Source organism: Pongo pygmaeus, chromosome 5 (genome assembly GCF_028885625.2).
Source record: "Pongo pygmaeus isolate AG05252 chromosome 5, NHGRI_mPonPyg2-v2.0_pri, whole genome shotgun sequence".
NCBI lineage: Eukaryota > Metazoa > Chordata > Mammalia > Primates > Hominidae > Pongo > Pongo pygmaeus.
This window is the reverse complement of record NC_072378.2, coordinates 122,609,788-122,676,888: the sequence shown is the minus strand read 5'-3', so window position 1 is coordinate 122,676,888 and position 67,101 is coordinate 122,609,788. Positions and strand designations below refer to the sequence as shown.

At 36.0% G+C, this 67,101-nt stretch overlaps 2 protein-coding genes across 3 annotated transcripts in view; one reads left to right on the top strand and one right to left on the bottom strand.

The window, feature by feature from the left end:
• The first annotated feature begins 7,317 nt into the window (after positions 1–7,317).
• On the top strand, positions 7,318–35,515 carry SERINC1 (serine incorporator 1). The gene is made up of 10 exons (XM_054474724.2): positions 7,318–7,490; positions 20,208–20,369; positions 22,236–22,405; positions 24,651–24,730; positions 24,975–25,112; positions 26,826–26,995; positions 27,127–27,217; positions 31,610–31,754; positions 31,871–32,101; positions 33,687–35,515. Exons 1-10 carry the CDS (start codon positions 7,452–7,454, stop codon positions 33,820–33,822), a joined length of 1,362 nt encoding a protein of 453 aa, XP_054330699.1. The 5' UTR covers positions 7,318–7,451; the 3' UTR covers positions 33,823–35,515.
• A 10,429-nt stretch (positions 35,516–45,944) lies between these two features.
• HSF2 (heat shock transcription factor 2) overlaps positions 45,945–67,101 on the bottom strand; it is a 33,718-nt gene continuing 12,561 nt past the window's right edge. Inside the window, exons 2-13 of one of the 2 annotated variants that reach the window (XM_054474722.2) lie at positions 66,449–66,557; positions 66,164–66,291; positions 65,268–65,392; positions 62,611–62,686; positions 59,676–59,737; positions 58,694–58,781; positions 56,636–56,784; positions 55,975–56,214; positions 55,240–55,345; positions 50,968–51,021; positions 47,390–47,477; positions 45,945–46,981 (exon numbers count right to left, since the gene is read on the bottom strand). In XM_054474722.2, coding sequence (XP_054330697.2) covers positions 46,686–46,981; positions 47,390–47,477; positions 50,968–51,021; positions 55,240–55,345; positions 55,975–56,214; positions 56,636–56,784; positions 58,694–58,781; positions 59,676–59,737; positions 62,611–62,686; positions 65,268–65,392; positions 66,164–66,291; positions 66,449–66,557 — 1,521 coding nt within the window. In that variant the 3' untranslated portion in view covers positions 45,945–46,685. The remainder of the gene's footprint in view (positions 46,982–47,389; positions 47,478–50,967; positions 51,022–55,239; positions 55,346–55,974; positions 56,215–56,635; positions 56,785–58,693; positions 58,782–59,675; positions 59,738–62,610; positions 62,687–65,267; positions 65,393–66,163; positions 66,292–66,448; positions 66,558–67,101) is intronic. The other variant, XM_054474723.2, reaches the window with a different exon arrangement.

The following is a 67,101-nucleotide window of genomic DNA, read 5'->3' as shown; positions in this document are numbered from 1 at the left end:
AAGATGGCCCAATAGGAACAGCTCTCTGCAGCATTCAGCAAGTTCAATGCAGAAGGTGGGTGATTTCTCCATTTCCAACTAAGGTACCCAGCTCATCTCATCGGGACTGGTTAGACAGTGGGTGCAGCCACGAAGGGCAAGCAGAAGCAGGGTGGGGCATCACCTCACCCGGGAAGTGCAAGGGGTCAAGGAAGTCCCTCCGCTAGCCAAGGGAAGCCGTGAGGGACTGTGCCGTGAAGAATGGTGCATTCCAGACCAGATACTATGCTTTTCCCACGGTCTTCACAACCCACTGACCAGGAGATTCCCTCCGGTGCCTACACCACCAGGGCCCTGGGTTTCAAGCACAAAACTGGGTGGCTGTTTGGGCAGACACTGAGCTAGCTGCAGGAGTTTTTTTTGTTTTTTGTTTTTTGTTTTCTTTCTCCAGATTTTAAGCATGTCTCTAAAACACTTTCTCCTATTGGCATTTAATCCATGGTTGTATTCATATAAAGATCCAATGGGAAAAGTTCACTATTTTGGACTCCATTTGTATGTAAAAGCTACTTCTTAAAGCATACTCCCCCACGCTCTGCCGCCACATAATATGTTAAGTGACTCTAATTATGTTTTTTCTCTTACTAAAGACTACCATTTGGAATTGCTGAACAATGTGCAGTGTCCAGCCATGCCCGTATCAAAGCATACTATAGAATTGAACTATGGAGTACTCTCCCATGGCATCTAAACTGCTGGATGAGTATCGCTGGGAAGTGGAAATGTGCATAGCATTTGCATAAATGATGCTGGGAATGCTTTCTCCATGGCAGAGAAAATAGGTAGAAAGAATTCTGCTCTCAGAGATGATTTTAAAAACTGGATGATTCCTAGAAAGACTGGATTCTGCCACAAAATACAACTAAGTCAGGCCAGCTAAGGCAGAAAATTTCCTTCAGGAGATGTCGATTAAAAAAATGGCCTGTGGTTGGTTCATAAGCTTCATCTGACATTACATCTTTAAAAAGATAGGACTTTTCTGGAAAAAAGGGACAGACCCATAAGCAATAATGGAAACTAGTGGAAGCCAGCCTTCACTATAACAGGACTCTAGATGAGAGCCTGGGAAAAATAGAACAAATGATACAGCCAGATGCTACCAAACAGCTAAGCCTAGGATTTCTGCAGGTGATGCAAAGCGGGTTACTGGATATGAAGACCTTAATACTAGAAAATATTAGGAAGCTTTATGGAGAAATTAAGACCTTACCAGTGACTTATCAGGTTGGTCCTGAAGGGGTGTCCATACTTTGTTGTCATCGCTTTTGAAGTTAAAGCAAATCTTCAACAGGGTAAAAACTGTGAGGAAAAAGTACCCAAAGTTCTTAATCACTCAGCAGAAAGAGCTTTAGGTATGAATTTGCCAAAGTGTTATATGCAATAATGGACAATATAATCAGTGGAGTGAGGTGTAGACAATCGGGTAAGAATAAAAAATCACTGTCTGAAGTTGCTTGAGATCAGGCCGCTTAAAATGTCAGGGCCTCTGGATATCATTCTATTCTTACAATTAATTCTGGAGGAAAGAAAGCGGCTAAGGCCATAGAAATTCAGGTGAATAAAAAAGAAATCAGGATAAATTGGCTAAAATAACATAATGGAATATATGGATTACTGGAAAATAAAGTCAAATCTGGCAAATTTCATACATACAGTATAGTACTTTGATAGCCTAAATGATTATCAGAATATAACATTTATCCTTCTTACAAATCTTTCATATCTGATTTTTATATAAGAAATCAATTTAGGTTCAATACCTAAAGCAAATGCACAGGCTTAAAACCACTTTACCTGAAATATCTAAATAACTTATACTAAGAAAAATATGATTGCTTGCTTGTTTAGCTTGTATCACCTGGGTAATTGCCTCGACTTTCTCCTTCAGCTTACAGACCCGCATTGTCCAATACAGGGACTACTGGACATTTGAAATACGCTGGTCCAAATGGAGATGTGCTCTTAATTATATAACACAACCAGATTCTGAAGACTTAGTACGAAAAATAATGTAAAACATTCTATTAATAATTTTTATATTAATGTCATTGAAATATTTTGGATATAGAGTTCAATTAAATGCATCTTTAAAATTAATTTCATCTGTTTCTTTTAATACATCTACAAAAAATTTTAAATTACAAATATGATTCACATTTCATTTCTATTGGAAGGTGCTGATTTAGACGTTGCCTTAATAACATGTTTAATAAGAATTCAAAAATCTGAGAGTGTCAAATAGAACTAGTTGATTCCTTTCTGTAGCACAAATAAATAACGTTTTGGGTGAATGAATGTAAAGAATTTCTTCAGTATATAATTTCATTATATTTTATCAAGGTCAATACATCTGCCCTTGAAAAGTGAAATGTTTTAGAAATGCCATTTACACTTTTTCAAGAAGTCACTCACTTCTCAATGATTATAAAACAGTACATTAAATATTAGACACATATTTGAATTTGCTATCCACTTTATTATTTACACAGTGAATATTTCCTTTTTCCTGAATTTATGTATGTTCTGCCTGAAATAAATATATTTTTGTAGACATCTATTTCACTGGTATAAACATATCTGCTTGTTATGGAATTACAGGCTTAGATTTCAGCAAAATAAGAAAATCTGTGTGGAAAGAACATTGTTCATTTGCTGTTTTAACATTAAGACCATAATTGAAGAGAGTTTTTATACATTTGACACTATATCTTAGTTTTTGAATTATTTTCCAAAAATATCAATGTCTGTCTTAACAGATAAAAGCATGTCTTTAATCAGAATATGGTCTTTTCCAATTCTAAGTTTATACTGACCCCTATGGGTTACTGTGTCCTAATCTATTTCTGGCTTATCCTTTCAGAATATCTGTGAAATACTTAAACATGTTTACATTTAAGATATAATTAATTTAGGATGAAAGCCATAAAATACTTTTTATATTTTTACTCTCCTCAGATTATATAACAAACTATGCACAAATTTTATTCATCCTTTAACTACTGTGGGGGGCCAAGATGTTTCAGTCCTCATTATATTTAGTGTTGATGTACTAAGGACAAGAGAACTAAGCAGTATAATTTCTAATTTCCAGAAAAATATGATCTGATTATTTTCCTTAAAATCTGTTCCACTCTCAAAATATTTCAGAGATATAGATCATTTATTAGGATAAAAATTAAAGTTGATACAGAGATTTGTGTAAAGGCAGAAAGGATTATGGGACCAAAGATGAGTCTAATTTTAGTCAACCTTGATGGAGACACACTGATTCTAGGTTACACTGGGAATTTTTAATATGATATACATGACACTAAACTATATCCTTATGGATTGACTATTTATTTTTACTTGTTTTTTTGAGACAGAGACTCACTCTGTCACCCAGGCTGGAGTGCAGTGGCGCGATCTCAGCTCACTGCAACCTCCGCCTCCCAGGTTCGAGCGATTCTCCTGCCTCAGCCTCTTGAGTAGCTGGGACTACAGGCGTATGCCACCACACCCAGCTAATTTTTGTATTTTTAGTAGAGACGGGGTTTCACCATGTTGGCCAGGCTGGTCTCAAACTCCTGACCTCAGGTGATCCACTCACCTTGGGCTCCCAAAGTGCTGGGATTACAGGCGTGAGCCACCACATCCGGCCTATTTTTACTTTTATAGAGATGAAGTCTCACTATGTTGCCTAGGTTGGTCTCTAACTCCTGTGATCAAGCTATCCTCCTGCCTCAGCTTCTGGAGTGTTGGAATTAAGATGTGAGCCACTGCACCCAGCATAACCTTATGGATTTCAACAGGAATTACAAGAGGTGGTGAAGGGTTATAGACATTTATTTTCCTTTATGCTGAAGATGTGGTTTCTGAAAATAAAATTATTATTTTTAGTATTCTCTCAAAAATTGAATGGGCCAGGCGTTTTAGCACGTGCCTGTAATCCCAGCTCCTCAGGAGGCTGAGGTTGCAGTGAGCTCAGATCAGGTCACTGCACTCCAGGCAGCGGTTGCAGGAAAATCGCTGGAATTTGGGAGGTGGAGGTTGCAGTGAGCCGAGATCAGGTCACTGAACTCCAGCCTGGACAATAGAGCAAGCCTACATCTCAAAACAATAACAAGAACAACAACAAACCAAAGTGACTGATAACTGACAAATCTATATTTGAGAGTGACTTACATAAACCTAAATTTTGTACCTAAATCATTCTGAAATTACATTGGTTAATATTGATTTTTGTGAATCCATTATTGAAACTTTTACTATGACTAGGATAAGTTTTGTAATCCTGCTTTACATTTTTCTCAGGGTACAATAATCACAACTATAGTTCATCCGGGAGAATTCTTTATTTACCTATATGTGAGAATGAACCCAGACTATCTTCTAAGGAAAACCTTAAGCCTGTCTATAGTACTCCACAGATCTCCCAGCCCATTTCTGTGCATGTCTATTCTGACAAATATTTTGGTCTTTCTCCTGAATTTCCCTAAGAGACTATTAATTTTACATACCATTTATTTGAATGTTAAAGTTTATGTCTTGTCCTTAATTGACAACACAGAGCATTCATGCTCTGATGCTTGACAACAAACATAACCTTCAGCTCTCTGATGCCACATATGGATCAAAAGTTTAATTATGAAAAAAGATATTCTAGGAGGGCTGCCAGAAGGCTATGAAGTCCATCCTTCCCTCCATCAGTATTTCTTAAACTATATTTCACAGAACACTTACAGTGCATATTAATACAATTTCATAAGAAAAAAAGATTTTTTAAGGTCAAGTTTAGAAAACATTAGGAGTGAAGGAATTGAACATGCTAATATGCAACATCAGTCACAAGAGAAGAATGTAACAGGCAGTACCATCCAAGCTTATCTGAAAACTTTTTCCAGCATGGCTACTTAGTAACAGTCTCAAAAAAATCAATATTCCAATTTTTTTGTTTTATGGCATACTAGCCCTTAATCAAGTCAGAGAACTGAGTTATTAGATAGCATGGCTTTTTTGTTTGCTTGTTTGTTTTGAGACAGAGTTTTGCTCTTATCACCTAGGCCAGAGTGCAGTGGCACGATCTCAGCTCACTGCAACCTCTGCCTCCTGGGTTCAAGCAATTCTCCAGCCTCAGCCTCCTGAGTAGCTGGGATTACAGAGGTGTGCCACCATGCCCTGCTAATTTTTGTATTTTTAGTAGAGACAGGTTTCCGCCATGTTGGCCAGGCTGGTCTGGAACTCCTGACCTCAGGTGATCTGCCCGCCTCAGCCACCTAACGTGCAAGATAATGGGTGTGAGCCACCACACTCGGCTAGACAGAATGTTTTTTACTAATGTACTTACTTAGACTAATTTGTATTTTGGCATTGTAAGTTATACATGTGCTACAGGAAGTCGCCTGGAGAAATGGGTGCTCCTACTAATAGCTGGTATATATTGAGAAAACTATGCTTTGAGCTGTGTTTGGGTTGAAATTTGAAAAAGTCATCATTTCAATTTTCTTTCATAGTTGGCAAAGAGAAAAACGAGACTGGTGTCGAACACTTTTCTAACGAATAAAATAGTCTATAATTTATATACTGTCATGTCCAATTAATGCTGTATATATAATAACTTAAGTGAGCAAATTCCACTCCACATAGCCTACAGGTTAAATAAAAGTAAATTTTTTTTTAATGTATTTCAAGGCCAAGTGTTACATTCCAGAAAGATTAATACGACTTTTGTATTTAACTCTGAATATCTCAGGTGAAAAAACTCTATTGAATAGTGCAAGAACTTACGAATATCTCAGAAACCCTCTTGAATGTAGCAAGAGACAAGAATCTGTGCAAATTTAAATTTTAAGAGACCCATTCTCCATTTGGCTAATAAACATATTCTTTACGACCTTAAAGTTACTCGCATATAAGTGTTTTTTGTCTCCTTCTCTGCTACTTTGAAAAGTTTAAGGACTTGAGATACTAGGATTCTCTTCTCCCATAAATAACATATTAAGTTTAGCATAATTAAAAATATTGTTAGGTTTGTAATTTCCATTTCCACAATTCTTTTTTTTTGAGACGGAGTCTCACTCTGCGGCCCAGGCTGGAGTGCAGTGGCCCGATCACAGCTCACTGCAACCTCTGCCTCCTGGGTTCAAGCAATTCTCCTGCCTCGCCTCCCGAGTAGCTGGGATTACATGCGCGTGCCACCATGCCCGGCTAATTTTTTGTATTTTTAGTAGAGATGGGGTTTCACCATGCTGGCCAGGCTGGTCTTGAACTCCTGACCTTGTGACCCGCCTGCCTTGGCCTCCCAAAGTTCTGGGATTACAGGCATTTCCACAATTCTTTAAACCTTATGGATGCTCTATTATAATACTTTGCTTTAAGAGTGGTCTACAAAACCATAGATAAGGCAAAGAAGAATAAAGCAAGATTGTCCCTTAGTGGTTACAATAATTAGGAGTAGGGATTCTGACATTCTTCCAGATTCTTAGGTGTTTACTGCACCTCGAGCCATGCAATTTTTGTAGATTTTACACTTTCTTATTATTAGTTATGGGAATGACTATTTCAAGTTTGAGCTGTTTCCCAGAATATTTTCAAGAACCAATAACTCTAAAAAAAAACTGGAACTTTTATAGGAATGCATTCCCTGCAGATGTGCATCATCACCTAATATGCAAGGGTTCCACATGCCTCAACAGCTCATGACATTCGAAATCAATGTTTGAGTTTGATAATAAGTCTTATCTAATTAATTAAAAATAATTTTAATGTGCAAATTTCTTGTAACATCTTAATAGCACAAGAAATTAAAATATAAGTCAATAGCAAACAGAAATGATACAGAGAAACTGAAGCACACAGATTAATATAAATATCCCAATAAAACTTGTTCCGGGCAGCGGGCTGCAGGAATACGTTGCGAACGCAAGAGCAAAACAGGATGCAAACGTGGGAAAAATGGGAAATAAGTGGAGTTAGGACGGACAAAGACTGAGAAAGAGGAAGCAATCCCCTAAAAAGCAGAGAGGTTCCTCAGATGAAGGAAGGCAAAACGTCAACCACCACCTCAGCTCTGTTCTCTACTAACGCCCAAATGCAAGTGAATGGCAGGTAAAGGTGGGTTTTGCTCACACCGTCTTCTTAATTTGGCAAACTACGGTCAGATCCACATTAGCCGTTAAGTTTCCAGCCAGCAGTCCTTGAGAAATTCTCCAGGAAAGAAGACAACCGTTCCCTCTAGTGAAGCGCATGCGCAGTCTCAGCGCTGCGCGCTCTGTGTTTTATCCCACCCAGGCCTGGAAGGAAGTGACGCGAGGCTGAGGGGCGGGTTGCGCTGTGCGTCCGGAAGTGTCTTGCAGATAGTAAATAATCTCGGAAAGGCGGAAAAGACGCTGTCTCCATCTTGTCTGTATCCGCTGTCTTGTGACGTTGTGGAGATGGGGAGCGTCCTGGGGCTGTGCTCCATGGCGAGCTGGGTAAGGTGCTTTTTGCGGCCTCTGGGGTGCTAGTGTGAGAGACTAAAGAGAAGGCGACCCGAGCCGGGGGCTGGGTGAGCCCGGCGGGAATGTGGTGCCCCACCCAACAGGGAGTGCCCTCTCGGTCCCCTTTTCTTCCCGTCTCCTCTCGTCACTCAGACTCAGCTTCAGAGCTTTGGGTCTTGCGAAAAACTGATCAGTGGCCGTAAGGTGTAGTGGCGATGGGAAGATGACCCAAATTGAGGAAGAGAACTAGAATAGGGCCCCTCCCCCACCCCTGTTTCTTGAACGCTGTCTTCCATTCTTTCAGGTCCATTTTCGTGGTTTTGTTTGTATCTGCGCAGGCCATCTCTACAAAGGTCTTTGCCCCTTTCCTTCTGTGGGGTACCCACTCTGTTATCATCTCTTTCCTGGCGACCTCAGACTGCCGCACTGTCGTTCCTGGATTCGTGTCGCCCTCTTTGTTCTGTGGCGCAGATTATGATTAAAAAGTGCCTGTCGTCATTTGAGACCGCCTTGCAGTAATGTTAATGTAGTAATATTGTTTTTGAAACAAATAGTCATAGCTCTGCCATAACTGTTTGAAGTGCCAATTTCAAATTTCAACTTAAAATTGAAATTTCAGATGACACACGCATGTTTTGTGCCTGAAGACAAAATTGTCATTAGGCACAAGGCATGCGTGTGTCATCTGAAATTTCATGCTTAATTAGCTGTACATTGCATTTTCATTAAAGAGTTGTTAGAGTAAAGCTATTTTCAGTATAGTGGCAAGACTTTGGTCCGTGTGGCACAAATTTCAGTTTATTTAAGATAATCTCTGCCGCCTTCAAAATAGTAGGCAAAACATTGGCAGTGCAGTTAATAAAGATATTTGTAATTTTAGGCGAGGTATTTGGATTCAAATCACTTTTCGTTAGTCTGGAATTTGTTAATTCTGTTTCTAACAATTGCTTTTCTGACTTCCCAAATGATTCCGTTATATATACTCTTAAAAAAGGTTTTGATATGTCTTGAACTAAAAATGTTGAATTTTAATCAGATAATAATGTGGAGATTGTTACTCCAGCCAGTCTGTTCTCTTGATTACATGGTATTTCTTCTTGCACGGAAGCCTGGAATATTTTATCTCAAGATATTAGAGAGTTTAATTATTGACTTTTATACAAAAGAGGCATATTTAGTGTAATAAACAGTTTTGAAAACTGATAATTATCATATAAGATTGTTTTCATCGGTTTTTTATTGGAAGATGTTATGCAATTTAATTTGTAATGTCGTATCTTGTCCAGTTATGAAGTGGGCATGCTGTAGTTTTTTGTATATAATAGAGATTTATAAGATGAGATACATGTTTTCCATTTTACAACATAGATCGCCACCTTTATTGATTAGAAGAATGTCCGTGATAAAATTGACACTGCCTTTTAGTTTCTGTGTTAATAGCGAAGTACATTGAAAAGGTAGCAGCAGTGAGGCAGTTTTTTAGAGATGGGGGTCTCAGTGTGTTGGCCGGACTGAAGTGCAGGGGATGGTCGTAGTGAACCGCAGCCTGGAACTCCTGGGCTTAAGTGTAACCTCAGCCTCCCAGGTAGCTGGGACTACAGGCAGGTGCTACAGTGCCCAGTTGGGAATTTATTTTATTGTTTGCAGTTTCAGTAATCTTTTTCCCTTTTCTTCCTTGTGCCTCTGTCTCTATTCATTAATTGTTTGATTTTACTGCAGGCCAGTAGTCATTGAAGGGGACCATCTCTTCCACATTCTTAACAGTTAATGTGCTCATTTACTTAGAGGTTTTGATGAAATTAAAATTTATTCAACTTTTCAAAAGTAACATTCAGAGCCTGCCGCAGTGGCTCACGCCTGTAATCCCAGCACTTTGGGAGGATGAGGTGGATGGATCACTTGATGTCAGGAGTTGGAGACCAGCCTGGTCAACATGGTGAAACCCCGTCTCTACTAAAAATACAAAAAAAATAGCTGGGTGTGGTGGCACATGCCTGTAGTCCCAGCTAATCAGGAGGCTGAGGCAGGAGAATTGCTTGAACTGGGAGACGGAGGTTGCAGTGAGCTGAGATCATGCCACTGCACTCCAGCCTGGGCAACAGAGCAAGACTCCGTCTCAGAAAACAAAACAAAACAAAACAAAATTAGCCGGGTGTGGTGGCGCATACCTGTAATCCCACTCAGGTGGCTGAGGCAGGAGAATCTCTTAAGCCCAGGAGGCGGAAGCTGCAGTGAGCCAAGATGGCGCCACTGCACTCCAGCTTGGGCAACACAGTGAGACTTTGTCTCAAAAACAAAACAAAACAAAACAAAAAACAGAACAAAAGAAAAAGTAACATTCACATCATTAAATTATATCAGGTAAGCCAGAATTAAAAACGAACCAACCTCATTCTTAATTAGTACAAGTTTCTGCAGGCGTAATCAAATTTAGTAAAAGTTTTTTCCTTATTTATAAAATAATTGTAGAAAATGTCTGACTATAAAGAGACAAATTATGTGTAATACCACTGAGCAGAAATTGGAGTGTTAAATTGTTCACTTTTTGTTTGCTGCTAAGAGACCTAGAATTAGATTGATCATAATCCTTGATTCATGGCAGTATAATTTTTTATTCATGCGTGGTTGTCTCTCTTTTTGATTGTTAATTACTTTAAACATTATAAACATCATACCAACTAATCCTGTAACTATAACATTACCAATCACTAATACCTACTTACATGCTTTTCCCCATCCCAGTCTCAACATTGGTATTTGTGAGTAGACAGAATTGATTTTTTTTTGAATGACTGAACCTTATATACAATACCCATGAAGATACTTAGTGTAGTTAAGTCGTTAAGAACTAGTGATTACTGAGTGCGTATTTTTTGCCAACCTCCTAAATTTTTGTTAATACAGTGACTTGTTTTATAGAAATGATTTATAGTTGCTGTGAATGATCAAGCAATGCAGAGTAGAAATTAAATAAAAATGTCCCCCCAAAATCTTCCTTCTCTCTCAATGCATAGGTGCATTGTGTATTTGTATACACATGGGTGGATGAATAGACAAAAATATATTCTTAAGAATGGCAGCATCTTAAACATATTTTTAAGCAAAGCATTGAATTTAATTTTTCTTGAATTTAACCAAAAAAAAAAAAAAAAAGGAATTCTTGAATGTTAACATTTGGCAGGAGAGTTTCTTAAAAAGATTCTTCTAAGGAGGTGTTTCCATAGCAGTGATTTTCAACTGGACATAGTTTTGCTCCCCAGTGGGCATTTGGCAATATCTGCAGACATTTTTCATTGTCTCAACTTGGGGTGAGTGGTGCCACTAGCATCTAGTTAGTTGGTAGAGGACAGGGATGCTGTTAAATCTACAATGTATAGGATAGCCCCCAACAACAAATAATTATTCAGCCCAAAATAGCAATAACAACATGGTTAAGAAAGTCTGTTTTAAGTTTAAGAAAAACATTGTATAAAACATTGAAGTTGGAGTAAATTTTTAAGGACATTTTAATTATAGATTCACTTCTCTGAATGGTGGAACAAATCAATATTCACCCATTCCCCTATTTCCCAGGTTTAATTAATTGTATGATTTTTAAATTTTTTAATTCGTAATTCTGTATGTACATACTTCTCTGTGTGCTTAAGAAAAATAGTATACCACTCCCATTTCCACCCTTTGGAGACAGTATTTCTTTTGGTATTTATTGCCGTATTTCTAATTAACATACATATAGTGTATTCTTGATTTTGTTTGTTTTAGACATTGTCTTCTAAACTATGAAGACAAAGATTTAGCAATCATCCCTTGATTTCAACTGGCCCTCATGCCTACCCCCACCAAAATCACACACACACATTGATGTCCCCATAGCTTTCCATAATACTAAATAATTTTGGTAAATGAACATTATTGTGACTATTTAAATAAGTTTATATATGTAAAGCTATGGCAAGCACTTCCATGTTAGTTCTTTATTTGTGTAATGCTTTTCATAGGTCAGCCTTGTGATAAATATACAATGATTTTTCCTTTCATGCACAACATTTTTTGTTCATTGGTTTGCTTTCTTTTCTTTTGTTGACAGAATCTCGCTGCATTGCCCAGGCTGGAGTGCAGTGGCGTGATCTCAGCTCACTGCGACTTTGGCCTTCTGGGTTCAAGTGATTTGCTTGCCTCAGCCTCCTGAGTAGCTGGGATTACAGGCATGTGCCACCACACCCAGCTAATTTTTATATTTTTAGTAGAGATGGGGTTTTGCCATATTGGCCAGGCTGGTCTCAGAACTCCTAGCCTCAAGTGATCCATCTGCCTTGGCCTCCCGAAGTGCTGGGATTATAGGTGTGAGCCACCGCGCCCAGCCTATTTTCAGTGTATTTAAGTTATTTAACCTCAGACTTTTCCCCAGCTGTATGCATCTCTGAATAAGTTCAGATACATGTCATGATTGATCGAACCTTGGAGGTTATCTCTCCCAGAATCTTCTGACCTGCTCTAGTCTATAGTCAACTGTTTTCATCCTGGATCTCACTTTATCCTCAAATGAGGATGTACGTTTCCTCTCTCTTAGGTTGAAACCCTTTTTTTCTTCATTGCTTGTATTCGTTTGGTTGACGACCATGTTTCGGTATAATGCTCCTTGACAGAAGCACATAGGAGGTACACTTTGGTCATAGAAGTCTAGATTGGAAATCGTTTTCCCTCAGAATTTTGATGCTCCTTTGTAGACTTGTAGTGTTGCTGCTGGGTACTCTGAAGTCATTTTAGAAACTTTTTCTGTATGACCTTTCCATCCTTCCCTTCTCCACCAGTTAATTACATTTCTTGAATTCTTTTATTTTCTCACCTGTATTTTCCACATTGTCTTTCTGTTATTCAGATAATGTGCTTCCTGGACTGAAACTCTAGGTTTCTTCCTTTCTGCTTTCCATCTCATTGGCTTTTTGCACTGCTTTCTGAGAAATTTCCTTGATTGTTTTCAGAACTTCCGTTGAATTTTATTTTTTAAATTTTTTTATTGACTGATTGGACTTCTGTTGAATTTTTAAACCTCTGCTATAGGGGCAGTGTGCTCACACCTATAATCTTAGCACTTTGGGAGGCCAAGGTAGGCAGATCACTTGAGCTCAGGAGTTGGAGACCAGCCTTGGCAACATGGCAAAACACTGTCTATACAAAAAATACAAAAAAATTAGCCAGGCGTGGTGGTGGGTGCTTGTGGTCCCAGCTACACCCAGCATATCTGTGATCCCAGCTTCTGTGGAGGCTGAGGTGGGGGGATCACCTAAACCCAGGGAGGTTGAGGCTTCAGTGAGCTATAATCATGCCACTGCACTCTAGTAAAGGCTGCACTCCAGCCTGGACAACAGAGAGAGACTCTGTCTCAAAAAACAAACAACAACAAAAACCTCTGCTGTAACATTTTTAATTACCAACAGTTTGTTTTGTTCTCTGTTTCACCTAGTCTTGCTTTGTTGCCTGGGATGGAGCGTAGTGGCATGATCTCAGCTCACTGAAACTTCCACCTCCCAAGTTCAAGCAATTCTGCCTCCCAAGTTCAAATGCCTCAGCCTTCTGAGTAGCTGGGACTATAGGCGCACACCACCATCCCTGGGTAATTTTTGTATTTTTAGTAGAGACTGTTTCACCATGTTGGCCAGGCTGGTCTTGAACTCCTGACCTCAAGTGATCTGCCAGCCTCAGCCTCCCAAAGTGCTGGGATTACAGGTGTGAGCCACTGTTCCTGGCCTCTGTTCCATTTTTATAGCATCCTGTGTTTGTTTCATGGAAGCAAGCTTTCTCCCTTTTTAAAAAAATCTTTATTTTTATCTTTATGATATACCCTATACTATGTAATTTATTAATATACTCTGTAAGTATATTAAAAATACTAAATTTTTTATGCTTTTATGTTTGCCTATAATTAATTTTCAAGTTTCTCTTATCCACTCCTCCCACTTTCATTGATCTTAGTGTTTTCCTGAGTATTCAGTGGTCAGTAGCTATTTGTTCGTATTTAGGCGTGGGACACTTAAGAGCTTGGTGTAGGACTTGTCAGCTGTGACTACCGTGAAGTGATCTGGCTGAACCAGTTTATTGTGGAAGCCTAATGCAAATATTTATCTAGGGCTATTGATAGATCCAGGATACACTTCCAGTCTCCAACCTGGGGAATATACCTGCATTCTGGAAGGCAAGTGAGGGAAGGAATGATGAGGTTCTTCACATTCAGTACATAAAATTTGATTTAATTTTATGTTTTTAGTATGGAACCCCTTCTGTCAACTCTACTTGGTGTTTCCCTGTCAAACCTCATGTTTTATTCTTTTCAGTTGACTAGTGCAAGAAATGGAATGAAATCTGGGAGTCTTAACTGCTCTTTGGAAAGACATTCAACCAATCATCTATTTTGACTCTACCTTTAGTATCACTTACAGAGACTCCTGGTGCCACCAGTTCCTGAACTATTTGGGGATTCTGCCGAATGAATTGTGTTGCTCGTTAACTTTTTCCTTTGATAACTCAGAATTCAGCTTTCTCTGTTAAGGCTGTTACTACTTCGTAGTTTCTACTTCCCAGATTTGTTCTCCTGGTTCTTTTTGACTTTTACATTTTATTTTTTCTTTTTTAAAGAAAAAAAAACACCCAAACCTTTATTTTTTATTTTATTGGGATTTCTAGAGGGAACACAGGTAAATTAATATATTCAGTCTGCCATCTTTAACTAGAAGCACTTCGTACTGTTATTTTTATGTTGCCATTAGGTAATTCTGGTAGTTGTTAGAGTTTGAGAACCAGTGCTCTAAACTTAAGTGGATGCAAAGCTCTCTACCAGTCCTTGGCTTACCATTGCTTTGCTCTAATTTTTTATTTTAATGTCATCTCCTAAACCACATTTTGTCATCAGTAGATTTTTCAAAAAGGATTTATGGGTGCCGGAATCCCTAAGTTCTTCGGTTTTTGAAAGTGCCTGCTAAATTCTTGAGAGACATTTTGGACTGGTATAATATAGTATACGAATTTCCTTCAGAACTTTGTAGTTATTTCTCTTTCGTATTCTGTCTTATATCAGCCTGGTTTCCACACCCTCCCAAAACAACTCTGCACATGCATAGGTGGTTTGTTTCCTCTGCCTGAGTAGCTGAAGAGTTTTTGTTTATCTTAGAAATGAAATAACCAGATAAGTCTGAGTTTAAATCTTTTACCCCTTTTTTTCCCCTTCTCAAAAAGTAGTGTGCTCTTTTGATGCACAGATTATTTTTCCATCTAAGGAATTTTTCTTATATTAGATCTGTAAATATCCTTTAATTCATTTATTTAGAGGATTCTCTATTTTAAGGACTTTTTTTTAGTGAAGGTATAATTTACATACAGTAGAATTTACTCTTTGTAATATACAGTTCCATGAGTTTTGACAAATGCATCTCTAGTCGTGTAACCGTTTTGGAACATTGATCATCCTAAAAAATTGCACTGTCCTGTCCTTGGCAACCCCTATTTTCTGTCTTTAGGATTTTGCCTTTCTAGAGTGTCATATTAACGGAATCCTACAATATATAGTCTGAGTCTGGCTTCTTTTACTTAGCACATAATGAGTTTCATTCTCCATATGTTTTTATTGTTGAATATTGTTTTTGTTTGGATGTACCACAATTTATCCTTTCACCGTTTGAGGAGCCTTTCTAGGTTTTGATGATTACAAATAAAGTAGCTATAAGCATTCCCATCAAGGTTTTTTTGTGTAATTATAAGTTCTTATTTCACTTGAATAAATAACTGAGTGTGGATTTGCTTATTCATACAGTAAGTGCATGTTTGACTTAAAACTAAGAAACAGTCAAACTGGTTTCCAAAATGGTTGTACCATTTTTCATTCCTGCCACCAAAGTAAGAGAGTTCTAGTTGCTCTGCATTCTTGTCAGTAGTTGGTATCATCAGTTTATTTCATTTTAGCCATTCTAATATGCATGCAGTAGTATCTCTGATTTTAATGTACATTTCCCTAATAATAATATTGTGCACTTTTTCTTTGCTTATTTGCTGTCTATATGCCTTTTATTAAAGTATCTGTTTAAATATTTTGCCCATGTTTAATTGAGTTGTTTGTTTTCTTATCACTGAGTTTTTAGAGTTCCTTTTATATTCTGGATGCCAATGATTTATCATATACCTGACTTGCAAGTATTTTCAAGTTTATGGCTTGCTTTTCATTCTCAGCAGTGTGTTTCAAAGAGCAAAAGTTCTTAATTTTGATGAAGCCCAATTCATTTGTTTTTCTTTTGTGAGTCCTGTTTTTTATATGGTATCTAGGAAATCTTAATTCTCATATATGGTTTGATTATGGCTTAAGGTTAACTTTCTAAGAAATGGATGAATATCCAGTTATTTCAGCACCATTTGTTAAAAATATTATCCTTTCCATAGTGAATTGCTTTGGTATCTTTGTCAAAAATCCTTTGATTATATTTGCATGAATCTATTTCTGAACTTCATTGTGTTCTACTTTAGTGTGTCCACCCTTTTCCCTATATCACTCTGTTTTAATTACTGTCACTTTAATGCTAGTCTTGAAATCAGGTAGTGTGTCTTTTAACTTTGCTCTTTTTTCAGACTTGTTTGAACTATTCTAGTGTTTTTGCCTGTTCAGCTAGTTTATTTCTGTAAATCTGATGTTGGGATTGTGATTGGAATTGGGCTGAATCTATAGATAACTTTGGAAAGACCTGATATCTTGAAAATAATTGTCTTCCAATCTGTGAACTCTGTATATTTTGCCATTCATTTAGGTCTTTGATTTCTTTCACCAATGTTTTGTAGTTTTCATTATTTGAGATCTTGTCTATGTTTTGTTAGATTTATAACTATTTTCTTTTTGTTTTCAGTTGTTACTAATACGTGGAAACATGATTGATTGTGTATATTGACTTTTTATCATGTGACCTTATTAAACTGATGAGTTAGTTCTAGTTGCATTTTTGTAGGTTCTTTGTGGGGTATTTTTGTTGTTTTTATTTGTTTTGTTTTGTTTTGTTGTCATCCAGACTCGAGTGCAGTAGCGCTATCATAGCTTACTATATCCTTGAACTCCTAGGCTTAAATGGTCCTCCTGCCTCAGCTTCCCAAATTGCTGGGATTGTGGGTGTGAGCCATGGTGTATGGCCCTCTTTGAGATTTTCTATATAGACAGTTGTGTTATATGTGAAGAGGGCAGTTTCGTGTCTTCCATTCCAATTTTTATGTTTTATTTTTTTTCTTGCCTCATTATATTGGCTGGGACCTCCAGTGTGAAGTTGAATTCAAATGGTGAGAGAGGTATTTTGCTTTGTTTGATGTCTTAAGGGGAAAGCATTCAGACTTTCGTCATTAATTATGGGTGAGAGCTATAGGTATTTGTAAATGGTATTTATCAAATTAAGGATGTTATCTTCTATTCTTTGCTGACAGTTTATATCATGAATAGGTATTGAATTTTGTCAAATGGTTTTTCTGTATCTATGGAGATGACCTTGTTTTTTTTTAGTCTGTTTATATGGTAGAGGTCATTGGTTGATTTTTAAAAGTGGAACCAGCCTTGCTTTTCCAGGCTAAACCCTACCTGGTGACAATATATTATCCTTTTTATATACTTTCATATTGCTGTTTTTGACTTGCTAAAATATCATTAAGAATTTTTTTGTTTATGTTTATGAGGGATATTGGTCTATTATTTTCTTATGATGTCTTTGGATTTAGTCTCAGTAGTTGTGGCCCATTTTTTAAAATAAGAAGAATATATCTCTTTACTATTTCTATTCTTCATTCCTTTGTATGCAAATCCAAATTTCTGTCTGGATAGTTTTCTTTCTTGGAGGATTTCCTTCAGCATTTCTGGTAGTTTAATTCTGCTTGTTTGGATTATTTTGTCTTTTCTATTCCTGAAAATGTCTTTATTTTGCCTTAACTTTGGAAGATATTTTCACTGAGTACAAAATTCTATGTTTAGATATTTTTTTCTTTCGGTACTGGTTTTAGGCTTGAACCGTTTCTTACTCAAGTGTGATTTATTTCTTTGTTCCTCAGTTTATAATGTACATTTTATTTTTCTGCCTACTTTTACAATTTTTCTGATTATTACTTTTTTTAAGTAATTTGATTGTGATGTGACTTGGTGTGGTTTTCATGTTTATTTTGCTAGGGCTTTGTTAAGTTTCCTGGATCTGTGAGTTTATCGTTTTCATAAATTTGGAAAAGTTTTGGCAATTACTTCCTCAGAAGCACCCTTGTGTCACTTCTCTCCAATTGAAGTTCATTTCAGGGACTCTAATTTCACTTATATTAGGCTATTTAAAGTTGTCTCACAATGTTCTGATCCTTTTCTTATTTTTATCTCTCTTTCATTTTGGATCATTTACTTTCTTATGTCCTCAGGTTCATTATTAATCTTTTCTTCTGTCTTGTCAATATTTAGGGGGCTTATTTTATCATCTGGAGAAGTATGATATAGGTCTTAATTTTAAATTATCTTCCATGTCTGTCCGTAACATGATCGAGTTTTCCTCTACCTCCTTGAGCATGTGATATACACTTACAATAATACTACAATGCCCTATTTATAAATGAACTTAGTTATCTATATCATTTCCAGGTTGATATTGACTGATTGATCCTCATTATAGGTTGTATTTTTCTGTTTTTTGCATGCCTGCTAGTTTTTTGTTAGCTTTCCAGTGTAAATTTTTCCTTGATCAGCACTGGATATACTTTTATTTTCAAAAAAATATTCTTGGGTTTTTATCTTTGACTTGGGTGATCTTACTTAGAGACAGCGTGATCTTTTTATTTGCCTTTAGGTTTCATTAAGTGCAGCTAGTGCAGCCTTTAGTTTGATGGCTGATTTTTCTCCAGTATTAATTGCCTTCTGATATCTCTACCCAATGCCTCATGGATTACAAAGTTTTTCACCTCTGGGTGGTAAAATTCCCAGACCCTCCCTGCAGTGGACATTCTCCCTAGGCAGAAATAAGGGCCAGTTCGCCGGGTGCAGTGGGCCACACCTGTAATCCCAGCACTTTGGGAGGCCGAGGTAGGCGGATCACCTGAGGTCAGGAGACCAGCCTGGCCAACATGATGAAACCCTGTCTACTAAAACTACAAAAAAATACAAAAATTAGCCAAGTGTGGTGGTGCACGCCTACAATCCCAGCTGCTCAGGAGGCTGAGGCAGGAGAATCCCTTGAACCCGGGGTGGGTGGGGGAAGGTTGCAGTGAGCCGAGATCGCACCACTGCACTCCAGCCTGGGTGACAGAAGGAGACTGTGTCAATCAGTCAATTAATCAATAAAATAAGGGCCAGTCATAGGGCTCACATTGTCTCCTCTTAGAAGTTGCTGCTTTATATTGCCTGTTGTTCATTGTCTGAAAACTTATTTTTTCCATTGTTTAAGTCAGGAGGATAAGTCTGGTCATGGTTTCTCCATCTTGACCTGAATTTATAGTAATTATCCCAAGCCTTTTTTCATCAGTAATTTTATTTTTACCTATGTCTGTTTTGTTTCTTGATAGTTATTAGTTAAGTCTGTTTTTTCCCTTCTCATTTCTTTAGCCCTTTGATTTCCACTTTCCATTGTGTTCTGTTCTTATTTCATTTTTGAGGTCTCCTTTTAAAAAAAAAAAAAAAATTTGTTATTTTTCTATAGCTCAAATGAAATACTGGTAGGGGATTTCCTTTTCTTACTGGATTATATTTATTTCAGACTGAATTCTTCATATGCCTTATATTTTCTTCATTCCTTTTTCTGAGGGGAGATGTTTATGTTTAATTTTTGCTAAAGTATATTTATATAGTTGCCATGACATGTATTTCCGTTTTGTGGACGTTTAATATAAAGCAGCTTTATTCTTACCTTATATTGTTTGGTGTAGTGGTCTAGCTTCTACAACATTCCCTTACTGTGATATCTAAGACTCTTTTCCCCTAGAGCTGTAATTCTAGGGCTGGAAGATCTGGTTCATCCACCTTCTAGAAGTCTGACATCTCAGCCCAGGTTATGATATTATGAGAATATTTACTCTGTGGCTTTCTTAGATACTGTTAAATACTCTGTACCAGTGTTCCTCTCTCCCGGACAGGAAGATATTCTGTTCCCTTGGGGGCATACTGCTAGTTTAGTGTGGTGGTCACTGGAGAAAAGCTAGCCCCAGTTGTATTATTATCCTTTTTGCCTCGCTCTAGTTGTAGTTTTCATTATTACCACTATCGCCAGGTCAAAAGAAGGAAAATATATCAATTCACTTTTTTTTCCCCTCCCTGGATGTATTTGAGAATTCTCAGAATTTTGTGTATTCATCAGTCTAGTATCTGGGGGCTAAAGGTCAGGGGCTGGAGGTGGGCTTAGCAGCTGTGCTACTCATGAATATTCCATTTCTTTTCTTCTTTAAACTTTGGTTACTGCTGATGATTTTTTTCCCCTTTTTGTTTTAGCTGATTTGTCCATTTTACTTGGCATAGAGTCCAAGGGCTTTTTTGTTTGTCTTTACTCCTTCTTAGAAGTTGCTAAGTTTTGTGGTATATAGGTAATTTATATGAACCAAATACCTTACGTCCCTTGATGTAATTACTTTTAGTCTTTTTTCTTTTTTGAACAGATAGAATGTCAATTTTCATTGTATCATTTTAAGATATACCGATTTACTGATTCTTAATAATATTTTCAATAATATTCTTTTTCCCAGATACCATGTTTGTGTGGAAGTGCCCCGTGTTTGCTATGCCGATGCTGTCCTAGTGGAAACAACTCCACTGTAACTAGATTGATCTATGCACTTTTCTTGCTTGTTGGAGTATGTGTGGCTTGTGTAATGTTGATACCAGGAATGGAAGAACAACTGAATAAGGTTAGTCTTGTTTCTTATTTATTGATTAACTGAGGCTATAGGGTATATATGTATATGTATAAAACTGATTTGGGGATATTGTAAACAGAATAATATAGAATAAGATAGTATGTAATCCTAGTTGTAGTTCATAATCTTTTAGGAAAAAGATAATATACATTAGCTTGTTAAAGTTCTATGATGGTGGTACAGGAAATGTACTGTGGTAATACACAGAAAGAAGTATAATTCTAACCAGGTGTCAGAATCTCAGTGGGTCATGGAAAAAAGGATGTTCTAAGAATGATTAGAACTTGCATATACAGAGATTGAAAAATAAAAAGCATAATGAGTATAAAAGAGCTTTTCAAGCAAAGTATCTGTACTTTAGGAAGATTAATCTTACAATTAATAAAGTATAAAAGTCAAGCAGTTAAATATGGAGGCTGTTGCAGTGGTATAATCAAGAAGAGAATAGAGGACCTGAAATAAGATTTTCTGGATGTAACATTGACTGAGCCTGGCACTGAAATATTGGCAGTGATATGGAATCATAAATAACAACCAGGTTCTGATCCTAGAAAACTGGGGGGAAAGTATTGCTATTAACCCAGAAAGGAAAATTTTTAGAGAGAGTCAGGTTGTGGAAGGAGATGGGGAACGTATAATAAATTTAGTTTCTAACATGTTGACTTGGTGGTATTGCATCATGTACATGTGTGTATATATATATATATGTATGTCTTACTCAGTTCAGGCTGCTATAACAAGAATATCAGACTGGGTGGCTTAAGACAACAAAAATTGATTTCTCAGTTTTGGAGGCTGAAAGTCCGAGATCAGGGTGCCACCATGGTCAAGTTCTGGTGAGGGTCTTATTCCTGGTTTACACATGGCCATCTTACATTTTTGAGAGAAAGCAGCAGCTCTCTTCTGTCTGTTTTTATAAGGGCATTAATCCCACCCTGAGGGCTCTACCCTCATGATTTAATTACCACCTAAAGGCCCCATCTCCCACTATCCTCCCATTGAGGGTTAGGGTTTCAGCATTTAATTTTGGGTAGACACAAACACGAAATCCATAATAATATACAGCAGTAAGTAGAAAACATGAAGGAATTTAAAAGAGAAATCAGAGCTAGAGACTGCCTTGAGGATAGAAATTGAATGTTGAAACCATGGCAGCATATGCTGAAGATCATTCAGAGCGAGCAGAGCTAGAACTTTGCCAAAGTCTCTTACTTAATGGAGTTAGTGGAGAAAGGAAAACCTGGTTCTGATCCTAGAAAACTGGGAAGGAAGGGATAACAGAAAAGAACAAAGAAAATGTACAGGTTCTAGGAAGAAAGTTTTAAGAATGACAGGGATAGTGTCTATGTAAAAATGAGATTAAGGAATGTGATTAAGCAGTAGCCTTTGGGTTTGGAAACCAGTACGTGACTAGTGTCCTGGAAAAGCAGTTTTTTTAGAGTGCTGGGACTGGAAAGAGTAGGAGGAAATAATTTATTCTTATATATATGAATAATAGATGTATTAATAGTTCTGAACAGTAGTCTCAGAAATAGCACTTACACTACTAAAACAAGTATATCATGCTATTCAAGTAGAATGCAAGTTTTTAAGATGTAGGATAAATCTATAACTCAAAATAAGCAACCAGCATAGAGTTGGTATTGTAGTTTAAGATTTGCGCAGATGGGGATTTAACTCTTTTTTCCCCACTGTATGTGATTAAAATGTATTAGACTCATCTTGAGTACATATTCATCATAAATTGTAAATAAATTCCAGTTTTCTAAACCTTTACTTAAACTATTTGATTACATATGATTTTTATTTTTACTTAATGAAAAAAATGATGGATCATAAACTCTTTTGTTTTTCTAGATTCCTGGATTTTGTGAGAATGAGAAAGGTGTTGTCCCTTGTAACATTTTGGTTGGCTATAAAGCTGTATATCGTTTGTGCTTTGGTTTGGCTATGTTCTATCTTCTTCTCTCTTTACTAATGATCAAAGTGAAGAGTAGCAGTGATCCTAGAGCTGCAGTGCACAATGGGTAAGTTTTTAAATAAGCTTCAATATAAAAGCCTGGGTAGCCTCTTCTTGATAATTGCCAGTTTATCTAAGGAAACTTTAAGGTAAAATAAACTTATACAATTTGCAGAATTACTTTATTCATGAATGACAGGGTAAGAAAATCTTGTTTTTACTGGAGAATGTCAGACTTTGGATATTAAATAATAGCTTTAATAACCTCTGATCCACAGTGTTTTATATTTTCATACTAAAAAAGAGGCTCTATTATATTTGTGGCTACTAAGGGAATAGCTGTTTCTCCTTCTACTCTTAACTTTTGGTGGACCAGTCCACATACATAGAACTCTCAGTTCCCTAGACCCAGAGAGCAGATTTTTCTAGGTTGGTTGTGTTGGACAACCCAGAAAGAAACTTCAGGGTTTCTTTCATCAATCTTCCTTCATATAGAGTACCCTTATTTGACTGTTTTAATATCTGCTGTTGCTTATCTAGTTACATGTGCTACCAAAGACAAAAGGAATAAACAAGTAGAATATAAATATTAATGAGAAAATACGTGACGGGTTGATTTTCCTTTGTTTTGTTCCTTTGGTCATTGATTATCTTATTAAATTATTAGAGTTTTAGATGGAGGCATTTATCATGTGTTTATAAAAACTATTCATTTATACAGTTCACCTTATACTTTGATACATTATCCCACTTATGTGAAATAAGCCTGTGAAATGGAACTAACATTCTCATTTTTCCATAATGAATTAGTGAGAAATACATCTTTCTCAAAATGGTCTTAAAAGCAGTTTATGTAATTGTTGTTTTTTCTGATAATCAAGTGTATTAGGGTTCTCTAGAGGGACAGAACTAATAGGATAGATAGATATATATAAAGGGGAGTTTATTAAGTATTATCTCACATGATCTCAAGGTCCCACAATAGGCCATCTGCAAGCTGAGGAGCAAGGAGAGCCAGTCCTAGTCCCAAAACTGAAGAACTTGGAGCCTGATGTTCAAGGGCAGGGAGCATCCAGCACGGGAGAAAGATGTAGGCTGGGATGCTAGGCCAGTCTAGTCTTTTCACTTTTTTTTTTTGCCTGCTTTATATTCTAGCCCTGCTGGCAGCTGATTAGATGGTGCCCACCCAGATTAAGGGTGTGTCTGCCTTTCCCAGCCCACTAACTGAAATGTTAATCTCCTTTGGCAACACCCTCACAGACACACCCAACATCAGTACTTTGCACCCTTCAATCCAATCAAGTTGACACTCAGTATTAACTAACCATTACAAGTCAGTACTTTGCATCTTTGAATTCAGTCGACACTCAGTATTAACTATCAGAAGTCTACCCATTGTCAACTTGAACCCGTATACATCTCCTGAGATCATACATAATCTGCAAATAAAGACAATAATAAGGTCATACAACTAACCTTACAACTGAAAATGCACCAGTCCCCAACCAAAATACTAATTACATAAAGTTAACAATACTTAAATGCTGATGTGAAGTCAATAAATCTTATGTCACATGATAAAGGAGAATGGAAATAAAATGAAGATATTTTCTTAGTACAAGTATATGCATGCATGAACATGTTTTTGACAAAACAAGGAGGAAGTACTCACAACAATTACAGCCCTCGTTTCTGCAGCTGGACATGTGGTCATAGCTGGTATTGATGACTGCCTTCTGGTACCCATTGTGTATTCCCTTTGCCTTCAGCAAGCAACTCAGCAGGTCGTGGTTTTTTTCCTGGTGGAGTGACCCAATGATCTCCATAAGTGCCTACTTTTAACTGGGGGACCACAATGATGTTTTGGGTCCCCTGGAATCAATGTCAGCTCAGAGCCAGTGTCCAGTAGTCCCCAAAATGTCTTATCATTTCCCTTTCTTTTCCAGCCATTTGCTCTGATGCTTCCTGTAGCACAGTCTGGGCTTTAATCCATTCCTTTCACATTTTGACTTGCCTTTCTTATCAGATTTTTTTTTGCTTTGTTTTTTCCAATTGGAAAGATCTATAATAAAAGCTTGGGTTCATGATAATGGTTAATTTTACTCTCTCTCCAAACTACGTTATCTAAATATGATGATTACCTTGTTTTGTAGTTACAAATATGGCTACACTCCAGATCATAATATCCTCAGAAAGAAGTAGAACATTCACATAAAGTGTAGCTATTTCTTAAGATGCAGTTAAATGATTTCATATATGAAATTATTTGATGAATGTTTATTAATAAAAAATTATATTTCTTTTTGTTTTAGATTTTGGTTCTTTAAATTTGCTGCAGCAATTGCAATTATTATTGGGGCATTCTTCATTCCAGAAGGAACTTTTACAACTGGTAAGAAATCCTTTTTAAGTTGTTTGACATTGATATTTTATAAAGGAATCTGAAATAATTGTCACCTGGAACTGTAACTCTTAATTGTTCGTCTTTTTGTGGGGGTGTGTGTGTGTTTCCCCAGTTGGCAAAATCAAGATGTTCATATAAAATTTTATTTTCCTTTTTGTGTACTGTGATTTTGAAAGGAAATGATAAAAATCAGACTAACCAATCACTTCTGTATGCTTTCTTTCCCTTTCAGTGTGGTTTTATGTAGGCATGGCAGGTGCCTTTTGTTTCATCCTCATACAACTAGTCTTACTTATTGATTTTGCACATTCATGGAATGAATCGTGGGTTGAAAAAATGGAAGAAGGGAACTCGAGATGTTGGTATGCAGGTAAGCTTTCGTCGCAGAACAACTTCAGTATAGTTGAACTTTGAAGTCGAGAATAGATATGTAGACTAGGTAAATCACTTAGGATTTTTATGGTCTACTTTCCTGTGAAGAGGTTTTTAATTTAAACTTTGTGAGTGTCAAAATATCACATTGTATCAGCAACTTGGTGAGCAGATCTTTTAGCAGATTAACTGGGAACATAACCCAAGAACCAGGAAAGAATCCAGAAGAACCTGAATAGCTAAAATAAATATTCCAAAGCATATTACTGAAAGCATGTGCACTTTATAGCCTAATTTTCTAGCCTACAATGGGTTAAAAGTAAAATATTAAAGGGAAGAGGATTGCTAGGAATAGATAAACACACAGTGATACAATTCATAAACAGCAGCAAATAAAAAATATAAAAAGCAACTCAGACGTTTTATGCAAGTGCAAAGGATGCTTTTATGTGCATCAATAACAACTAAAGGAATTCCTATAATAATGTAATTAATGATTATTTATAATGATGATGTTGAGTCCTTTGGGGTTATACTTGAAAACAGATATCACAATTCAAATGCTTACAGGGCCAAACTAGGTAATAAAAATGAGGGAACAGGAGGACAAAGTTTAGTGCAAATAGCTTTGTGCAAATAGACTACAATGAATTGGAGAGTATGAATGCCCCATCTAAAGTGCATTACTACTGCTCAGCTCCATTTATTAGTTGCCTTGTGGGAATGTGAACGTAGTATTGCTTGATTTTTCTAATGTTTTTCAAAAGAAGTCATAAATCTGGATTTTCATGCTAAATGACCTGAGTTTCAGCTAAAAAAATTTTAAATTGGAGTGCAAGCCAAATCCAGTGTGTCTGCTGGCCTAATATTCCTCTTACACAACTAATTTGTGGTGTTTTATCTCAGTGGTTCAAGTTAAAATAATTTGGTGCTCAAAGAAATAAGCTTTAGTTATTTGGAAATTTCACTTACATTGAATACCTTGTTCTCTAAATGCAAAGTCTAATGCAAGGGTTTCTGTGTCTTTTGTTCCCTGCTGTATCCCCAGGGCCTGGAATGCAGGCATTCAATAAATATTTGTTGGATGGATCCCCTATCATCGAGGCAAATCTACATAAATACTTGTATATTAGGCACATATTAGCATAAAGGCTAAACAACTTGTGTATGTTGAAATTTACATAGAAAAAGCATAGGTTGACTTATTAAATAATGACTTACCCTTGCATAATATGTATCTTTTAAGATTTTAGTTCATGAGGAAAAGCATCATTGTTTTGAGGGCTTAACATTAATAATGAAAATAATTTTCTTAATGCCCTTGTTTACAACTGAGTGATAATGGTTCTTTAAAAACCTTAAGTAATATTCCTCTTATAGTTATTTTTCTTTATTTTGAAAATAATGGCTAACATGTAAACAAAGTTTGTAAACTCTAATATAGATATTACTATTAAATCCTATTAGTTTCTTACTAACTTGCCATCCTTGCAAATACATAATAGCTATGTGTAAAAACTAGAATTCTTCAGCAATAAAGGTCAGAATTAATTTTCTTTCCTGCTTTTATAGCCTTTATAATGCTGAAAATGTTAGTTGCTTAAAATATATTTTTTGACAAAATGACAGATTGTTTATAAAACAGGTCCCATTTCTAATTGCTAATAATTTCTGATAAAAAGCTAATTATCCAATTATATTTCTTTCACAGCCTTGTTATCAGCTACAGCTCTGAATTATCTGCTGTCTTTAGTTGCTATCGTCCTGTTCTTTGTCTACTACACTCATCCAGCCAGTTGTTCAGAAAACAAGGCGTTCATCAGTGTCAACATGCTCCTCTGCATTGGTGCTTCTGTAATGTCTATACTGCCAAAAATCCAAGTATGCCCTTTAAAGCATTAGCTTTTATGAAGCTTACACCTTTTTAAGTTTTCAAAAATCTAGAATGATGTCAGACTATTTACCTGTGTTGCGCTATATATATAGATATGTATTTTTTTTTTTTTTTGTAGGAATCACAACCAAGATCTGGTTTGTTACAGTCTTCAGTAATCACAGTCTACACAATGTATTTGACATGGTCAGCTATGACCAATGAACCAGGTGTGTTTTATTTATATTACATGTTCCTAAAGGTTCTGCAGTTGTTGTTTTTCCAGAAATTGTCTTTTTGTGAGATTAAATTACTTTAAAATTAGGCTCCTAGAGGAATAAAGTATGAAGTTTTTATCTTTGATGTATTATTTATTTCACTTAGTTTCTTCCATCACTAACAAAATTATAAGAAGTTACATGTATACCTAAGAGAAATTGTGAGTTCAGTTTCAGAGCACCACAATGAAACAAACATGTGACATTGTAAAGCAAGTCATGATTTTTTGGTTTCCCAATGTATATAAAACTTTTGTTTATCTTACACTGTAGTTTGTTGTGTGCCATAGCATTATGTCTAGAAAAACAATGTACATTCCTTAATTTGAAAGTACTTTATTTCCAAAAAATGCTCACAGTCATCTGAGCCTTCATCAAGTTGTAATCTTTTGGCTGGTAGGAGTTCTTGCCTCAGTGTTGACGGCTGCTGACCGAACAGGGTGTTGGTTGCTGCAGGTTGGTGTGGCTGTTTTAGTATCTTTAAACTAAGACAATGAAGTTTGCACATTGATTGACTCTTCCTTTCACAAAATATTTCCCTGTAGCATATGATGCTGTTTGATAGCATTTGACCCAGAGTAGAATTTCCTTCCAAATTGGAGTCAATCCTCTTAAGCCTGCTGCTGCTTTATTAAGTAAGTTTATGTAATATTCTAACTCCTTTGTTGTCATTTCGATAATATTCATAGCATCTTCATCAGGAGTAAATTCCATCTCAAAAAACTCCTTTTTCATCCATAAGAAGCAACTCCTCATCATTCAGGCTTGATAATGAAATTGCAGCAATTCAGTCACATCTTCAGGTTCCACTTTTTAGTTCTCTTGCTCTTTCCACCGTATCTGTAGCTACTTCCTCCACTAAAATCTTGAAATCCTCAGTCATCCATGAGGGTTAGAATCGACTTCTTTCAAACTCCTGTTAATGTTGATATTTTGACATTTTTCCCATGAATCATGAATGTTCTTAATAGCATCTGGAATGGTGAATCTTTTCCAGAAGGTTTTCAATTTACCTTGCCCACCCAGATCTATCAGAGGAATTACTCTATGGCAGCTATAGCCTTACAAAATATATTTCTTAAATAGTAAGATTTAAACGTTGAAATTACTCCTTTTTCCATGGGCTGCAGAATAAATACTGTGTTAGCAGACATGAAAATATTAATCTCCCTGTACATCTCTATCAGAGCTTTTGGGTGACCCAGGTGCATTGTCAGTGAGTAGTAATATTTTGAAAGGATCTTTTCTTTTAGCAGTAAGTCCCAACAATGGGCTTAAAATATTCCATAACCCATACTTTCAACAGATGTGCTGTCATCTAGGCTTTTTTCTATTCATAGAGAGGCTGAATAGACAATATAATTCTTAAGGGCCCTAGGATTTTTGGAATGGTAAAGAACATTGGCTTTCTCTTAAAATCATTGTCTGCATTGGTCCCTAACAAGAGAATCAGCCTGTCCTTTTAAGCTTTGAAGCCAGGCATTGACTGACTTCTCTATAGCTATGAAAGTCCTAGATTATATCTTCTTCCAATAGAAGTCTATATTGTCTTTATTGCAAATCTGTTGTTTGGTTTGGCTGCTTTCTTCTTATTTTTATTTTTTTGAGATGGAGTTTCACTCTTGTTGCCCAGGCTGGAATGCAATGGCACAATCCCCGTTCACTGCAACTTCTGTCTCCTTGGTAAGCCATTCTCCTGCCTCAGCCTCCTGAGTAGCTGGGATTACAGGCCTGTGCCACCACACCCAGCTAATTTTGTATTTTTAGTAGAGATTGGGTTTCACCATGTTAGCCAGGCTGGTCTCGAACTCCTGACCTCAGGTGATCCACCCGCCTCGGCCTCCTGAAGTGCTGGGATTACAGGCGTGAGCAACCATGCCTGACCAGTGTAGCTACTTTCATTAGTTTTGTTGGCTAGATTTTTAGGATGACTTGCTGTAGCTTCTGCATCAGCACTTACTGGTTCACCTTATACTTTTATGTTATGGAGATAGTTTCTTTCCTTAAACCTCAAGAACCAACCCCATCTAGTTTCAAACTTTTCTTCTACAGCTTCCTTCTCAGCCTTAATAGACTTGAAGTGAGAGAGAGGGCCTTGCTCTGGATTAGGCTTTGGCTTAAGGGAATGCTCTGCTGGTTTGATCGTCTATCCAGGTCACTAAAACTTTCTCCTCCATATCAGCAATAAGACTGCTTTGCTTTCTTATCTATCATTTGTGTGTTCGTGTTCACTGGAGTGGCACTTTTAATATCCTTCAAGAACTTTTTCTTTTCTTTGCATTCGCAACTCAGCTAACTGGAACAGAAGGGCTAGCTTTTGACCTGTCTCAGCTTTTGGCATGCTTTCTTTACTAAGCTTAATCATTTCTAGCTTTTAAGTGAGAAAGGGAAGACTCTTTCACTTGAACAGTTAGAGGCCATTGCAGGGTTATTAACTGGCCTAATTTTCACATGGTTGTGTCTTGAAATAGGCCCAAGGAGAGAGGGATAGAGACGAGGAAATGGCTGGTTGGTGGAGCAGTCAGAACACACACAATGTTTGTCGATTATTTCACCATCTTATATGGGTGTGATTTGTGGTGCCTCAAAGAAATTACAATAGTAACATAATAGGTCACTGATGAGAGATAACCATAACAGATGTAATTAATAATAATGAAAAATTGTGAAATATTATGAGAATTACCAAAATGTGAAACAAAGTGAGTACATACTGTTAGAAAAAATGGAACCAATAGACTTGTTTAATGCAGAGTTGCCACAGACCTTCAATTTGTAAAAAGAACAGTATCTGTGAAATGCTAAAAAAAAAAAAAAAAAAAAGCACAATAAAACAAGGTATGTCTATGTAAGAAACTGGGTGAAATTATAAGAAAGGTATCTAATTTGCATAGAGCATATAATCGTTGTATATAGAAAGAAAAGCTCTTCAAATTCCTGTTGATTCAATTGTGAACAGTATAATTTTTTCACATTATTAAATTACTCTTTTAGCCTGTGACTACCTTACAATTGAATTTGATAATTGGGCTTTGTAATGTATCTTATTATAGGCTAGTTATATTGCATACCATGAGAATAGAAACATATGTTGAAAGAAAAATTAGAATAGACAAAAATTATTACCTATTAAAAAGAAGAAAATGATCTCTTTTCCTAAAAAATTTATCTGATGTTATATGAATCTCATTGTGTTTACAAACTGTAGGTATTTTATCATAGGTACTTATAACTTGGAGACCAATTTATTTTTTGTTTTTTGTTTTGATGTATTACAGAAAGATTTCCTGTTTTTTTCCAGGTAGGTGGTTAGAAAAAAGTTAGTAGTAGTTTGCTTTAGAGAAGGAAATAGCCTTACCTAATTGGCTTTAAGATAAGAATCATTTTCATTAGTAAGATAGAGTTTGACAGGTCTGGCTTTGTGGGAGAAAAATATGTATTTTAGACACTTTAGTGAATATTTTACCAATCCTACTTGGTTTTTTTGTTTTTTTTTTTTTTTTTGAGACAGAGTCTCGCTCTGTCTCCAGGCTGGAATGCAGTGGCGTGATCTCGGCTCACTGCAACCACCTCCCGGGTTCAAGTCTTTCTGCCTCAGCCTCCCAAGTAGCTGGGACTACAGGCACACAGCACCACGCCCAGTTAATTTTTGTATTTTTAGTAGAGAAGAGGTTTCACCTTGTTGGCCAGGATGATCTCGATCTCTTGACCTTGTGATCTGCCTGCCTCGGCTTCCCAAAGTGCTGGGATTACAGGCATGAGCCACCGCACCTGGCCTACTTTCTTCTTTATAAAAGATTAAAACTTGAGTAAGCAGTAGGCCGTTATACCTTATTGGGTAATTTCCATGAGGTATTTGCTGGAGTCCTTATAACTGGTTTTTGTGTAAGCTGTCTTGCTTTTTTAACAATGTGCTGTATCAAATTGATAAGCTTCATAAAGTCTGTATCATAATCTCAACATATGATAGAAAAGCCAGTGCATTGTGGTTTATAATCTCTGAATTTTCTCTCTAAATCTACTAGAATTATACTAACCTTAGAAAGTTCATCTATATTTCACCTCTTTCCTGGTTGTAGAGGTAATTATCTCTCAGCTGTCACATGTTGTTGAAAATTAAATGATTTAACTTTTCCAGGTACTTCTATAAAATCAAACTATTAACACTTCAAAGGTCTTATTAATAAGTGCAAGTTTTCTTCAATTATTTTTGTTATACTGATGCCTTTTCCAGCAATTGTTTGTCAATTTGCAGGGGTATAGAGAGTTAAAAATAACTTTTGTTTGCTCTGAAAAACATCTTTTTAATATATTCTAACATTTTAATTTGGCTTTTTATTACAGAAACAAATTGCAACCCAAGTCTACTAAGCATAATTGGCTACAATACAACAAGCACTGTCCCAAAGGAAGGGCAATCAGTCCAGTGGTGGCATGCTCAAGGAATTATAGGACTAATTCTCTTTTTGTTGTGTGTATTTTATTCCAGGTAGGAAAAACTATGAAATTTTTTTCTTTAAACAAGAAGTCTAGCTGTTTGTTTATGAATCATTTCTTTTTAAAATGTTCTTTTCTTTCTCTCCTCCTAAACTCTCTTTCATACAGCATCCGTACTTCAAACAATAGTCAGGTTAATAAACTGACTCTAACAAGTGATGAATCTACATTAATAGAAGATGGCGGAGCTAGAAGTGATGGATCACTGGAGGATGGTGACGATGTTCACCGAGCTGTAGATAATGAAAGGGATGGTGTCACTTACAGTTATTCCTTCTTTCACTTCATGCTTTTCCTGGCTTCACTTTATATCATGATGACCCTTACCAACTGGTACAGGTATTTATATTTCATGAAAACTCTGGATGTGTGAATTCTGATGGCATTTTATGATTCTCTTGTGAAACCATGATGTGATATGAAGTACTTTTTATCCTCTGATATATTTCAAAATGTACAGCTAAATGAATAGTGAGATCAGCATGAGAAATGCAATCTTTACTTCCTTGCTTTAACAGTAACACAAACATTGAAATAGTTCCAAATCTTGGAGAGATTAAAATAAAAATTTTCATGAAACTAATATTTTTTTTACAAAAATCCATGTTGATAGTGGATCTAACATATTTGTTTTTCTCAATTCTGTAAAGATAGTGAAGTAAAGGATACATCCTTTTTTCTCTTTTGTTTGAACTGTTATTAAAAGCTCTGAAAATTTTTAAATTTAAGTATGAATTCATTAATGTAGATAGATTCTTAGAATTCTTACAAGCTACAATTTTTACAAGATTAGAATTCTTTCTACAAGCAAGAATTTCTACAAATTCTACAAGCTTAGAATTCTTACAAGCTACTTTTTTTTTTAATCACTTCAAACTTAATCCATAAATCTTTTTCTGTTAAGAGGAAGGTAGTGATTTATAGTGTTTCATTTTTGAAAGTTCTGGTTTTGTCCAAATGATTACTGAAAGATTTGGTCAAAGATTCAAATTGAACTATGTGGTTTGGGAAGTTCTGTTTTTAGTAACTTTTTAATGCATAATATTAATAAATAATTTGTAAGGCGGCTTTCAGTATCAGCAAAAGATGGAGGAAAAAGATTATTCTTTGTTGTATGTCTTTGAGTGCAGCCTTTACCGATTTTTATTATTGAAAAGAATATATATTTTTTAATTCTTAACACTGTAGCATATTAAGCTGTAAGAATCCAGCTGGTTCTTTTTTTTTGAAATGGAGTCTCGCTCTGTCACCCAGGCTGGAGTGCAGTGGCTTGATCTCAGCTCACTGCAAGCTCTGCCTCCCAGGTTCACGCCATTCTCCTGCCTCAGCCTCCCGAGTACCAGCTGGTTCTTAACTCAGATCCTTGGCTGTCACATAATAGTAGATATTAAGGCTTTATACCAGAAGGATTTTGGTATATTTCATTAACTCAAAAATCACTTAAACTTGAGATATATTTCCTTCTCAGTCTCTTAATTCTTTCTTTTTTTAAGGAGATGTCTCTGAGTCATACCATTCTCTTAATTCTGAGAAGGGAGGGTCGGGGCAGGGGATGGGGGGAGCGGAAATCAGGTGAGGAGTTCCATATACACCTTGAACAATCTTATGTAATAGTGACATCTTATTTATCCAGAGGTCACATTCAGTTCCTTTTCTAATAACATGGCAGACATGCATAAAGTGCTTCAGAGATTATGCAAAATAACTATTTCAGAGGCCTGTGTACTTTATTAAAGGAAATAACAGATTTTTACCTTCACACTAGCAGTGTGGAAGGAAAGGGAGCAGAATAGATGCAGCAATGATATATCTGAAATCACAAACTGTATACAAAGCACACTTCTGAATTAATGAAGCTTCATAGCTTGGTGGCTGGTAATTCAACCCCCTTGCCCCTTTTTAATAATTTTCCCTGAAATTTTAGGTATGAACCCTCTCGTGAGATGAAAAGTCAATGGACAGCTGTCTGGGTGAAAATCTCTTCCAGCTGGATTGGCATCGTGCTGTATGTTTGGACACTCGTGGCACCACTTGTTCTTACAAATCGTGATTTTGACTGAGTGGGACTTCTAGCATGAAAGTCCCACTTTGATTATTGCTTATTTGAAAACAGTATTCCCAACTTTTGTAAAGTTGTGTATGTTTTTGCTTCCCATGTAACTTCTCCAGTGTTCTGGCATGAATTAGATTTTACTGCTTGTCATTTTATTTGTTATTTTCTTACCAAGTGCATTGATATGTGAAGTAGAATGAATTGCAGAGGAAAGTTTTATGAATATGGTGATGAGTTAGTAAAAATGGAAATTATTGGGCTTATTCTCTGCTCTATAGTTGTGAAATGAAGAGTAAAAACAAAATTGCTTGACTATTTTAAAATTATATTAGACCTTAAGCTGTTTTAGGAAGCATTAAAGCAAATGTATGGCTGCCTTTTGAAATATTTGATGTGTTGCCTGGCAGGATACTGCAAAGAACATGGTTTATTTTAAAATTTATAAACAAGTCACTTAAATGCCAGTTGTCTGAAAAATCTTATAAGGTTTTACCCTTGATATGGAACTTACACAAGTAGGGAGTGTTCAGTGGACAATAGTGTAGGTTATGGATGGAGGTTTGGGTACTAAATTGAATAACGAGTAAATAATCTTACTTGGGTAGAGATGGCCTTTGCCAACAAAGTGGACTGTTTTGGTTGTTTTAAACTCATGAAATATGGGTTCAGTGGAGATGTTTGGAACTCTGAAGGATTTAGACAAGGTTTTGAAAAGGATAATCATGGGTTAGAAGGAAGTGTTTGAAAGTCACTTTGAAAGTTAGTTTTGGGCCAGCACGGTAGCTCACCCTTGTAATCCTAGCACTTTGGGAGGCTGAGGTGGGTGGATTACTTGAGCCCAGGAATTCAAGACCAGCCTGGACAACATGGTGAAACCCCGTTTCTATAAAAAATAATCTGGGCTTTGTAGCATATGCCTGTGGTCCCAGCTACTGAGGAGGCTGAGGTGGGAGGATTGCTTGAGCCCAGGAGGCAGAGGTTGCAGTGAGCCAAGGTCATGCCACTGCACTCCAGCCTGGGCAACAGAGTGAGACAAAAAAAAAAGTATTGAAAATCAAAGGAGGCAAAATTTTGACAGGGAAGGAAGTAACTGCAAAACACTAGGCTTTAGTAGGTACTTACATAAAATCTAGTCCAGTTCTCTCATTTAAAAAAATGAAGACACTGAAGTAGAGACTTAAATAGCTCAGATAGCTAATTAGGAAATTTCAAGTTGGCCAATAATAGCATTTGCTCTGACATTTAAAAATAATTTGTATTCAAAATACATGCATAATTGATTTTACACCTCATTACTGGTGGATAATTTATGTGATGTGGATTGCTGGTGTCCAGCATGACCCATAAACAGGTCAGAAGAATGATGGAATGTTTTAGAATAAACTCCTGCTTATAGTGTAATACACAGTTCAAAAGATGTTTAAAATGCTTTTGTATTTACTGCCATGTAATTGAAATATATAGATTATTGTAACCTTTCAACCTGAAAATCAAGCAGTATGACAGTTTAGTTATTTGTATGTGTCACTAGTGTCTAATGAAACTTTTAAAATCTACATTTTCTTCTTTAAAAATATTTATTAATGTGAATGGAATATAACAATTCAGCTTAATTCCCCAACCTTATTCTATGTGTAGACATTGTATTCCACAATTTTGAATGGCTGTGTTTTACCTCTAAATAAATGAATTCAGAGAAAGTGTGTAGTGTACTGATTATTTAGCAGCTTAACTTTAGGTGGCTATAACAACATTTAGACCTTTCTTCCTATGTGAAAAAGGACCTGGCACTAGAAAGTAACTGCCTGTTTTCTGTAATGATAATTAAATTGCTTAGAAGGAGATTGTTACTCTTTGGTTGTCTGTAAGTGACCCCAGAAGTAGGATCTCAAAGGTAAAGAGGCATTCTTCCCCTAAAGAGTCTTCAGTATATGGACCAGTTTAGTTTGGAGAATATTAATATATTTTCAGTGGATATTCTACATCTACTATGTCTTCCAGCTATTTTTTCTGGTTGCCAGTTTTGATGCTTGTCTTCTTTCACAGATACTTCAGATAGTATAAAAATTTCCCTTACTAAAAAAGAATGTACTTTTACTGATAAAATACTCCAACTCATGTTAGTTACCAAGCTTTAGTATATTTTATTCCATAATTCTTGTGAAGTGGTCTTTCTCCAACATTATCAGCAGCACAATGCCCATAAAAGTATTGAGCATTTATCCCAGATAAAATCTTATGTTCACATAAAAACCTGTACATAAATGTTCATAACATCTTTATTTGTAACAGACAAAACTGGTAACCCAGATGTCCTTCAATAGATGAATGAAGAAACACACCAGTAAACCTATACCATAGAATACTACTTAAAAAAGGAATGAACCATTAGTACATGCAACAACATGAATGCTGGGTTTTAAAAAAATCCAATCCTCAAAGATCACATATGATATAATTCCATTTATATAGCATTCATGTAATGATACAATTATAGAAATGGAGAACAGATTAATGGTTGTTTGGGGTCAGAGATGGGAGGGGAGAGAGAGAGCTTTGTGGATCATGAACTATGCCTTTGGTGTTGTATCTAAAATGCCACTGTCAAACACAGGACAATCTAAATTTCCTTCTGTTTTCTTTTAGGAGTTGTATACTTTTACATTCAGTTCTGTGATCCATTTGAGTTAATTTTTGTGAAGGGTGGAAAGTCTGTCTAGATTCTTTTTTTTGCATGTAGATGTCCAGTTGTTCCAGCATCATTTGTCAAAAAGACTATTTTTACTACATCGTATTGCCTTTGTCCTTTCACTAGGTATCAGTTGACTAAATATGAGTCTGTTTCTAAACTCTGTTCTGTTTCATTGATCATTTGTCTATTCTTTTGCCAATACCACACTATCTTGATTATTATAGCTTTATATTAAATCTTGAGGATGAGTACTATGTCATTCCTCCTTCAGTGTTGGTTTTCTCCTTCAATATTGTGTTTGCTATTCCAGGTTGTTTACCTCTGCATATAAACTTTAAAATCAGTTTATCAAATATCCACAAAATATTGCTGGGATTTCAATTGGGATTACATTGAATCTATAGACCAGGTTGGGAAGAACTGACATGTTGACAATATTGAGTCTTCCTATCCATGAATATGAAATCTCTCTCCATTTATTTGGGTCTTTGATTTCTTTAATCAGGTTTGTAGTTCTCATGTAGATATTATGTATATTTTCTTAATTTTTACCTAAATATTTCATTTTGGGGTGCTAATATAAATGGCATTGGGTTTTAATTTCAAATTTGACATTACTGTTATAGAAGAAAGCAGTTTACTTTCATATAATAACCTTGTATCCTGCAACCTTGCTGTAATTGCATATAGGTTCCAGGAGATTTGTAATCAGTTCTTTTGGATTTTCTACATAAATGATCATGTCATCGGCTAGCAGAGACAATGTTAATGTTACATCTCCTTTTCCAAGTAGTATACTTTTTATTTCCTTTTCTTGTCTTAGTGCATTAACCAGGACTTCCATTAGGATGTTGAAAAGAAATAGTGAAAAGAAACATCTTTGCCTTCCTCCTTAGTAGGAAAACTGCTAAATTGCTCACCATTAAATATGATGTTACTGGTTGGGGATCTTTGGTAAATATTCTTTATCAGGTTGAGAAAGTTCCCCTCTATTCCTTTTTTATGGAGAATTGGAGAATTTTTTTTTTTTTTTTTTTTTTTGAGACGGGGTCTCACTCTGGCACCCAGGCTGGAGTGCAGTGGCCCAATCTCGGCTCGCTGCAACCTCCGCCTCCTGGGTTCAGGCAATTCTGCCACAGCTCCCCGAGTAGCTGGGATTACAGGTGCCTGCCACCAAGCCCAGCTAATTTTTTGTATTTTTAGTAGAGACAGGGTTTCACCATGTTGGCCAGACTGGTCTTGAACTCCTGACCTCAAGTGATCTGCTTGCTTCAGCCTCCTAAAGTGCTAGGATTACAGGCATGAGCCACTGTGCCTGGTCTAGCTTATGGAAAATTTTTATCATGAATGGGTTTTGGATTTTGTCATATTTTTTCTGGATCTATTGAAGTGATCATACAATTTTTCTTGAGTTTCTTTATGTGGTAGATTCTATTAGTTCATTTTCAATATTTGAACCAGCCTTGCGTATCTGGGATGAATCCCTCTTGATCCTGGTGTATAATTCTTATACATTGTTGAATTGGATTTGCTAATACTTTATTGAGGATTTTTACATCTATGTTAATTAAAGATACTGGTTTGTAGTTTTCTTGTGATATTTTTGTCTGGTTTTGGTTTTAGGCCTCATAGAATGAGTCAGGAAGCACTCCCTCTGCTACCTTCTGAAAGAGTTTCTACAGAATTGGTATCGTTTTTAGAATTCACCAGTGAACCCACCTCAGTCTAGCATTTTCTGTTTGGGAAGGCAATAGATTCAGTTTTTAAAATAGATACAGGTGTTATTTGGATTATCTATTTCTTCTGGTGTGAGTTTTGGCAGGCTGTGTGTTTCAAGGACTTCGTCATGTAGGTTATCAAATTTGTAGGCAATACAACTGTTTGTGATACTCCTTTATTACCTTTGTTACATCCATGGGATTTGCAGTGATATCCCCTCTTTCATCTCTGATATTAATTTTTGTCTCTCTCAGTCTGGCTTTACAGAAGCTTGCTGATTTTATCAATCTTTCAAAAACCAGCTTTTGGTTTCATCAATTTTCTCTGTTGACTTCCTGATTTTCTGCTTGATGTCTCTCTTCATTTCTGATAGAGGAGTGTTGACGTCTCCAACTATAATAGTGAATTCAACTTTTTCTGTGTTAACCTATTCTCTAATTTGCTATAAAGAAATACCTGTGACTGGGTAATTTATAAAGTAAAAAGGTTTAATTGGTTCACAATTCTGCAAGTTGTACAAGAAGCATGGTGCAAGGCATCTGCTCAGCTTCTGGTGAGGCCTCAGGTAACTTGCAATGATGGCAGAAGCCAACGGGGGACCTGGCATCTCACATAGCAAGAGCAGAAGAGAATGAGGGAGAAGATGCTACACTTAAGCATCCAGATATTGTGAGAACTCACTATCACAAGGACAGTACCAAGTGGATGGCACTAAAACATTCATGAGAAATCTGCCCCAATGATCCAGGTATCTCCCACCATGTCCTACCTCCAACACTGGGGATTATAATTCAACATGAGTTTTAGAGGAGACCACATGCAAACTATCATTCTGCCCCGGCACCTCAAATCTCATATTCTCACATTGCAAAATACAATCATCCTCTGCCAATATTCTCCCAAAAATCTTAACTAATTCCAGCATCATTCAAAAGTACAAAGCCCTTCTGAGACAAGGCAGGTCTCTTCCACCTATAAGCCTTTAAAATCCAAACAAGGTATTTACTCCCAAGATACAATGGGGGTGCAGATATTGGATAAATATTACCATTCCAAAAAAGAGAAATTAGCCAAAAGAAAGAGGCTGCAGGCCCCATCCAAGTCTGAAATACAGCAGTGCAGTCTTTTTTTAAATATCCCAAATAACCTTCTTTGACTACATGTCTTACCTTGTGCCTCACAAGAGCACATTGGTATAAGGGGTGGGCTCCCAAAGCCCTGGGAAGCTCTGCCCCTGTGACTTTGCAGGGTAAAGGGTTGGAGTTTAGTGCTTGCAGCTTTTCCAGGCACAGGGTGCAAGCTACTGGAGGATCGACCATTTTGGGGTCTGGAGGATCGACGATTTTGGGGTCTGGAAGACAGTGGCCCCCTTCCCACAGCTCCACTAAGGAGTACCCCAGTGGGGACTCTGTCAGGCCTCCAACCCCACATTTCCCCTCCATACTGGCTTAGTAGAGGTTCTCTGTGAGGGCTCCATCCCTGCAGCAGGTTTCTGCCTGGTTACTCAGGCTTTCTCATACATCCTCGGAAATCTAGGTGGAGGTTGCCAAGCCTTCTTCACCCTTGCACTCTCCACACCTGCAGGCTTAACAACACGTTAGCCACCAAGGCTTATGGCTTGTGCCCTGCACAAATGGCAGCCCAAGCCTTACTTGGGTCCTTTAGAACTTAGCAGTGTCCCAAGGCTGGGCAGCCCCTTCTTATGGCTGCTTTTACATTTTTTCTTTCATTTCAACCTTGGAAAATCTTATGCCTATGTGCCTGAGGTATGGTCTTCTTCTGAAGTATCTCCCAGGGCATTTCCTCAGTTTCAATGTTGGCCATTCTAGTGAGGTTGGGGAAATTTCATGAACAATATCCTGAAATATGTTTTCCACGTTGCTTGCTTGCTTCCCCTTTGGTTTCCTTTAAATAATCCCCTATTTCTTCGAGGTTTTGTTCATTCTTTTTGTTTGAGTTCAGCGAGCCAATCTTTGAGCTCTGAGATTCTTTTCTCAGCTTGGTCTATCCTGCTGGTAATACTCGTGATTGCATTATGAAATTCTTGTAGCATCTTTTTCAGCTCTATCAGATCAGTTTGGTTCTTTCTTATAATGCCCATTTCATCTATCAGCTTCTGTATCATTTTATTGTAATCGTTAGATTTCTTGGATTGGGTTTTGACTTTTCTCCTGAATCTCGATGATTTTTGTTCCTATCCATATTCTGAATTCTACTTCTGTCATTTCAGCCATTTCAGCCTGGTTAAGAACCCTTGCTGGGGCACTAGGGTGGTTGTTTGGAGGAAGTAAGAGACTCTGGCTTTTCAAGTATCTATATAGCAATGCTCCACTCCTCAGTACCAATTTTCTGTGGCAGGCCATCCTTATATTGCAATAAATACCTGAGGCTGGCTAATATATAAAGAGGCTTAATTGGCTTATGGTTCTGTAGGCTGTACAAGAAGCACAGTCCCAGGCATCTGCTCAGCTTCTGGTGAGGCCTCAGAAAGCTTACAATCATGGTGGAAGGGAAAGGAACCTGATGTCTCACATAGTGAGAGTCAGAGTAAGAGAGAGTGAAGGAAGAAGCCATATACTTGTAAACAGCCAAACCTCATGAGCATGCACCATCACGAGGACAGCATCAAGTGGATGGGGCTAAACCATTCATGAGAAATCTGCACCAATGATGCAGTCACCTCCTACCAGGTTCCACCTCCAGCACTGGAGATCACAATTCAACGGAGAGGGTTAGAGGGGTCAACTTCCAAACTATATCATTCTCCCTGCAGTTCTATCAGTTTTTGCCTCATGTATCCTGATCCTCTGTGCTTGGGTGCATACATGTTAAGGATAGTCATGTCTTCTTGGAGAATGGACACCTTTCATCATTATCCCTGATAGTAATTCTTGCTTTATAGTCTGCTATTCTATAATATACCTATTTCTTCATTGTGGTTAGAGTTAGCCTGGCATATTCTTCTCCCTTTAATTTGTATGTCTCTTTACATTTCAAGTGGGTTGCTTGTAACCAACATATAATTGGGTTTTGTTCTTTGATCTGCTTTGACAATTTTTTCTTTTTTAAACTGGCCCAGTTTTTCCATATAATTATCTTTTAATTGGTACATTTACACCCTTGACATTCAAAGTATATATTTGGATAAACATCTACCATAATGTTACTGTTTTCTATTTGTTAACCTTGTTCTTTATTCCTTTTTTTTGTCTTCCATTCGTCTTGTGCCTTTGATGGTGTTAATTTGGCATTTTATTATTCTCTCTCTTCTAGTGTAGTTTTCTTGTGGTTGCCCTTGTGTTTGCAGTATACATTTATAAATAATGCAACCCCTCTTTCAAATAATAATATACTGCTTCATGGGCAGTGTACCTTATAGTAACAAAATAATCCTAATTTCTCTTTCCTATCCCATGTATCATTGCTGTCATTCCACTTATATATAAGCACCCCTAAGTATGAAGACTATACAGACACACACACACACACACACACAAATATATGTGTACAAAATAAAATACATTGTTGCCATTATTTTGAATGAACTGTTAACTGTTAGATTAAGAATTGGTACCATATGGAACAGGTTAGTGGAACTTACTACAAAATGCTTTTCTTTGGGGGAAATTTTTAATTACTGAAACTATTTAGGAGCTGTGGGATTACATGTCTATCTTCAATTAGTTTAAGTAAAATACTCATAGTAATTTGTCTATTTTGTCAGTTTTCAAATGAATTGTTCATAATATCCTCACATTTTCAAATTTCAACTGCATTTATAAAATTTTCCTTTTTCCATTCTCTATTTGTGTCTTCTTGCTCAATCTTACCAAAAGACTTTGTTTTAGTGCTTTTTCAATAAACAAGTTCTGGCTTATTTTACTTGGTTTTTGTCCAGCTCATTTTGTTTTTATTCCTTTCTTAAAAAGGCACTTAAGAATAGATTTCCCCTCTAGATATCACTTAAACTGCATCTCATAAATCTTGGCATGTACTTTTTTTTTTTAAATCATTAACAGCAGTATTTCCAACATTTTTGGTTTGGCCCAAAAGTTTAGCAGTTCTTTTCCAATTTCCAGAAATGTTAAAGAATCTCAAAATGGTTCTTCTGGTTTCTAGCTTATTTTCATTGTGGTTAGTCTGTTTGATACCAACTCTTAGAAGTTTGTTGACTTACTTTATGACCTACTATGCTATATTGATTCTCAAAAAATACTTCATGTGTGCTTGAAATGAAGGTTTAGGCTCTAAGTCTTGAACGTGACATTTTATATACGTTAAGTCATAGTGAATGTCATTTCAGTATTTTTCCAGTCTGCAGACCATTCTTCTCACATCTCAAGCTCTAGATTCCTGAGTATGCCATCTGTAATCAAACACATACTGACACAACCTAAAAGAACGTTTAGCTGTCTGTAATTCGAAGCTTTTATGGTCCTAGTTCTATCTCCCTAAGACAAAAAAAAAAAGGTGGAAGTGGGATAAAAGCTGGAAACTAGTACTACACTGTCTTCACACTGTGGTACTAGTTTCCCAGATAGTACAGGCAGACTTCCTCTGGTACACACAAGCTAGATTGTTTTTTAAAGAAACCACATCTTTCATTCCTATGTGTGCTCTTCCCTAAAACTGATCTGGCTGAAACGGTGCCTCAGGCCTCAGGACAAGGCATCATCCTTTTTTTTTTTTTTTTTTTTTTTTTCTTGAGACAGAGTCTGGCTCTGTCGCCCAGGCTGGAGTGCAGTGGCGCGATCTCAGCTCACTGCAAGCTCCGTCTCCCAGGTTCACGCCATTCTCCTGCCTCAGCCTCCCGAGTAGCTGGGACTACAGGCGCTCGCCACCATGCCCAGCTGATTTTTTGTATTTTTTAGTAGAGACGGGGTTTCACCGTGTTAGCCAGGATGGTCTTGATCTTCTGACCCTGTGATCCACCCACCTCGGCCTCCCAAAGTGCTGGGATTACAGGCGTCAGCCACTGCACCCGGCTGGCATCATCCTTTTTAACAATTATTCTGGCCAGGTGCGGTGGCTCACACTTGTAATCCCCGCACTTTGGGAGGCCGAGGAGGGCAGATCACCTGAGGTCAGGAGTTCGAGACCAGCCTGGCCAACATGGTGAAACCCCGTCTCTACTAAAAATACAAAAAATTAGCCGGGCGTAGTGGTGCACACATGTAATCCCAGCTACTCCAGAGGCTGAGGCAGGAGAATCGCTTGAACCTGGGAGGCAGAGGTTGCAGTGTGCTAAGATTGCGCCATTGTAATCCCCGTCTGGGCAACAGAGCAAAACTCTGTCTCAAACAAAACAAAACAAAAATTATTCTTTTCATACTTGACAAAACAAAGATATACCTCTTATCCATTCTGAATCTTACCAATGCACTTCGGAAAAAAATCTCCAGACAATTGGTAAAGGGACATTTAAAAATATTGGTGAGAAAGAGATGACACTGAGTTAAAAAACTTTTTTTGTGATTTGGCTGGTTTCTAATATCTTGCTTTCAACAAAATTGAAAGATGATCCAACTGAGTCATCAATTGATAGAATTCTGGTACATAATTCTAAAGGCATTAAAAAAATTAACAGTACTATACAAAACTGCTTTTTCATCTACTTGTCATTTTGTACTATAAACAAACATTCTCAGGATTTTAACATCAGTGAAAACAAAAATAGGAATAAAATTGGTACTAACTTTTATTATGAAAACTCAGGAAGACCTGTTTATCCCACTATAAGATACATTTTTGGTAAAACTTTTTGTTTAACAGATCATCAAAATTAGACTATAATTGTAGTAAACATTACAAGCTATAACAGATCAACCCCCAAAAACTCAGGTAGAAAAAAGGTTTGTTTCCTCTCACCTGAAATATAAAATGGTTATCCAGGACTGGTAGGTGGCCCTCCTCTAAGCAGTAATTCAAGAAGCCATTTTTTTCCTTCTTGATTGTATATTTGAAAGCTACATACAACTCTGCATCAAGCCAGTGGAGGGGTAAATGGCGTGGGAGGAATGCATGGGGGAAGTTACACCACCAGAACTGGAAGTGCTACACATCACTTCTCCTGTTTTACTGATTAAAACTCAGTTACATGGCTACCCCATCTGCACTGGTGGAAATAATCTAGCCACGTGATAGGAAAAGGAAACGGTTTGGCAATCAGTTAAGTCTCTACCATATATATTTATATGGTTATAATCCACTGTGTAGTTATACAGTATAAAACTGGAAAGAAAGTTTTTAAATGCCTAGAATCTTACAGTTATAGGAAACAATCTCAAATTTAGATGTAAAGAGGTGTCACGAAAGATCATCATTGTCTAACTTTCAAACATAAAAAAGCAGGATAAAATTCTTTGGAGGAAGCCAGGCACGGGGGCTCATGCCTGTAATCCTGGCACTTTGGGAGGCTGAGGCAGGCGGATCACCTGAAGTCAGGAGTTCAAGACCGGCCTGGCCAACATGGTGAAACCCCATCTCTACTAAAAATAAAAAATTAGCCAGGTGGGTTGGCACATGACTGTAGTCCCAGCTACTTAGGAGGCTGAGGCAAGAGAATCGCTTGAATCTGGGAGGCGGAGGTTGCAGTGAGCCGAGATCACGCCACTGCTCTCTAGCCTGGGCGACAAAGTGAAACTGTCTCAAAAAAAAATTGTTTGGAGGAAGTAGAGTGGATGATAGAGATCAAATCACTATGGCATTCAAATTCCTTTAGGTAAATGTTAAAGAAACATATAACAATTATGTTTTAAAACAGCAATATTAACTATATCCTAAATTCCTTCCAACTATTTAAACTTAAGATGAAAAATCTTAAATGTCAACTTTAAAAGTACCAGGGTCATAATCAAGTTTTTCAAAATTATTTTTTAAGTGCTTCTAGAGCTCCAAAATGCCCCCAAGAAGAAGAAACTTGATTGTATTTCACAATGAGAAAGGAATGAAGAAAAGTCTTTTAAGGTTTTCTCCTCTCAGTTTCTAAACTCTTCTTATCACCCTTAGAAACATAACTCTTCAGCTCACGCAGAGCACTGTTGTAGGGTCTTGAATTAATTCACCAAGATCCCACCATCAGAGCCAAGTATTTTAGGATCTAACTAAAACTCTCCTAAGGGAATTTTCCTATTCTTCTGTGCTAGCCCTTACTTTGAATCTTTACATCATAATAAAAGAAATTCTAAGACACTGACAGAATATGGCCAATAGGAAAACCTGCCTTGAAACTCCTCATTAAATAGCCCTATACAATATTAACTGTACTGCTTTCAGCCCTTTGCCCAAAGGTGAAATTCTTCACATGATAAAGTGCCCTGGCCTTGCATTAAGTCTCTATAATTCTCTTGGGCAACTGTTTCAAAGGAAAGAGGTGATTTGACTATTTCTCTTATCTTCTCTCCAGACATCCAGTGATAATATTCTTACCCTATTTGGGACAATGAGAGGCATACTTCTCTCACTTTTTTATTAGAAACATAGAAAGCAACCCAGCATAATTTTTAAACAAAGAACTTTAAAATACATTAAAATTTAGAGATTATATTTCTCCCTTGTTGCAATATACAATATATTTTCGAGATGAGGCACAAATATCTTGGTATGATTCATATTGAGAATAATGAACCACAGACAGTTTAAAGCTACTGCTTCCTACGAGAAGAAAAAATTGTTTCATGTGAGTGTCACCTCTAAAGAAGACACATAACAGACACTAGTACTCAACATTCATTGTATTTATTTTACTAAACAGTATGGTTCAAAAAAAAACAAACCAGAAAACCTTTATTTAAAACTAGTCCAACTAACTGGATGGGGCTGACTCCATCCCATCCCACCCCCGATCTTTCTATATATATGGAGCTGGAACCCTATCAGACAGTGAGCATTCATGTACACTTTGTCTTTCCTGTTGAACATGAATAAACGTCTTTGAACATAAATGAACTTCTCTGAACCAAAAGAAACAAATGAAGTTTTACAAGATACAGGCACTTTATGTTCCCAGTTTTAAAAATAAGCCAAGTGAAAAATATTTAATAAAAATAACTGGAGCAGAGAAAGCTTTAGGAGTTATACCATTAGTTCAAATGACTTACATTCAATGCAAATAGACAGCATCAAACAGGAAAACAAACAAAAATTTAACTGAGGTTAATGGTCGTATTTGTAAAAAAAAAGAAATCCAATTTACCAAAATTGGAGAAAAATGGCCATTTGAATCCAACTTAAAGATACGCCAATAATGTGCATTAAATCTGCGTAACTATGCAGCTGAGTAACATCTGAAAGCTCTGCAAGAGTGTGTGGTTAGTGACAAAAGCAAAAGGTGCTTTTATTCCACAGTATCTGATTAAACAAAACAAAGCAATTTACAAAAAAAGTACCAAATGATACTTTAAAATAAATAGTTCATCATTTTGATGAATATATACATGTAAAGTCCACTTCCTGGGGATTTAGCTATCTAAAAGTGGCATATCACTATCCAGAGGTGCAGGAGCAAGTTCACATAAATAAAACAGTGTAGCTTCACTAGCTTCAGCTTCAGTCAATGGCTCCAGGCGAACAAGCTTACTTTGGGTTGGTTCTGGGTCTAGGCTGCTATCCAGAAGCTCATCAACTTCTATGGGTTTATCTACAGAGGACAAAACTTCTGATGATGCTGTTGTACTCGCCTGTTCAACAGAAGAAGCAGGGTTCCCATCGAGGAATGCAAGAAGTGGAAAGGCAGTATACTGGATAAGCTGCTTATCTATAAAGATCAGAAAAACACTCTTTTATCACCAGCTTATACTGAGTTCAAGCTGAGGGGAAAAAAATGAAAACAGAGATGTACACACAGGCAATTACTACTCTCATATAGCCAAACAAGAAATGACATGATGCACTATGTCAATAAATTTTAAAGTGTGCAAGTCAATAGTTCTTATTCAACAATTAAGAAATGAGGGGTCTTTAGTTTCCTAAATAGGAAAAAAAAAAAAAAACTTAAAGAATTGTTACCTCACCAATTCAACTTTCTCTATATACTAGAACCTCGACACACTATTCACGGAACTAAAGCCAGCATATTCAATTGTTAAGACTACCCTCGGCTTGCACTTGTTTCTACATAGGATTAAAAAAACCTACAGAGACTGAATACTATATTTACACCTACCTGGTTTGGATTTAGATTTTCTTCCCTCTTCTGACCCAACTGGCTGAACTACATTGTTCTTGGTAGTTTCTAATCCTTTATTCTCAGACTAAAAGAAAAAAATATATATATAAGTACTTGTTTCGTATTTTATGTTTCTGAAAAAAATGAAAAATTGATACAATATGTAAATACTGGTATATTATCTGAAATATTTGAGATGGGGAAACATCAGGAAAAATGGGCTACAGAGAGAGATCTGAGTAGAGCTAACATGACTGGTTAAGGAACTACTGCTGTCACTGAGAGGATAAAACAAAGAACCTGAATTAAGATGTTCTATATTAAGTATGAAATGAAGGGGGATTTCAACAGCAGAACAGATAGAATTTGTCACAAGTAAAAGATCAGAACGAATCAAAGATGACTGGTTTCAAAATGTTAATTGAGAGATAATTAACTAAGCAATTAAATTCATTTTAAGTAGTTTTGATTTAAAAAATGTATTATACATTTCACTCATAAACAGAATATTCAGCATAAGTGAACATATTTAGAGTAGCTCAGGATGACATAATGACATCCTTAAAACTATTTATCACTATTTAGAAGCCTCAAAGTTGAGGTGGTGTTTCTTCTTGTCCTTTTTGTAGCTCTGTCAGTTCTTTTCTGTCATTTAAATTGCTTCTTTGAACCACTTTCTTCTCTCCTCACATCTGACTGTGGTAGGGAAATTACATCTTTACCGTTGTTAATTTCTTCAGTGCTCCTTTCAATGATGTTCAAACTCCGAGGTGCAGAGGTTCTTAATTTTTCCTTTAAGTCCCAGACATCTCCAAGTCCCAGATCTACATGCTGGCTAAACAGTCTGGTGTAACCAACTGTAAACTAATTCCAGTAATTCCCCTGATATTTAACATAAAATGAAGCTGTGTAAGTTTTAGGATTTAAGAGAAAATAAGGGCTCCAAGATATAATAAAAACTACGAAACCTTTCCAAAAGTGTACATAAAAATATTTCATCACTTAGCATTCACTTAGCATAAATATATAAACATTAATAAAATAATATCATCTTTATTTTTAGGCTTCCTAAAATAGGTATTTTCCAAAGATGTCACTGTTATTCTAAAACATGAGAACCCGATAACAAATGGATTTCAAATAGACACAATAAAAAATGATAAAGGGGATATCACCACTGATCCCACAGAAATACAAACTACCATCAGAGAATACTATAAACACCTCTACACGAATAAACTAGAAAATCTAGAAGAAATGGATAAATTCCTCAACACATACACCTTCCCAAGACTAAACTAGGAAGAAGTCAAGTCTCTGAATAGACCAATAACAAGTTCTGAAATTGAGGCAGTAATTAATAGCCTACCAACCAAAAAAAGCCAGGACCAGACGGATTCACAGCTGAATTCTACCAGAGGTACAAAGAGGAGCGGTACCATTCCTTCTGAAACTATTCCAAACAACAGAAAAAGAGGGACTCCTCCCTAACTCATTTTATGAGGCCAGCGTCATCCTGATACCAAAACCTGGCAGAGACACAACAAAAAAAGAAAATTTCAGGCCAATATCCCTGACAAACATCAATGCGAAAATCCTCAATAAAATACTGGCAAACTGAATCCAGCAGCACATCATAAAGCTTATCCACCACCATCAAGTCGGCTTCATCCCTGGGATGCAAGGCTGGTTCAACATACACATATCAATAAACGTAATCCATCACATAAACAGAACCAATGACAAAAACCACATGATTATCTCAACAGATGCAGAAAAGCCTTTAATAAAATTCAACACTCTTTCATGCTAAAAACACCCAATAAACTAGGTATTGATGGAACATATCTCACAATAGTAAGAGCTATTTATGACAAACCCATAGCCAGTATCATACTGAATGAGATTTCATTTCCCATGCAAATTCTTATTCATTCATAGTGGCCAATTAAGATTGCTGTACTGAGGAGTATAAGGCATCTGATTTATTAGGACGGTGTTGTAATCTATGTTATGTAATACCCGTCATGAGCAAGGGAAGGACAGCTGATGTGCCAATTATTTGAAAACATTAAAATCTAGATTCAGAACTATAATGAAAAGTCACTCTCAAATGTAATTTTTCTACAGCATTGTAGAGCAAAATGCAATTTGTTGCTTAACTGCTTATAGTTTTTGAAAACTATAATCAAGGTCTTGGTTTCAGGAATAAGAAAATGATCCACAAATAAAGAATGACTCAATGTCCAGTCGCAAATAAACAACAAAGCACATTCACTAAATGAACAAATGATATGGGTCCATTCAACTTAAACGGTCCATGAGAATAACATTCAGTAATATATTTACTGAAACACAGAGCACGTTACACAAAATCTTGTAATATAAATCCAGGTAAACTTATGGTCCACATGCCAAATTCAGCATGCTGCCTGTCTGTAAACGAAGTTTTTTTGCAACACAACCACACATTCTTTTACATATTGTCTGTATCTGCTTTCACACTACAATTGCAGAACTGCATAGTTATGACAGAGAACATATGGCCTGAAAAATCAGAAGTATTTATAGCTGCCCCTTTATGGAGAAAGTATGCCAACCTCCAATATAAATTATCTGAATACTGAATGTATAATCAACTTCCTAGTTCACAAATTCATAAATTTTTTAAGCTCTAAGTTATCCACAATGTAACTTTGAAAATATAGAAAAGTCTGGTCAGGCTTACACATGACAATAATCATATAAATTACACCCCTCACCCTAATCACTTATATTTATTTGAGATGTGCTCATTTTTGGACTATAAAGAAAAAGAATCAAAATAAAATTCTGGCTTCACTAATCTGGAATCTGGACTTGATTTACCTTTAACAAGGCTTACTAAACAATTTGGTACAAATAAAAGATAAAGGGAGTGTATACCTATTCATGACAATAAGTTATATAAAATACAATGATACATAAACACTTGCTCTAATAACTTCAAATTGTCCTTACTACTCATTAAAAACAAGTTTCACAGAATCTCTTGTCAACACTTGCTAAGCCCAAGTGCAGTTCCTATATGTCAAAAAAAAAAAAAAAAAAATCCTTATTACTGAAAAGTCAAAAATCCATACGTTTCAACTTCCCTTTTCTGCAATAAATAAGAATTCCTGAATTTTTACTGTATGCTAATGATAGAACTCACAAAAAATATGGGTACTATCACTTTTTAATAAAAAAGTTGAGAATAGAAAAAATAAGAATGTAAAATGCTGCCCATAAAACATGAAGAAATCATATTTTAGTTATTTGTTTCAATATACCAAGTTTAGTCAGGTGATCTCCCAGCACCAAAAGAAGTTAATTTCATACTGGTAGTTAATCCCACAAGTGCCAAAAGTGGGTAATAGTTCACCACATAACCAAAAGCTAATTTTTCAACTAGAATTTTATTATCTTGATCACACATACTGGGTAAGAATATAAAATGCTTTTTGTGGCTGGGAGTGACATTGCTCTCTACTTATTAGGACGTTTTTGTAGATTTTTATATCTATGGGTCCTGAGCAACATGAATTAAAACTTACTTTTGTATTATTGATGTAATCTGTGGGATTCATCTGCACAGAACTAGTGAAAAGCTGAAAGACCAAACAAGAAAGATGATAAGTTTAAAAAATAATTAAAAATAATTGTGTGTTCAAAATTTTTATACAGCCATGTTGGGTGAAGAGATGTAGCCCCTGCACTAGGAAGCTTCTATACAGTTAAACAAGTTTGAAAGAGAAAAGCAGAAAGAAAAACAAACAAAAGCAGAACAAGCTAGCCCATGCATTAGATAAAATTTCATGTTGTAAGAATTTCTCTAAAAAACACTGGGGTAAATCACTTGAGACAAATAGTGGTTTTCACCTCCTCCCTTCTTCATTATTTATCATTCAATTTCATTTCCTTCATTTTTTTTTCTCTAAATGTCTTTGGCCTTAAGTGGTGTGCAGGGTTGAGACCTCTGCCCTGACACTGAGCCTTCACTGAATACCCGGTTAGGTAAAAAATTCACAGAATCTGCTCTATGACAGTGGCTCCTAAACTATGCCTCAAGTGAAGCCCTCTGACAGATGGCATATCTACTTGTTGGTTCTTTTCACCACACCTCGCAAGGAAAGTTGTAAGTGCTAAGATCACTGCTTACTACACTCCTCAGTCCAGACAGTTCACAGATGTAGCTGTAAGTCATAAGCTTTAAAGTCATTCATTCCATAGAAATTTACTGAGTATCTTTAACAAATAACTGACATCATAAAGACATCATTCCTGCTCTCTAGGAGCTTACAATCTAAAGGACAAGGTAAGACCAACATCAAATAGCAACACATGTTCAGATATAATCCAGTGTTTTAACAGAAGATGGTGGCGCTGAAAAGCACTAAGGAGTTAAGAGAATGGGAAGGGAGGAAAGCGCACACAGAAACATACACAATGAAACAAAAGGGCTGATAAAACTATGTGATATATATCAGTACCTGGAGAATATTAGAACTTGGAAAGGAGAAGATGAGGGGAAGAACACATGGGTATAACACTAGCGGCATCAACAAAGAAGGTAGGATATGTTCCAGAAATAGAAATAACACAGAGGTTCTAAGTTGAATAAGTTATATACATAGGTTTGAAAAGTAGAGGCCACATCCTGTCAGCAATAAGAGCCTTGGGAATGGCCTGAATGATGAAATGCACTCACTGAGTTAGCCTTTTATGAGAATGAACACACCAAATGGTTCACAGGATAGAATGAGGTGCAAAAAAGCCACAGGCAGATTCTTCCTCCATTCTCTCTAGACACTGATTCCTCTCTTTAAAGTTCTACATTCATGGTAGTCCTACAAAATTCCCTGGCTTTGCCTTTTCATTTCCTTCTCCTTTCTTACCAACTACTAACCTCAGAAAAGGAAGAAAGCTCAGATCCTTGAGAGTAGATAGTGACTCATGATAATCAATCTCTGCCAGTTTAGCTTACCACTGCCTAAGAAGCCTAACCCAAATTTTGTCCCTACAGAGAGTGACATCTGAGGAGGACCAGCACTGTAAGCTCCTTTATTCTCCTCTTTGCCCAACAACCCCTACCCACTAACTCAGGGATCGCCTACATGTATTCCCAGGAGACAAATGGTAGAAAAAGTAGATCATACATAAGCTGACACAGCTGGTTGAATTCTAAGGCCAGGCCTCTCCTGCTGTGACCCCACTCTGGGTTACCAGTACTGGTACCGAACTCTTCAGAGAGAAGCTGTAAACTTTTCAGCACACTTATTCACATTCTTACCATTTTTGTCATCTCAGAGAACAAAGCATCATAGGTAGACTTTTTATTTATGACAATACAGCATAATTCAAGGATAAAATAATGAGGGTCTTGGATGAGAAAAGCAATAGTGAAAACAGAATATAGGGATGGCTTGTGAATGCTATTTTAAAAAACAGGACTTAATGAATGATGAGAGAAAGAGAATTCAAGGTGATTATGTGATAACTATCCTCCTAAGTAAATAGAAGTCTAATACCACTACAGAAAATCAGAAAGCTGTAAAATGTAACTAATACAGAGAATAAAGAAGTTTGTTGTTAAATCAAGTAATCTGAGGTAAGAGCTAACTGATGATCTCAAAGTCACGGAATTAGAATTCAAGTCCAGTTTACTTTAGAAAAATGTTAAGAGCTGGATATACACATTTGAAAGCAATCTTACAAGCCAAAATCTCTTCACAGAGGAAGAATGGAAAAAGGAGAGATAGAAAAAGTAAAAGAGGCTGAAAGATTGGGTGCATTAGGGGATGCCCTTAAGTAGAAGATAGTAGAAAAAAGAAAAGCTCTTAGATAAAACAGAGAAGATTAGGGAGACAGGGAGAGAACAAAAAAGTACAGCACCTCTAAAATCAACAATAAAAGTTCTATTGTACAGAATGCCCAATAATGTTAATAATAGTGTTAATTATTTCTAATTCTTGCCAACAGCCCTTCATGTTAGACATTAGCAACATTTAACAGATGGAGAAACTAGGCGAGAGAGAATAACTTTTCCAAGGTTAGTAACATAGCTAGTAAGTAACATGAGCCAATAACAGAACCCAAATTTGTCCGATTCTAAACAAACTTTCCACTAGCCCAATGGACTAATACAGCAAAAAGAAAAGAAAAATCACACACAGCGTACTTACAACGGAAAAAACCAAGACAACACAGGCAGTACAGAGTTAGAGTTAATAAGCAACACAATACAAAGCTTCAGATAAAATAGAGTAAAAAAGAGGTAAATACAGCCGCTTGTTTCTAAAGTTTTGTAGTAAAGGAGTTAGAGAAGCAGAATGGTAAATGAACAAAGCAAGATGTAAAAATGGTTGTTTTTTTAAGATGGAGCAGATCTCCAACTACTGAAGGCAGACGGGAAAGATCAAGGATAGAGGAGACAAATACAGAGGCAAAGGACAGGGGTACAAATTGGTTTAAGGAATTACTTATAAGAAGAAAGGATACAAGATTGGAAACAGATTCATTACTTATAAGAGAATGAGAGTATAGTTAATTATCCTCTGTGAATAAGAAGGGGTTGTTGACTGGATAAGGTCTTTAGGACAAATAAATGTGACAAATGTTTTAAAGTTGAAATAAAATGACCTAGCGGAAGACTGTAAGGATTTGAACATGGCCAGAATTACAGAATTTTATTTCGTTCTTAGTGATCTAAAGGAAAAATATTTTGAAAGGTCTCTGGATCTAAAGAGGGGAGAAAGGCTGATAGGATCAAAAAACACTGTCAGGTTACCGCTAAGTTGAAGTAGGTCATCAACATGGATGCAAAATTCAAATTAACACGTATTCATAAGACAGAAACACAGGTCAAAATGGAAAAGAAATCTTCAAAGAAAGTAAAATCCACTCTGTGAGGTGCTAATGATTTAGTAAGAATAAGTCCTTGGGCCATTGACAAGGACTGGTGAGAAGCAGAGGAGTAATGCAGTAAATTAATGAACCTGAAATAAGATTGAAGAGCAGAAAGAACTAATTCTTGTTTAGCCTGAGAGGGTTTTAAAAGGGTAAGAGAAGCTGCAACGTAAGGCAAGAAACACAGAAAAAAGACAACAAAATTTTCCAGGATAAAGAGAGAAAACTGTTCACAACAGAAAATGGAAATAGGAGACAGAACAAGATTCATCTGAGCGCGACCAGACCATGTAGGAAGCTTTAGATAAAGAAGGGAGGAATAGCAGGAACAAGAGAGAACGAGTTAAGAAAGGTGGTTAGCGGCAGAAACGGTAGATAAGAATTCTCAGTCCAGTCAATATTGAAGTCAACTTCATAGGGATAGTGGTGGGGACTGGAGCAGGGGAACCTTGTGACTCAAAATATAAAAATGTAAAAAATAAGGCAAATATATTAAAATATATTTGAGTAAAAAATGTTAATCCCCAAAGTATTAAAAGGTGTCTCCATGCTATTTCCTGGCTATGTACCTCTATTACTAATTTCCACAAATTTCTATTTACTGACAATTCATTCCAGAGCAAAACAAAAAACAGCAACAAGTCCAGACAAGACATGAACTTAACAGTACTGCTGAAAAGATCTGATATGTTCTCACAGGGAGATTAGTTTAATTGCTACTCCAAGGCAGGTGGTAATCACACTCCTTCAATGTCCCAAACCTATTTTTTCATTCTTTCTGATAAACAAAATCATTAATTTAAAAAAAGAAAATGCAAAAACAACCTGTAGAATACAAAACCAAATGACGTACTGTTTTTTAAATAATATACATAAACACACAAACTACCAGTATAGCAAAGATTACCCAAAGTACCTACATCAACCAGGAGATCTGGGTCTATGCTAAATTGTCTTCCTGAAAGCATGGCCTGGAAGTCCTCTAAACTGCAATCAATACTGTCAAGATAATCCAACAGCTCAACCCTAAGGAAAAAAAAAATTTTTTAATCAAATATTAGATATCCTTGTTTTTATGTTTAAAAATCACCATTACAACTTGGCTAGGCAAGATATTTCTAGCAGCTGCTGCATCCTTACCGGTTCTCAATCTTAAGAGATCTTATTCTAGAGTAGGAATTCCTGAAAATCTGGTTAACTGAAAATTCATAGCCTTTACAGAAAACTTTAAGTATTTACAGAAAAACACACCCTGCAGGAACAGTCTGATTTACCTTTTTCCTCTATACTATATAAAATGTTTAATCTCATTACTGATTATTAATAATTATTAAGTTTTCTTTGTTATAAGTACCTTACTAGAAATTACATTATTCTGTAGTTTGGATACACAAATATATATAATCACAAACACTGTATGTACACTCAAAGGAAGTATATCATCAAAGGAATCTGAGAAACTACCAGGAAAATACCAAGACTACTCTTGGGATGATTAAATCCCATTCATTACAGAACTCAACACTGACCAAAACAGAGAAAGGTGGACTATGTGGGTTCATCATCTGAAAGGAAGATTACTCAAAGAGAAATAGAACATGTGAGGTGAACAAAGAAAGCAAATAATTTTAGACAACATCTAGATGAGCACTCACTTTCCCAAAAGATTGATGTTATCATTCAAAATGGAATCCATCATGGTCACCGGATCTTCTGAGGTCAGACTGGATGAGCCATTTAGCTGGACAGCACTAGACATGAGAGGGCTGCTGCCATCACTGCCTGAACTTAGGGATTCTCTGGCTGGTTCACTCTGCTCTCCACTCTGAATGACAGGTGCATACTCATCTTCATTGTCATCTTCAACGATGACAATATCAGGGTACTGGCTACAGCTAAATCAGCAATAAAAGAAGGAACCTATTACATTTTCAAATTTAATAAGTTCATACTATCCATTCATTCTAAATGGAAACTCTCTCCCCATACCACATACTGAAAGGCTTAAATTTCTTGAGCGAGCAGCTTAATCACAATATTGGTACTTCATAGTATAGAAGACCACAAAGATTGAATGAGAAGTGCTTAACTCCAAAATAAAAATTAAAAATCAATTAGTTTTCAGTATTACCTCCTTTGAGAGGAAGAGGAGGTGAGGCTTTATCTGGTTGAATAATTTACCTTAATTATCAAGTTTAATAATCCAAATGTGAGAAAGATTATTAGTTTTTCAAAGAACAAAGTAGTTTTGAATTTTGCTGTGTAATAAGAAAAGTAATCAATATTTTCATACATTTTCTCTCACAAACTCCTTACTTGGAGGGATCAGATATAACATCCTCATTAGTTTCTGGAATAACTGGGATATTTTCTTCATCTGCATTATCATCAGTAACATCATAAATAATGATGTCATCTGAAATCCTCTCCCTTGGCTTTAAACCTTCAGTCCTACTGTGTGGAACCTAAAAATTCAGAGAGAAAAATATATCTAAAAATCAAAATCATTGACTACCAAACAAGATATCATTTACAAAATAACTGGGCAACTACTATTTACTGAATCTTGGGGTATGCAAAACAGGTATGTTCTCTGCTGTTATGGAACTTACATACTAATTGGTACTAGTAGCACCAATTCACAGAGGTATGAGGTATATTAACTGCATTCTACACTTAACTACTTCTTTTACTGTAAGGGACCCTGAAGATGACATCCCTAAAAATGTTTCTATGGAAAGATCTTCAAATTTTAAAGTATTTTTTATGCCTAAAGCGTAAAAAAGTCTTAGGACTTCACTAGAAATTTCAAGCACAACCAGACAGCCACTGTGCTGATAGGGATATTGTTTCAGCTCAAGCTGCTCTGTTTTGAAATGTGTTTTATTCTTATTCATTAAATACCTCCACTAAGGGAAAAAAACGCACTTCACCTCTCTCAGTTACATGTTAGCTTGGCTTTTGAGCAATGATTTTTTTTTAAACTTAAGCTACAGATATATTCAGGCTATAGCTGTATAATCAAACTAAGTTCAATCCTGTAAAGCAAACTAAAGTCATTATTAAAATGCAAAAATTCTACAAATTCCAATACTAGATAATAAAGAGGCAAAGGATGTGAAGTACTTTAAAATATATAAACCCAGTTAAAAATGTAAAAATCTTCATCCACTTACATGAGCCTTCAATCCTAAAAACAAAATAGGTATGCTTGATTATTTTCTAACAGTAGAGGGAAAAGAAACCAGATGTGAGGTTAAGTTTGACTGTCCAAGAACAAAAATCTTATTACTTTAATAATAAATCTAAAGAATTATTTTGAATTCTGAAGTTTGAAAGTAGTAACAAAAAGATAATAAAAAAGATCTGGACTTTGGACTGGACTAATTTGCCACTGGATAGAAATCTGACAAATTATCCAGAAAGCCTGTGACAAAATGAAGGTAAAAATTTAAATTGCTGGAGTAAAAAGCAGTCTAGTTGGTGCACATTAATAAAAAAAAAGTTGAAAATAAAATAACCAATGTAAGAATATATAATCACATTAAATTATTATAATTACATTTTCAAAATATTCAATTATTATATAATATTGAAATGAATAAGCCAAGTGCAGTGGCTAATGCCTGCAATCCCAAAACTTTGGGAGGCTGAGGCAGGCAGATGGTTTGAGTCTGGGAGTTCGAGACCAGCATAGGTGACATGATGAAAATCCATCTCTACAAAAAATACAAAAATTATCCAAGTGTGGTGGCACACAAGTGTAGTCCCAGCTACTCAGGAGACTGAGGCAGGAGAACTGCTTGGGCCCAGGAGTTGGAGGCTGCAGTGAGCCACGATCGTACCACTGTACTCCAGTGTGGGGGCAGAGTGAAACCCCATCTCAAAAAAAAAAAGAAATGAATAAACTAAATCCCTATGTTTAATAAATCTCAAAAGCAACACCAAGTTAAAAAAAAAAAGCCACACTGTAAAATGATATGCACAAAATGATATTATTTACATGAAGTTTAGATATATGCAAAATAATACCAAGTACTGCTCCTGGATTCACACATACAAAATGGCCATGAGAATGATAGATACTAATTCAAGATAGTGATTACCTCTAGGGTAAGCGGGGAAGAGTGAAGAGGGGAGACAAGAGAGGAGGAGAGAGAAAAACTTGGAAACAGGCAACTGGAACAACTAGATTTGTGATGATTTATTTCTTACAATATCTAAAGCAAATAATAAAAAATGTCACAATTTAACAAAGCTGTGGGATGAACACTTGAATTGTTATTCACACTTCTTTGAATGCATGAAACACTGCCTTAATAAAATTTAATCTGAGACAATAAATATAAAATAGACTCTTAACTAAAAAATTACTTTATGATGATGATTATCAGTTGGTTCTTTGACTATGTGCTGAAACAGGTTCTTCTTTTGGGCTCCATTAGTGTTTAGAAGTAGAGGCCTGAAAATCAGAAGAATATGCAGTTCAGTGAAGCAAACATACAATGAATTTAAACTCCCTCTATTAAACTTGCCCAAACACACTTTAATAATGAATAAAAAATTTCAGTAACAATAAATGAACTTAAAAATGATTACATCTTAGGAACAGAAACTGCTGGATGAGAATATCTAGGACTTTCAGTTCTCCACTTTTCTACACTCTTTTTGTTATAATAAACTATTCTCTCCAGTTATACTTCATTGCTTACCGAACCACACAACTCTATGAACTGTATTTATATAGAAAAAAAACAAATAGATAATATCATAAGAACTAATTAGTGGAAGTAGTTAAGGCCATAAAGCTCGATCATAATCAAGTTTTCCCCAAATCTTAGTGTTACAGATCATTTTTTCCTTCCAACTATTCCTTTTGTCCATTATTCTTCTAATGTTTTAGCTGTGACGATAGTAGCTACTGACATTGACAGGTATCACAACCCATGGCTGAGATACAGATTTAAAAAGACTATGAGTGGCTTAGACTAAGAGAGGTCAAGTAAAACAAATTTTCATTTTTTTTGAACATATGGCCTCTTTTTAAAAATTTCCCTCACTCAGGCCTCCTAATGCTACTTTAATAATGTGAATGAAAAGTGAATATTTTGTATTAACTGTATGTATGTCTATAAAGTGACCATTTAGGCTATCCTTATCTCTCACAAACATCAACAGAATGATAAAACTAAAAAATAATACTACTCTAGAGATTTTAAGAGAATAATTTAACAAAGGAGAATTGTTCTTCTGGGACAACAAGCACATACTCAGCAAGTGTAGGCTACTCATGGTTAAACACTAAAAAGTCTGACTGTCTATATACAGGACATAATACTTTATCATAAAAACTTACCTTTTACGTTTTAAACTCACAAGTTGGTTATTTTGAACCAATGTAACAATAAACTGGACAATCTGAAAAAATATAAACAAAAATTATTTCATTATACTGTTAATTCTTTTGTCTCTATTACCAAGTCTTATAAAACAAATTCATATAATAATTTGTCCTCTAAGTCTCATAATTTCTCACATATTAACACTTGAAATCCAGACGCACCTTAGAACCGCTGTCTAAAGAAACATACCAGCTTCCAGGCAGTTTATTTGTTTTGGTGATAAGTACCAAACTTGCCTGGCTATAGATCCCAACTTTTTTACTTCAAATACTTTGAAGATTACATTATGGTGCAAAAGAGAAAACTGGTGTTTGATAGGCAACATTTTTCTTATACCAGGTAACAGAAGCAAAAGAAACTGTCAGTTCCTTCAGAATAATCATAAAATTTTCGAGTTAGAAAAAGGTGATGGGCCAGGCATAGTGGCTCATGCCTGTAATCCTAACACTTCAGGAAGCCTAGGTAGGAGGATTGCTTCAGCCCAGGAGTCGGAGACCAGCCTGGGCAACATCGTGATGCTCCACTTCTAAACAAACAAACTCTGCTTGCAACCAAAGAAAAAAAAGAAAAAGATAAAAGTTTATTGCCTGATTCTATAAAGATTAATGTTGAGACCTATCTGTCAAAACTTGCTACTGACAAGGGAAGCTAATCTTTAATATTTAATTAAATTTAGAGAGAAAATTGTGAAGACACACAAACAAGCTTTCATATTTTATAGTAGTGTTTCTTAAAGTGTGGCCCATAATACCAGGAACACTAGCTTAGGAACTTTGGATATGTTAAATTCCCAGTCCTACTACAGAATTGCTGAATCTGAAATTTGGATCATGGGATCTAGTATGTTTAGAAAACCCTTTAGTGTGACCGGATACTGATGTGAGTATAAGAACCACTGGCTTAGAGTATGTCTTGAAATTACATTGCCAACTTCCTAAAGGTGCTATAAAAGGTGAGGATCGTATGGTAAACTATAAAAAGTAGTATATCACTGAGAAGCTACGAATAAAAGCCAAAATTTATTGGAGCACTATTTAGACTCTGTGCAGAAAGTGTGCTTATAAGCTTTGTGAAGTTACATGATTAAATAGAGTATTATCAATTAAAAGTATCTATTGTACAGCTTCTAACAGTGAGCATTTCCTTACAAAAAAAAGGCTACTAAATGGTCTGCCTTATAATCAATATCAATTTTTCAATGGACAAAAATATAGACATTTTAACTGAAGAGTTTCGTAGTATTAGAGTCTATGAAAAGGAGGGTAGCCACTAAATTGCTTATTCAAGAGAAAATGTTAACAGCTAGTGAAAAGACAATATGTAAGCTTAAAGATATCTATGATACAATTCGACTTCAGTTTTTTTAATTAATAAATGTTATGGGAATATTCTAAAAACTTCAGGTTGAATTTATAAGAACATCACTGGCTAAATTAAATTTCTTCTACATCTCAGTTCTCTTTTGACACTTCTGGATCACATTACACAGGGATTTTTATCTGAAGAAGATAAGGCATCTAACACTTACAGCATGTAACTTCTGTACCTGTTAAGTCCTATAACTGGACCATCACACATATTATTCTCAATTAATCCATGGCTGAGAGTAAATTCCAGGAGCAGAGTAAAAATTCTTGGTTGTCATCATGCATTATATAAACACCACTCACCAAAGCACAGAGATTCAAACTCAAATTTTAGCAGACAGAATGTTAGCATTCATGAAAAACTGAAATGTCACATAGCTATTTTATCAACTATTCTTGCTTTCAGGAAAAAAAAAATCTACACATTATAGAGTGTTGTAAGCTAATATATTACCAAAACACTGTTTCTGAAAAGTATTAACAGACTGTTTCCATAAAGTACAGGTTAAGGTACATCTATTGTTTTAAATCAACTATTCTTAACCAGGCTGCACATTAGAGTTGCCTATGAAAGTTTTAAAAATACATGTACTTGGACTAAACACTTAGAACTGAATTCTACTACATTCAACCTTCACTTGCACACTTTAAAAAAAAAAAAAAAAAAAAAACAGTAAATCTATGTTGACTATAGGCTACAGGCTGCAACTGCTGTTCATCTCTGCTTTAAAGCCTTCTCCATTAGACCCTGATCCTGTCAGTCACAACCCTATTTTTAGTTCAAGGGCCTTCTAAGCAGGAGCAATCAGAAGCTCCCCCTCAAAAAACCTGTTGCTTAAACTCAGAGTCTGGTTTACTCATGAGCAAAAAATAGCTGCCTTAATTACTATGTTTCATCTCTTATTAGCAAATGAAAGCTGATATGCAAAGATTAAATCACAAGGACACAATGAAACGGAGGGATTCCAACTCCTCTATCAAATTTTCAGCTCAGATACTAAAATCTAAAATTCATTTTACAACACTATATTAACTGCTTTTCTGCACAGACTAATAACAGCATACATTGAGAAATCATTTTCTGAACTCATAATTTGGTCAACTGATTTGAAAATATTTGTCATTTGTCTTCTGAGACCTTAACTATGCCTTTTATAATAAAAACCAACAAAAAAACAGTAAGGCTATGCTTTCTAATTTTAAAAGAAATTGGTAGTGTATTAATTTATGCTCATAAAAATAAAGTATTTCAAAATTGTTATATTAGGCAAAAGATCATTTACTAAAAGCTACTGAGACATTATCTGCGAGTATGGAATAGCCATCTTTAGCTAGTGAGAAATTTTTTATTAAAAATATGTAACACTTGGCTTAATTTCATTTCATTTTTTACTTCTATCTGTGCATCCAATATGTAAGAAACTAAGATCAATCACAGACACTCAATAACGACCTTTTTGGGTCACCAACAGTACTCATTAAACAAATGCAAATTATGGTCCTGGGGAAAAGAGCTTCTTACCTTTCGAATAACTTGTTGCTGTTGTGCATGCTTTGCTCGTAATTCTGACACCTCCTTCCAAAGGGACTCATTCTCACTATGTTATAATTTATTAAGCAACAAAACAAAAAAAAATCAATCAAAAAACCAGACCACAGTATCTTTAATTAAGAATACCAGACAACTTAACTACACTTGTTTTTACTATATATATTTATGAGACCAATAAAACTTTGGTTCAATTACATAGGAATGACAACTACCTTGACACAACTCCTGAATCATTCCTTTTTTTAAAAAAAAGGTGTAGCTTTGCTCTGTCGCTCAGACTGAAGTGCAGTGGTACGATCTCGGCTCATTGCAACCTTCGCTTCCAGGGTTCAAGCAATTCTCGTGCCTCAGCTTCCTAAGCAGCTGGGATTACAGGCATGTGCCACCACAACCAGCTAATTTTTTTTGTATTTTTAGTAGAAACGGGGTTTCGCCATGTTGGCCAGGCTGATCTCAAACTCCTGACCTCAGGTGATCCACCCACCTCGGCCTCCCAAAGTGCTGCGATTACAGGCGTGAGCCACCGCACCCAGCACCAGAATCATTCCTTCTTAAGTGTATTATCTGCTACTCATGGCAATAGATACACAGAAACTTAAGACATATGCCTACATCAACACAGTAGTTGGCAATTTACTACTTTTGACAATCTGGCTCATTATTTTTTGCTTAAAAAAAATAAGCTAATCTTTTCGACTGTGGTTACCAAGTGAATTCAGGCCTTCCTAATCACCTTAGGAAACAAAGGGTAGTGATATATACCCAGTACTTCCTATACTCTAAGCACTATGCTAGACATTTTATGTGTATTACTCATTTAAAACTTCTCTAAAAACCACCAAGAAATAAGTCATCATCTCTATTTTATAGATGAGGACACTGAGGTACAGAGAATTGAGGGAACTACTCAAGATGATACAAATAATTTGGTAAGTGTTGAAATCAAACTAAAGTCTGTCAGATTCTAAAACTATCTTAAGATCTATCTCAAACAACAGCATATGTAAACCACTAAAATGTTATTCTGAAAAAGCATATCCAATAATAAACTAATAACTTGCCAAATATGAATAGCTTCTTCTTAGTTACCTTTTTTAATTGAAACTGCATTATGTTGTTAAATGTTAGCAGCACGGATAATGCTGAATACCTATTAAATGCTTTAATTTTCCATCTTTTGTTATTCTCCACAAGTCGTCTTCTTTAATCCAAACTAATATAAAAGGAACTGGAGATTTACATATAAGGGTATACCAAAGGAGATTTTAATATTTATTGAATAACTACTGTATTTTTCTGATTCAAATTAAAAAATGTTGTTATCTGCTTACTAAATAAAGATAAGTAGGGCTGGGTGCGGTGGCTCGTGCCTCTAATTCCAGCACTTTGAAAGGGCGATGTGGGCAGATCACTTGAGGTCAGGAGTTTGAGAACAGCCTGGCCAACATGGTGAAACCCCGTCTCTACTAAAAATACAAAAATTAGCTGGCACATGCCTGTAATCCCAGCTACTAGGGAAGCTGAGGCACAAGAATCGCTTGAACCGGGAGGCGGAGATTGCAGTGAGGTAAGATCAAGTCACTGCACTCCAGACTGGGTAACAGAGTGAGACTGTCTCAAAACAAAAACAAAAACAAACAAACAAAAAGATAAGGAGAAGAAAGTTCCCTCTAAGATACAAAAAATAATTTGGGGATCACTTTCTTTAAGGGCTAAAACTGTGGTCCCAAGGAACTGGGTCAAAGAGCGGCTAGTATACACAAGATACATACAGTAAACAAGTTGTTAAATAAAATACACAAGAAGAGAAAGCCTAAAGCTTATTTAAAAAAGAAATCAAAGTTATAGGTTCCTCTTTTAATGAAGATATTTGAGTTATGATTAACTAAAGTAACGTCCCACATTTGATATGGAAGAGAGAATATGTAAACTAACTACTCTTAAGCCCTTGGCACCTATTAGGATACAGAAAAATTCCAGCTACTTACTAAGAAGAGTAATACACCATCTACTCTATACACAAGTTATTAGTATGGCAAGTTAGAATAATGGTACCAAGAAATGTAGTAAAATAAAATGAAGCATCTTTCTGTAGATAAAAGCTCTGAATAACACTTTTCCAAGTCTATATGAAATAAGTATCAAGCAGGGCAACTCTCTTGCATCATTGTTTTCCGATTTTTTTGTGTCCTACTTTTTCCTAAGAGCCCACACAAAGAATCTTAAGAGACAGCCATTAAACAAAGGATGGGTAACATACAGGGTTTTTATGTCGTATGCCCTCATTGTCTATGAACACCATATGAGCTAATCTAAGTAGAATCATATTTCCTACATCATCTTAAAGACCTACTGTTTATTGCTAAGACTTATACATCAAACTGTTTTGATATGCTTAGGTTTATATCTTCTTCTGACTATCATAATTAAAACAATATTAGGGTAAAGTCAGTGGCCACAAATCAAAGTAAAGGGAATCAATACTTGCAGAAAAATGACCTTTGATCTTGGCTTCAACAAAGTGATCTGAGTACTTATAATAAAACATCAGACAACCTCCAAACTCAACACACATAGACACATACCCAATTCCCAGATTAAAATTATATTTGGAAATAAAACTTTACCTTTTTAATTCAGAAAGCCTGGACTCAATAGTTTCCTGTTTTATCTGAACCTTCTGAGCACTACTTATAATTTTTGTTAAATCTTCCTGACGAATTTTATTTTCTTCTGGTTTTGAAGATGAAACCTTTGAAAAAGTAAATTTAGAAAATCAAAGAAACAGTAAACACCCATGATTGTAATTCAAAGCTTCCCTATTAGAAGAGGTTTTCGTAGCCTGTTCAGGAAGTGAGATCTGGTTCCAAAAGCCCAGGATGAAATGCTAGGGAAGGAATAAACTTCAGAGCTCAATGGGAGAGAACGCAAGGAACAATCTACTTAAAAAAAATTTTTTTTTAATGTGAAAAAGTTTCCACAAGCAGGAATATCTTAGGGTCTTTTATTCTCCCCTTATGCCAAGCTCCTTGCAACTTCCCCCAAGCCTCTTTATTACCACACTCCACATTTAATTAAATTTATGCAGTAAGAGGTTCATGCTAGGCCATTTTCTTTCATGGTCCACCCCTTTTATAGATTCAGTAAAATATCTTATTTTACCAAAAGATATTATGCATTAAAAAATATATTACTGACTGTATTTCTGAATGCCTACTATGTGGGCATATTATATTATTAGAAGAGACTTATTGTAGGCACTGGATGTATAATTACAAACTACAGAAAAAGTCTTCCAGGGAGCTCATATTCTAGCAGGAACTTACTTTTTTCTTTTCTTTTTTTTTTTTTTTTAAGCTAACTTAGGAAAAAAATACAGGGAAACAAGTAAAACTTTATGATCCTAATTCATCCCAACAAGGAACAGTTGTGCATTTCTGTCCTTTCAACAGCTGAAATAAAAATCTTGGCCAAGCACACTCCAGGTCAATACCCTAATTAGCTCATGTTCACAATAGCTCACCTTCCTTTTAATGTTCTCCAACAAGTCATCCTGCCCTTGTTTGAAGTAAGGATGCTGAAATTCTACAGGACCATCTCTTTCTTGCTTTACAATTCCAGAGTCGATATGTACTACTTTACGGAAACCATCTGAAAAATATTCAAAATTCAAATGACTAAAATAAACGAGTCAAAATTTGGTGGTGCTTATATGGAATAATTTTCCTTTACCACCCTAATGGGGAAAAAAAATGGCTTCATCAGTAGCTGATAATGGTACTCCAAATAAACTGCTGTCCATACTCACACATATTCAGTTGCCTCACAAAGCTTGCCATGTTATTGTGCTTGAAATATTTGGGAAGAATTTCTTTTGCAAATCGTTGCTCATCCAAGACCAGAAAACTCTGGCCATTCTGCAAGGGGAAAAAAAAAAGAAAGAAAAAGTAAATTAGTTAAGTTCCTATGACACATGGTGATATATTTATACATCCCACAACTGTCTTGAGTAGTCCAGTCCTTCCTTGATGCCTTCAGACCAACATTCTATTCTTGACAACAGGAACAAGAAACAAATTGCAATTAAGCAACAAATTGCAATTAAGCTTTTTGATGTCAACCTCAAAAGTTTAGCATCTCAAACCAAATGCCACATCACACTCTATGGTGAAATATTAGAATTTCCATTAAACCAGAAATGAGAAAATGAAATACAATTATGTAGCCAGCATAATTGTTTCAAAACTAGTGCAATTAAGACCAAAAAAAAAAAAAGATTTTGAGAGGAAGTACCATTTTATAATTATTTGCAGTAGACATAATTGTATCTTTGTAAAATCAATTTAAAAACCCTTTAAAAATTCAGTAAGATACGTGGTTACTAAATTAATATTAAAAGTCACTAGTGTTTTTCTCTACAAAAAACAAACACCTGGAAACACTACAAAAATAAAGTAATCA

Coding starts and splice junctions, on each gene's coding strand:
- SERINC1 (XM_054474724.2), top strand. CDS start 7,452: ATGGGGAGCGTCCTGGGGCTGTGCTCCATGGCGAGCTGG. Junction 22,406..24,650: donor AGAGCTGCAGTGCACAATGG/GTAAGTTTTTAA, acceptor TTTTTGTTTTAG/ATTTTGGTTCTTTAAATTTG. Junction 31,755..31,870: donor TTGTGTGTATTTTATTCCAG/GTAGGAAAAACT, acceptor TCTTTCATACAG/CATCCGTACTTCAAACAATA.